This window comes from Chroicocephalus ridibundus, unplaced genomic scaffold, assembly GCF_963924245.1.
Source record: "Chroicocephalus ridibundus unplaced genomic scaffold, bChrRid1.1 SCAFFOLD_332, whole genome shotgun sequence".
Classification (NCBI taxonomy): Eukaryota; Metazoa; Chordata; class Aves; order Charadriiformes; family Laridae; genus Chroicocephalus; species Chroicocephalus ridibundus.
The window spans coordinates 39,014-105,644 of NW_026961493.1; the positions used below are offsets into that span (position 1 = coordinate 39,014).

The 66,631-nt window shown below is 58.0% G+C and overlaps 3 protein-coding genes across 3 annotated transcripts; all 3 read right to left on the bottom strand.

Moving 5' to 3' along the window:
- Positions 1 to 5,897: 5,897 nt before the first annotated feature.
- LOC134509444 (mucin-2-like) lies at positions 5,898 to 24,058 on the bottom strand (the record flags this gene model as incomplete). Its single annotated transcript, XM_063321981.1, has 32 exons — positions 5,898 to 5,933; positions 6,031 to 6,083; positions 6,188 to 6,288; positions 6,374 to 6,535; positions 6,636 to 6,798; positions 6,889 to 6,954; positions 7,073 to 7,221; positions 7,537 to 7,595; positions 7,714 to 7,832; positions 8,121 to 8,228; positions 9,733 to 11,031; positions 11,474 to 11,546; positions 11,957 to 12,043; positions 12,230 to 12,370; positions 13,895 to 14,086; positions 14,483 to 14,599; positions 15,686 to 16,374; positions 16,561 to 16,629; positions 16,723 to 16,918; positions 17,369 to 17,817; positions 18,046 to 18,156; positions 18,343 to 18,427; positions 18,557 to 19,036; positions 19,517 to 19,585; positions 20,219 to 20,320; positions 20,666 to 20,731; positions 20,837 to 21,379; positions 21,743 to 21,802; positions 22,073 to 22,117; positions 22,814 to 23,163; positions 23,257 to 23,488; positions 23,939 to 24,058. Coding segments are annotated over 32 exons (6,591 nt in total), but the record flags the coding sequence as incomplete, so codon positions are not given.
- Positions 24,059 to 28,066: 4,008 nt separating this feature from the next.
- On the bottom strand, positions 28,067 to 32,287 carry LOC134509445 (mucin-2-like; the record flags this gene model as incomplete). The annotated part of the gene is made up of 11 exons (XM_063321982.1): positions 28,067 to 28,212; positions 28,357 to 28,509; positions 28,654 to 28,806; positions 28,951 to 29,020; positions 29,237 to 29,400; positions 29,545 to 29,613; positions 30,142 to 30,291; positions 30,436 to 30,588; positions 31,030 to 31,182; positions 31,921 to 32,073; positions 32,218 to 32,287. Coding segments are annotated over 11 exons (1,434 nt in total), but the record flags the coding sequence as incomplete, so codon positions are not given.
- A 6,891-nt stretch (positions 32,288 to 39,178) lies between these two features.
- On the bottom strand, positions 39,179 to 56,538 carry LOC134509446 (uncharacterized; the record flags this gene model as incomplete). Its single annotated transcript, XM_063321984.1, has 5 exons — positions 56,472 to 56,538; positions 43,694 to 43,764; positions 41,912 to 41,974; positions 40,025 to 40,183; positions 39,179 to 39,247 (listed from the first exon to the last, which is right to left on the bottom strand). Coding segments are annotated over exons 1-5 (429 nt in total), but the record flags the coding sequence as incomplete, so codon positions are not given.
- Between the last annotated feature and the right edge of the window lie 10,093 nt (positions 56,539 to 66,631).

The window sequence follows — 66,631 nt, forward strand, 5'->3', positions numbered from 1 at the left end:
ATGTTATTGAGCTTCTCCTGGGTTTGGGTGGTCACCATCAGGGAGATGACGACGATGTGATTCACCACCACGCTGCCATTCCTGGTGGGAAAAGCCACCGCCCCGTTGCAAATGCCCTTTTCCCGAGGGATTACCCCAGCTCCTGGGGAGCAGGGCCAGTTGGTGCACCCTGCTACGCTCTCCCCATTGACCAGCAGCCCGGCACGCACGTCAGATTCTGGACCTGGATGCCTTGGTAGCCGTCAATGCTTCTGTAGACCTCATCCCTCTGGAAGAGAAAAGATCTTCAGAGGAGATGTCGGGGCCCCATTCCCTTCCCCTTCCCCTGGATCTCCCTCATTTTAGGTATCCCCCAGCAAAATATATCCCAGTGTACCCACTACAGAGACCACCCCCGGCACTGGCAGCACCCCTGGGATACATTTGGCTGCACAACCAGGCACATCAGGACCCCAGGTAGGACCAACCACTTCCCTGTGTCCCTTTACCTGCTTTGCAGAGTTCTCAACAAACTCCAAGTAGGTGGAAGAACATCGGTAAACTCCCAGTTGGTGGCCCACAGCTCCACATGCGCTGTCCCATTTATCTCCTTTGGGGAAGGGAGAGATACAAGTCAAGACCAGGGCATGGAGAAGACAGGGGGAGGCAACCTCTTCCCACCAGGAGGGGCCCCAATATCTCCATTTAACACCTATGGCCTAGAGGGTTGTTGCAAAGGAGCCACAAGAAACTTCCTCCAGCCATTACAAGCAGACAGGAGCTTATCTAGATATCAGCAGCCCATCTACTCCCCTGGACACAGACATGGACCCCCAAACATTACTACTGGGCATCTGGAGCTCTTTAGGGCACTAACGAGCCTCAATTGCCCTGACTGGCCTCACCTGGGACCTCCACTGAGTCTTAATTGCCCTGACTGGCCTCACCTGGGACCTCCACCCTCTTCTCATTGGCTCAGGAGCTGTATTTAAGCTCAGCCAAGCACACACAGGGCTTATATGAGCTCCGTTGAGGGTGATCAAGCTCTGAACCCAACTCTGATCCCAGGTCCTGGCTGTAGTTTGGACCTGTGTCATTGCCCTGTCCCCTGCTCTTCCCAGCTGCTCCCTCTGCATGGATCATGGTCTTGCCTCACCCAGGGTGGTCAGCACACATTGTAACCATCACCTCTGCCCATGTTTTTAGGTGCTGTGGGACCATGCCCTAGTTAGGGACACCATTGCTTGTGTGATGGTCACTCTTCTTCATCCTTCCCGCCCTGGACAACACCCCCACTGTGGCTCCTTCCCCAGCAGACTTTTGTCCTGCACTGAATGAAACTCCGACAAGAAGGATTTCTTACCAGCCTTTGCTTCCATCGTGTCACGGACACCGTCACATTTCTCACCCATGTAACTGATGGGGCACTGGCACTGACCGTTAACCCAAGTACCTCCATTGTTGCAGATCCCTGGAAAAAACAAGCCAAAGGAGTGATATGAAAGGAAAGGGAAGGCCCGTGGACACTGTGGCTGGAGCAAAAGGTGGGCTGGCATGTACCTGGAGTGGTGGCGGGAGGCGAACTCGGGATGGGCTTGGTGGATGGAGAGTTGTGGACAGGAGAAGCAGTGGCGGTAGTGGTGGAAGGTGAAGACATGTTGGGATGTGAAACTGGGGTAGATATGGTGGATGAAGAGTTGTGGTTGCACAGTAGAACTGGTTGTGTTGGTGGAGGTGGTTGCAGAGGTGCTGGTGGGCGTGGTGGTCGCAGGGGTGCTGGTGCCCGTGGAGGTGGCGGTTGTAGAGATGCTCATGGCATTGGCAGCTGCAGAGGTGCTGATGGGCAAGGTTGATGTAGAGATGCTGGTAGGCATGGTGGTTGAAGAGATGATGGTAGCTGTGGAGGTTTCAGAGGGGCTGGTGGGCATGGTGGATGCCGAGGTGCTGGTGGGCATGCTGGATGTAGAGTTGCTGGTGGTTGTGGAGGTTTCAGAGGTGCTGGTGGGTGTGGTCGTTTTAGAGATGATGGTACCAGTGGAGTTCTCAGACATGCTGGTGGGAATGGTGGCTGTAGTGGTGCTGGTAGGCATCATTGTTGCAGAGGTGATGGTGACTGTGGAGGTCTCAGGGGTGCTGATGGATATGGTGGATGTAGAGATGATGGTAGCTGAGGAGGTCTGAGAGCTGCTGGTGGGAATGGTGGCTGTAGAAGTGATGGCGGCTGTAGAGATTTCAGAGGTGCGGGGGGGCATGGTGGACATCGAGGTGTTGGATTCCATGGGTGTTGCAGAGCTGCTGGTGAGAATGGTGACTGTAAAGGTGTTAGTGGTTGTGGAGGTTTCAGAGGGGCTGGTGGGCATGGTGGATGTAGCGATGACGGTGCCAGTGGAGTTCTCAGATGTACTGGTGGGAACCGTAGCTGTAGAATCGACGGTGGAGGCTTCAGCGGTGCTGCTGGCTGTGGAGGTTCCAACGGTGCTGGTGGGTGTGGAGATTTCAGAGGTGCTGGTGGATGTGGGGATTTTGGAGGTGCTTGTGGATGTGGTGACCATAGAGGTGCTGGTGGGCACATGGATTTCGGAGGTACTGGTGGATGCATCAATCGTAGAGGTACTGGTGGCTGTCGAGATATCAGAGGTTATGACATGGCATGGTGACAATGGCAGTTGACTCAGTGGTGGCCAACACGTCCCCTGATATCTCAATGTCCCCCGATGTCCACGTGGTGAAAGTTGAGCTGAGCAACATCACGGTGGTGATTGGTTCAGTGGTTGCTGATGTGTCCCCTGCAACCTCAATGTCCCTTGTGGTCCAGGTGGAGACAATTGAGCTGGGCATTGTCACGGTGGTGGTTGGCTCAGTGGTGGCTGACGTATACCCTGAAACCTCGATGTCCCCAGAAGTCCAGGTGGTGATAACTGAGCTGGGCATGGTCACGGTGGTGGTTAACTCAGTGGTGGCCATTGTGTACCCTGAAACCTCGATGCCCCCCGATGTCCAAGTGGTGAAAGTGGAGCTAGGCATTGTCACGGTGGTGGTTGGCTCAGTGGTGGCTGACGTGTCCCCTGAAACATCAAGGTTATCCATGGTAGATGTGGTGACAGCTCTGCTTGGCATGGTCACGGTGGCGGTTGGTTCACCAGTGGCTGATGTCTCCCCTGGTCCATCACTGGTTACCATGAACCCTCCTCTGGGTCCTTCCCTCTGTAGGTCCATGTCCTTTGGTTCACGTCTTCTCCTCAATGTACCCTTGTCTTTTGTTTTTGTGATTTCTTTTATATGCACAGTCTCCAACTCCTCTTCCAAGGTGTCATCGTCCTTCAGAAACTCTCCAGCCCTCTTTGTCCATGTGGGTCCCTTCTTCTCAACCGGCAACCAACGAGTTTCTCCTGCTGGTGGTGTCTGGAGGGTCTTCCTCTCTCTTTTTCACTTTCGTCTCTTGGGCGCGAGGAGTCCAATGTCCCGTCTTGGGTAAAGGAGAACTCTGCCTGATTGGTTGCCCTTTGTCCCGTGGGGCATGCTGGCCAGCATCATCTATGCAGAACAGGCGAGACGATGTGGGTGTCAGAAGGTCCTTTGGATCTTGACCCAATGCTCTGACACCTACCTGCGCCCGGGCTCCTCAGGCGGGTGGCCACCCCCCTCCCAGGACAGGCAGTGACAGTCTCCGGGCCCTTTTGTGGGTGCCTTCCCACTTTCTCCTACATGTCAAGCACCTGCCCTGGCCCCGCAACCACCCACATCCCCCTAAACACATTGACCCCCAAACACCCAATGTCCTCCATAGACCAACAACCCCCAAAGACACCCCCCCCAGACCTTCCAGCACCCACAGCTGGGTCCCAAAACCCCATGGATCTCCAAAGGGCCATATCCACAGAAGACCATCATCCCCCGCAATCACCTGCCACTGGTTCTCCCAAGACCCCCCAGACCTTCCAAGACCCACAGTTGGGCCCCAAAAATCCATGGACACCCCCCAGAGACCCATAGCCACCCCCTGGACCCCAATTCATGCTCGTTCATGATCAGCCCTGCAGCACGGGGTCCTTGGAAGACCCTCGCGCCCACCCCTGTCCCACCTCCAGTCCTCAGGGTGTCCCCCCAGTGACGAAACTGGAGCGGTGGAATGGGAATGGGAGGTCCCAGCACCAGCAGCACCCACCTCTCATGACGACCAGGAAGCAGATGCAGACCAGGGCCAGGCTACCCCACAGACGAACCCCCATCTCTCCGCACCTCAGAGTTGGGGGCCTGCGGCGGTGGAGGGGGGCACCTTGGCTTGTTCAACCGCTGCCGATCGCAGGTGTGGTGGGAATGGGACAGGGAGAGTCGTTGAGGGTGACAGGGACCTTTGGTCACAATTAAGAAGTAGGAGGGATGAAACCTGAGCTGCGGGTGCTGGGAACAAAGGGGCAGGTGCCAACATCCATTTCTCAGCAGACATGTTTTCCCAAGGGACACGTCGTGTCATCGGGTGCCCATTGCCCTCCCCTAAGGTCCATGAGATCCTTCTGGGAATGTCCCAGCCATCTCCAAGACCCTGTCCTTTCCCCACCAGCCCTGGCCGTGGTTTGTCCCCACTGTGGAGGCAAGTTGGGGACAGGAGCAGGATGGGGACGGGAATGGGGACGTGGGGTGGGGTGGTGGAATGGGGATGTGGGATGAAGATGTGGGATATGGGATGAGGAGGTGGGATGGGGACATGGGACAGGTCCTGTGATGTCAACAGGTCTGGGAAGGTAGCACCAGGCTAGGGACATCAGATGGCAATGTGGTTCCTGGCCAATATTTGGGGCCACAGTGGCCGTTAATGCCCCTTTTGCAGCCCATTTCTGGGGTGATGCCCCCCAGGATCCCCACCCTGCTGCCCGCGGGGGAACCTTCCTACCCCACACCAGGACCTGCCAGGTAGGGGTGGGGCCACACCTGCCCACACCCTCAACGTCTTTTTCTGCAGCGTTTGGACTTTGTCCCCCCCAACACGCACACACCTCCCCACACACCTCCCAGCTGCCAGGTAAGGCGGAAAAAATAAATAATTGCTAATTTTAGCGCTCGAGGAAATGGGCAAGGTGTGAATTGGCCGAGGGCCCAAGCGAAGGGAGACGAGCTTGGGCACGTTTCCGCATTTTTCCAGCCCGCCGTAGGAGCAGTGGTGATGCCAAGGGGACAACCCCCAGGGACACCTGCATGGGGGGGTAGGTGATATTCAGATGGGTGACCCCAGACCCCATTCCATTCCTTGCGTGTGCCACCATCCATGGGTGCTGCCACCTTAGGACTACCCTCAATGTTCCCACCGTCCATGGGTGGTGCTACCTTGGGACCACCCTCGATGTCCCCACCATCCATGGGTGCTGCCACCTTGGGACCCCCTCGATGTCCCCATCCTCCACAGCCACCACGGGTGGCCTCCACCCCACAGCTCTTTATCCCCTTCCCCACAGAGAGGCTGGGAAGGAGGCGTGGATGAAACTCTGGGCTGATAGTTAACCCCGGGGCTGGGAACAAGGGCAAATTCTCCCATGTGCGTCACCCGTTGGACTTGCACCTTTGGGGTGATTCCCATGGCAAGTTCCAATTGTTCACTCAGCAATGAACTCCTCCCCAGATGTGTTCCCTTCCTGCTTTGTGGGTATTTTTGGCGCAATTTGCATCCCACCACCAAGCCCTGTCCTTCAGCCAAGCCCACGTCCGCCCCACGGGGCACGAGACCACCTTGCGTGTCCCTGACAGTATGCGGAAACTGCCAGGTGACAATAAAATAAGTGTTTTATTAAATTATAGAAAGTGCTATCGTAAAGAGCCGTGCAGGGAGGAAGAAGATGGTGGATTTCCCGGTGCTTGCCACCCTGAGACACACACCCACTCCCCTTGTGCCCCTCTGCTTGCCACTGGCTCCTGAGTGGCTCCACTCAGGGAACGATGACGGACGGTCGTTTGATGTGGATCTAGTGGGGAAGGAGAGATGGGGGTGAGAAGATGGGGGTTGTCCCCACCGCAGTGGGTGGCGGGACTGCATCAGGGTCCAGGGGACATGGCACCCACCTTCTGCGAGGTGTCCACCTTCTGCAGGTTGATGTAGGAGGTGCTATAGGGCTCTGAGCATGCAGGGTAGAAGAAGAGGTGACATGGAACCCCAGCGGCTCCCCGGGTGTCACAACACGCCCCCCCTGCCCAGCCCACCACCATCCAACCCCGTTACCTTCCAATGTAGCTGCCTGGTTGACGCTGGAGAAGCCCTCAGTGTTGTTCCAGCTTTCCTCCTCATCACAATAGAGGTCCCTGTAGGAGGTCAACTGAACCCTGCATAATGGGACGGAGGTGGATGAGAAGGAGGCACGGTCCCCAGGGGACCCCACCCCACCCCACCCCATGACGATGCACTTGCCTGTAGTCGTCCTTCTGCCTCTTAGCCCGCACCAGGAGGACGGTGAAGATGGCGATGGTCACCACCAACACGGTCACCGGTACCCCTACGGCCACCCCGATCTTGCTGATCCGTGAGCTGCACATGCTGTCTTGGTACCAGAACGCCGACTGGTCCGAGCACCTGGTGGAGACGTCCAGGAGGTGAGAGTGATGTGGGTTTCACCCCAAACCCAGGGGAGCACCCATTTTGGAGGTAGGTGGGTGCACAAGAGGGTGCTTACTCGCACTGTGGTCCCGAGAGCATCACGATGCACTTGCCGTGGATGCAGTTGTGAGGATCAGGAGATCGTTTGTCACATACGCTAACGCAGAAGACGCTGGTGTTGGTGATGAGCAGGGTGTAGTAGGGCTTGAGGTCCTCCACGATGTAATTGTCGCACAGATCTAAGGGAGGTGGCGCATGGCTCAGGGTGGAGCGGGGACGTGGTTTGAGGGGTCCTGGGGTGGGGACGAATGTCCTGTGGGCTCACTTACTGCTTTCAACCTCGTTCACCTCGTAGCTGGTGATGTTGGTGAAGTTGGAGTTGAAACAGAAATCACCTGGGATGGAGAGAGCAGCTGCTGGTGAGAGCCCTTGGACTCAAACCCCCCATCCCCCAGCAAGGACCTTGTCCCGGTGCCAACTGAGACGTGGAGGGCAATCACTAGCATCACTCACAGTTGGCTCCTACGCAGCTGCTGTTGCAGAAGGTGTTGTTATTGACGGCTTTGACGAGGTTTTGGGAGATGGTCTCCACCGTAGCGTTCACTGTGGCGCTGACGAGCACCTTCAGGAGGACGGTGTAGTTCACCAGAATGCTGCCGTTGCTGCAAGAAGAAGGGGCACCGGTGGCTCAGCAGGGCTAAGGCTGCGGTCCCACACTGCAGGGGACCCAGCTGGGACTAATTTGGGGTCCCCTGATGTGGAGGGAGAGTGTGGCCACTTTGATGTGGGGCTGGGCCACCTTGGAGGAAGCCCAGGGACAGAACGTGGCTTGAAGGGATGTGGATGCCCCATCCTTGGAGAGCATCACCTTGAATTGACCCTTGTGGGTCCCTTCACCCCAAATCACCCTGCCAGAGCAGATGGAGGGGGTCAGTAGCCCATGAGGACACACCACCCAGCCCCTGATGGGCACTCACGTCAGTTCGTGGATCTCCACATCTTGGTAGCCCTCTAAATGTTTGTAAACCTTCCTCATCTGGAAGACAAAGAGAAGCCGTGGGGAGATGCGGGTACCAGCCCCGTCATGCCCCAAATACCCCCCCCAGGAGTGCTGCTCCAGCACGTGGATGCCCCTGGCATCGCTGTGCCCTGACCTGCTCCTTGAATTCCTTCTCAAAATCTCGGTAAGCTGCAGAGGTCTTATTTTTCAGGTCTTCTGTGAAATTCCTGTTGTCAATCTTCGCCTTCATCTCCACCGTTGCATTCACCGTTACTTCACCAAGCAGGCGACAACCCATAAGCAACAGACTCAAGTGTCCCCATCCCCCCCATCCCCATCCCTATCCCCATCCCTTATTCAGGTGACCAGGTCAGTCCCTCCATGGTGGCCCCATTCCCGTGTTGGTCCCTCTGAGGTGACCCAACTCCATTCCCAGGTTGATCCCTCATGGTCTCCCCATTTGGTTTGTCCCTCTGAGGTGACCTCAGCCCAAATCCTGCGTTGGGGGCCCCCCCACAGAAGCCCCAGTGTGACGTAGCACAACTTGGGATGGCTCCTTACCATCTTTGAGCTCGATGGTTTCCTTGGCATACTGGCAGTACGTGCCCTCATAACCATCAGGACATTTGCAATGGGTGTCAAGCCAGGTGCCCCCGTTCTGGCATTGACCTGGAAAAGGCAGCCCAGGACATGGGTGCTGTGAGAGAGCCCGGAGAAAGGCCAGGAGGGCGAAGCCACCTGGAGAATGCTTGGGGCACGGTGAGAGGAAAGGGAGGAGGAAGATGGCTAGGTGGTGCCAGCAAGGAGGAATACTCACCTGCATTGGTGGTGGTGGTCATGGTGGTTGCTTTGGTGGAAGAAGTTGTAGGGGGGGGGGTGGTGGTGGTAGAGGTAGTTGTGGTGGTGGTGTTGGTGGGTGGGGTGGTGTTAGTGGGTTGGGTGGTGGTGTTGTGGGTGGGGGTGGAATAAGTGGTAGGGCGGGTGGCGGTGGAGGTAGTTGTGGTGGTGTTGTTCGTGGGTGGGGTGGTGGTGTTGGTGGTGGTTTGGGTGGTGCTGGTGGGTTGGGTGGTATTGGTGGGTGGGGTGGTGGTGGTGTTGGTAGGGGTGGGGGTGCTGGTGGAGTTGGTGGGTTGGGTGGTGGCCATAGGGGTGGGGGTGGTGGTGGTGTTGGTGGGTGGGGGGGTGGCCATAGCGGTGGTTGTGTTGTTGGTGGGTGGGCTGGTGGTCGTAGGGGTGGGTGTGGGGGTGTTGTTGGTGGGTTGGGTGGTGTTGGTAGGGGTGGGGGTGGTGGTGTTATTGGTAGGGGCGGGGGTGGTGTTGATTGTGTGTTGGATGGTGCTGTTGGTGGGGGTTGGGGTGGGGGTGGTGTTGGTGGGTTGGGTGGTGGTAGTGTTGGTAGGGTTGGGGGTGGTTGTGGTGTTGGTGGGTGGGGTGGTGGTCACAGGGGTGGGGAGGGTCATGGTGCTGCTGGATTGGGTGGTGGTGTTGGTAGGGGTGGGGGTGGGGGTGGTGTTGGTGGGGGGGGTGGTGGAGTTGGTAAGTGTGGGGGTGGTGGACATAGTGGTGGGGCTGGTGTTGGTCGGTGGGGTGGTGGTCATAGGGGTGGGGGTGGTGTTGGTGGGTTGGGTGGTGGTCATAAGGGTGGGGGTGGTGGTGTTGTTGGTGGGTGGGGTGGTGGTCATAGGCGTGGTGGTGGTGTTGGTGGTAGGGGTGGGGGTGGTGGTGTTGGTAAGGGTGGGGGTGGTGGTGGTGTTGGTGGGTGGGGTGGTGGTGTTGGTAAGGGTGGGGGTGGTGGTGTGTTTGGTGGGTGGGGTGGTGGTCGTAGGGGTGGTGGTGATTTTGGTGGGTTGGGTGCTGGTCATAGGGGTGGTTGTGGTGGTGGTGGCGGTGGGTTGGGTGGTGGTGATAGGGGTGGTTGTGGTCGTGTTGTTGGTGGGTTGGGTGGTGGTCATAGGGGTGGTGGTGGTTTTGGTGGGTTGGGTGGTGGTGGTGGTGGTAGGGATGGGGGTGTTGGTGCTGGTGGATTGGGTGGTTGTGGTAGCGGTGGGGGTGGTGGTGGTGTTGGTGGGTTGGGTGGTGGTCATAGGGGTGGGGGTGGTGTTGATTTCGGAGGTGCTGGCGGGCATGGTGACTATAGAGGTGCTGGTGGGAGTTGTGACCACAGAGGTGCTACCGGGCGTTGATATTTCAGATGTACTGGCGGGCGTCGTGTCTGTAGAGGTGCTCATGGCCATTGTGGAGGGAAATCTGCTTGTTCCCGAGGTTGTTGTAGGGGTGCTGGTGGTCCTGGGGATTTCAGAGGTGGTGGTGGGCGTGGTGACTTCAGCGGTGCTGGTGGGAGTGGTTACCAGAGACGTGCTACTGGGTGTTGAGATTTCAGAGGTGCTGGCGGGTGAGGTGACCACAGATGTGCTGGCGGGAAAGGTGACAGTAGAGGCACTGGTGGACATTGGGATTTCAGAGGGGCGGGTGGACGTGGTGACCACAGAGGTGCTGGTAGTTGTGGGGATTTCAGAGGTGCTGGTTGGCATGGAGGGAGTGAAGGTGCTTCTTCGCATGGCTGATGTAGAGGTGCTGGCAGTTGTTTGGGTTTCAGTGGTTGTGATGCCCCTGGTGACCAAAGAGGTGCTGGTAGCTGCGGAGATGTCAGAGGTGCTGGTGGCCATGGAGGTTTCAGAAGTGCTGGTGAGCATGGTGACTACAGAGGTGCTACTGGGCATTGAGATTTCTGAGGTGCTGGTGGGCGTGGTGACCATAGAAATTCTGGTGCCCATGGAGGTTTCAGTGGGGCTGGCGGGTGTGGTGTCTGTAGAGGTGCTGGTGGGCGAGGTGGAAGGAAAGATGCTTGTTCCCAAGGTTGTTGTAGAGGTGCTGGTGTTCGTGGGGATTTCAGAGGTGCGGGTGGGTATGGTGACCACAGAAGTGCTGGTGGACGTGGTGGCTGTAGAAGTGAAGGTGGCTGTGGAGGTTCCAGCAGTGCTGGCTGTGGTGGACATTTTGGAGGTGCTCGTGGAGATGGATATTTCTGAGGTGCTGGTGGGAGTTGTGACCACAGAGGTGCTACTGGGCGTTGAGACTTCAGAGGTGCTGATGGGCATGGTGGAAGGAAAGGTGCTTGTCCACATGGCTGTTGTAGAGGTCCTGGTGGTTGTGGGGATTTCAGAGGTGGTGATGGTCCTGGTGACCACAGTGGTGTTGGAGGGTGTGGAGACTTCAGAGGTGCTGGTGGTTGTGGGGATTTCGGAGGCGCTGGTGGACAAGGAAGTTTCAGAGCTGATAGTAGCTCTGGAGAGTTCAGAGGTTCTGGTGGGCATGGTGACCACAGAGGTGCTGGAGGGAGTGGTGGCTGTGGAAGTGAAGGTGGCTGTGGAGGTTCCAGCAGTGCGGGTTGCTGTGGAAGTTTCCGAGGTGCTTCTGGAAGTGGATATTTCCATGGTGCTGGTGGGCGTTGAGACCACAGAGCTGCTGGTGGCTGTGGGGATTCCAGAGGTGCTGCTGGGCATGGGGACCACAGAGGTGCTGGTGGACGTGGAGGTTTCATTGGTGCTAGAGGGTGTGGTGGCTGTAGAGGTGCTGACGGGCATGGTGTAAGGAAAGGTGCTTGTTCCCATGGCTGTCGTAGAGGTGCTGGTGGCTGTGGGGATTTCAGAGGTGCTGGTGAGCGAGGTGACCTCAGATGTGCTGGCAGAAACAGTGCCAGTAGAGCTGCTGGTGGGCGCTAGGATTTCAGAGGTGCTGGTGGCCATGGTGGCTGTTGAAGTGTCAGGAGATGGAGTGAGTGTAGAGGTGCTGGTGGTGGTGGGGATTTTGGAGGTGCTGGAGGGTGTGGAGATTACAGAGGTGCTCGTGACCATGGAGGTTTCAGAGGACATGGTGGCTGTAGAGGTTTCAGAGGTCCTGGTGGGTGTGGTGACGGTAGGGGGGCTGTTGGACGTGGTGGGAAGAAGGGTCCTTGTTCCCATGGCTGTTGTAGAGGTGCTGGTGGTTCTTGGGATGTCAGAGGTGCTGGTGGTCATGGTGGCTGTAGGAGTGAAGGTGTCTGTGGAGGTTGCAGCAGTGCTGGCTGCTGTGGACGTTTCCGAGGTGCTTCTCGAGGTGGATGTTTCTGAAGAGCTGGTGGCTGTGGTGACCACAGAGGTGGTGGAGGGCGAGGTGACCATTGAAATTGTAGTGGGTGTTGAGGTTCCAGTGGTGCTGGTGGGTGTGGTGTCTGTAGAGGTGGTGATGGGTGTGGAGGAAGGCAAGGTGCTTGTTCCCAAGGTTGTAGTAGAGGTGCTGGTGGTTGTGGGGCTTTCAGAGGTGCTGGTGGTCATGGTGGCTGTAGGAGTGAAGGTGTCTGCGGAGGTTGCAGCAGTGCTGGCTGCTGTGGACGTTTCCGAGGTGCTTCTCGAGGTGGATGTTTCTGAAGAGCTGGTGGCTGTGGTGACCACAGAGGTGGTGGAGGGCGAGGTGACCCTAGAAATTGTAGTGGGTGTTGAGGTTCCAGTGGTGCTGGTGGGTGTGGTGTCTGTAGAGGTGGTGATGGGTGTGGAGGAAGGCAAGGTGCTTGTTCCCAAGGTTGTAGTAGAGGTGCTGGTGGTTGTGGGGCTTTGAGAGGTGCTGGTGGTCATGGTGGCTGTAGGAGCGAAGGTGTCTGTGGAGGTTGCAGCAGTGCTGGCTGCTGTGGACATTTCCGAGGTGCTTCTCGAGGTGGATGTTTCTGAAGAGCTGGTGGCTGTGGTGACCACAGAGGTGGTGGAGGGCGAGGTGACCCTAGAAATTGTAGTGGGTGTTGAGGTTCCAGTGGTGCTGGTGGGTGTGGTGTCTGTAGAGGTGGTGATGGGTGTGGAGGAAGGAAAGGTGCTTGTTCCCAAGGTTGTAGTAGAGGTGCTGGTGGTTGTGGGGCTTTGAGAGGTGCTGGTGGTCATGGTGGCTGTAGGAGTGAAGGTGTCTGTGGAGGTTGCAGCAGTGCTGGCTGCTGTGGACATTTCCGAGGTGCTTCTCGAGGTGGATGTTTCTGAAGAGCTGGTGGCTGTGGTGACCACAGAGGTGGTGGAGGGCGAGGTGACCATTGAAATTGTAGTGGGTGTTGAGGTTTCAGTGGTGCTGGCGGGTGTGGTGTCTGTAGAGGTGGTGATGGGTGTGGAGGAAGGCAAGGTGCTTGTTCCCAAGGTTGTAGTAGAGGTGCTGGTGGTTGTGGGGCTTTCAGAGGTGCTGGTGGTCATGGTGGCTGTAGGAGTGAAGGTGTCTGTGGAGGTTGCAGCAGTGCTGGCTGCTGTGGACGTTTCCGAGGTGCTTCTCGAGGTGGATGTTTCTGAAAAGCTGGTGGCTGTGGTGACCACAGAGGTGGTGGAGGGCGAGGTGACCCTAGAAATTGTAGTGGGTGTTGAGGTTCCAGTGGTGCTGGTGGGTGTGGTGTCTGTAGAGGTGGTGATGGGTGTGGAGGAAGGAAAGGTGCTTGTTCCCATGGCTGTTGTAGAGCTGCTGGTGGGTGTGGGGCTTTGAGGGGTGCTGGTGGTCATGGTGGCTGTAGGAGCGAAGGTGTCTGTGGAGGTTGCAGCAGTGCTGGCTACTGTGGACGTTTCCGAGGTGCTTCTCGAGGTGGATGTTTCTGAAGAGCTGGTGGCTGTGGTGACCACAGAGATGGTGGAGGGCGAGGTGACCCTAGAAATTGTAGTGGGTGTTGAGGTTTCAGTGGTGCTGGTGGGTGTGGTGTCTGTAGAGGTGGTGATGGGTGTGGAGGAAGGAAAGGTGCTTGTTCCCATGGCTGTTGTAGAGCTGCTGGTGGTTGTGGGGCTTTGAGGGGTGCTGGTGGTCATGGTGGCTGTAGGAGCGAAGGTGTCTGTGGAGGTTGCAGCAGTGCTGGCTGCTGTGGACATTTCCGAGGTGCTTCTCGAGGTGGATGTTTCTGAAGAGCTGGTGGCTGTGGTGACCACAGAGGTGGTGGAGGGCCAGGTGACCCTAGAAATTGTAGAGGGTGTTGAGGTTCCAGTGGTGCTGGTGGGTGTGGTGTCTGTAGAGGTGGTGATGGGTGTGGAGGAAGGAAAGGTGCTTGTTCCCAAGGTTGTAGTAGAGGTGCTGGTGGTTGTGGGGCTTTGAGAGGTGCTGGTGGTCATGGTGGCTGTAGGAGCGAAGGTGTCTGTGGAGGTTGCAGCAGTGCTGGCTGCTGTGGACGTTTCCGAGGTGCTTCTCGAGGTGGATATTTCTGAAGAGCTGGTGGCTGTGGTGACCAGAGAGGTGGTGGAGGGCGAGGTGACCCTAGAAATTGTAGTGGGTGTTGAGGTTCCAGTGGTGCTGGTGGGTGTGGTGTCTGTAGAGGTTGTGATGGGTGTGGAGGAAGGAAAGGTGCTTGTTCCCAAGGTTGTAGTAGAGGTGCTGGTGGTTGTGGGGCTTGTAGAGGTGCTGGTGGTCATGGTGGCTGTAGGAGTGAAGGTGTCTGTGGAGGTTGCAGCAGTGCTGGCTGCTGTGGACGTTTCCGAGATGCTTTGAGATGTGGATATTTCTGAAGAGCTGGTGGCTGTGGTGACCAGAGAGGTGGTGGAGGGCGAGGTGACCATTGAAATTGTAGTGGGTGTTGAGGTTTCAGTGGTGCTGGCGGGTGTGGTGTCTGTAGAGGTGGTGATGGGTGTGGAGGAAGGAAAGGTGCTTGTTCCCAAGGTTGTAGTAGAGGTGCTGGTGGTTGTGGGGCTTTGAGAGGTGCTGGTGGTCATGGTGGCTGTAGAAGTGAAGGTGTCTGTGGAGGTTGCAGCAGTGCTGGCTGCTGTGGACATTTCCGAGGTGCTTCTCGAGGTGGATATTTCTGAAGAGCTGGTGGCTGTGGTGACCACAGAGGTGGTGGAGAGCGAGGTGACCATTGAAATTGTAGTGGGTGTTGAGGTTTCAGTGGTGCTGGCGGGTGTGGTGTCTGTAGAGGTGGTGATGGGTGTGGAGGAAGGAAAGGTGCTTGTTCCCAAGGTTGTAGTAGTGGTGCTGGTGTTTGTGGGGCTTTCAGAGGTGCTGGTGGTCATGGTGGCTGTAGGAGCGAAGGTGTCTGTGGAGGTTGCAGCAGTGCTGGCTGCTGTGGACGTTTCCGAGGTGCTTCTCGAGGTGGATGTTTCTGAAGAGCTGGTGGCTGTGGTGACCACAGAGGTGGTGGAGGGTGAGGTGACCCTAGGAATTGTAGTGGGTGTTGAGGTTCCAGTGGTGCTGGTGGGTGTGGTGTCTGTAGAGGTGGTGATGGGTGTGGAGGAAGGCAAGGTGCTTGTTCCCAAGGTTGTAGTAGAGGTGCCGGAGGTTGTGGGGCTTTGAGAGGTGCTGGTGGTCATGGTGGCTGTAGGAGCGAAGGTGTCTGTGGAGGTTGCAGCAGTGCTGGCTGCTGTGGACATTTCCGAGGTGCTTCTCGAGGTGGATGTTTCTGAAGAGCTGGTGGCTGTGGTGACCACAGAGGTGGTGGAGGGCGAGGTGACCATTGAAATTGTAGTGGGTGTTGAGGTTCCAGTGGTGCTGGCGGGTGTGGTGTCTGTAGAGGTGGTGATGGGTGTTGGGGAAGGAAAGGTGCTTGTTCCCAAGGTTGTAGTAGAGGTGCTGGTGGTTGTGGGGCTTTCAGAGGTGCTGGTGGTCATGGTGGCTGTAGGAGTGAAGGTGTCTGTGGAGGTTGCAGCAGTGCTGGCTGCTGTGGACATTTCCGAGGTGCTTCTCGAGGTGGATGTTTCTGAAGAGCTGGTGGCTGTGGTGACCACAGAGGTGGTGGAGGGCGAGGTGACCCTAGGAATTGTAGTGGGTGCTGATGTTCCAGTGGTGCTGGTGGGTGTGGTGTCTGTAGAGGTGGTGATGGGTGTGGAGGAAGGAAAGGTGCTTGTTCCCAAGGTTGTAGTAGAGGTGCTGGTGGTTGTGGGGCTTTGAGAGGTGCTGGTGGTCATGGTGGCTGTAGGAGTGAAGGTGTCTGTGGAGGTTGCAGCAGTGCTGGCTGCTGTGGACATTTCCGAGGTGCTTCTCGAGGTGGATGTTTCTGAAGAGCTGGTGGCTGTGGTGACCACAGAGGTGGTGGAGGGCGAGGTGACCATTGAAATTGTAGTGGGTGTTGAGGTTCCAGTGGTGCTGGTGGGTGTGGTGTCTGTAGAGGTGGTGATGGGTGTGGAGGAAGGAAAGGTGCTTGTTCCCAAGGTTGTAGTAGAGGTGCTGGTGGTTGTGGGGCTTTGAGATGTGCTGGTGGTCATGGTGGCTGTAGGAGTGAAGGTGTCTGTGGAGGTTGCAGCAGTGCTGGCTGCTGTGGACGTTTCCGAGGTGCTTCTCGAGGTGGATATTTCTGAAGAGCTGGTGGCTGTGGTGACCACAGAGGTGGTGGAGGGCGAGGTGACCCTAGAAATTGTAGTGGGTGTTGAGGTTCCAGTGGTGCTGGTGGGTGTGGTGTCTGTAGAGGTGGTGATGGGTGTGGAGGAAGGAAAGGTGCTTGTTCCCAAGGTTGTAGTAGAGGTGCTGGTGGTTGTGGGGCTTTGAGAGGTGCTGGTGGTCATGGTGGCTGTAGGAGTGAAGGTGTCTGTGGAGGTTGCAGCAGTGCTGGCTGCTGTGGACATTTCCGAGGTGCTTCTCGAGGTGGATGTTTCTGAAGAGCTGGTGGCTGTGGTGACCACAGAGGTGGTGGAGGGCGAGGTGACCATTGAAATTGTAGTGGGTGTTGAGGTTCCAGTGGTGCTGGTGGGTGTGGTGTCTGTAGAGGTGGTGATGGGTGTGGAGGAAGGAAAGGTGCTTGTTCCCAAGGTTGTAGTAGAGGTGCCGGTGGTTGTGGGGCTTTGAGAGGTGCTGGTGGTCATGGTGGCTGTAGGAGTGAAGGTGTCTGTGGAGGTTGCAGCAGTGCTGGCTGCTGTGGACGTTTCCGAGGTGCTTCTCGAGGTGGATGTTTCTGAAGAGCTGGTGGCTGAGGTGACCACAGAGGTGGTGGAGGGCGAGGTGACCCTAGAAATTGTAGTGGGTGTTGAGGTTCCAGTGGTGCTGGTGGGTGTGGTGTCTGTAGAGGTGGTGATGGGTGTGGAGGAAGGAAAGGTGCTTGTTCCCAAGGTTGTAGTAGAGGTGCTGGTGGTTGTGGGGCTTTGAGAGGTGCTGGTGGTCATGGTGGCTGTAGGAGCGAAGGTGTCTGTGGAGGTTGCAGCAGTGCTGGCTGCTGTGGACGTTTCCGAGGTGCTTCTCGAGGTGGATGTTTCTGAAGAGCTGGTGGCTGTGGTGACCACAGAGGTGGTGGAGGGCGAGGTGACCATTGAAATTGTAGTGGGTGTTGAGGTTTCAGTGGTGCTGGTGGGTGTGGTGTCTGTAGAGGTGGTGATGGGTGTGGAGGAAGGATGTGTACTTGTTCCCAAGGTTGTAGTAGAGGTGCCGGTGGTTGTGGGGCTTGTAGAGGTGCTGGTGGTCATGGTGGCTTTAGAAGTGAAGGTGTCTGTGGAGGTTGCAGCAGTGCTGGCTGCTGTGGACATTTCCGAGGTGCTTCTCGAGGTGGATGTTTCTGAAGAGCTGGTGGCTGTGGTGACCACAGAGGTGGTGGAGGGCGAGGTGACCCTAGAAATTGTAGAGGGTGTTGAGGTTCCAGTGGTGCTGGTGGGTGTGGTGTCTGTAGAGGTGGTGATGGGTGTGGAGGAAGGAAAGGTGCTTGTTCCCAAGGTTGTAGTAGAGGTGCTGGTGGTTGTGGGGCTTTGAGAGGTGCTGGTGGTCATGGTGGCTGTAGGAGCGAAGGTGTCTGTGGAGGTTGCAGCAGTGCTGGCTGCTGTGGACATTTCCGAGGTGCTTCTCGAGGTGGATGTTTCTGAAGAGCTGGTGGCTGTGGTGACCACAGAGGTGGTGGAGGGCGAGGTGACCATTGAAATTGTAGTGGGTGTTGAGGTTTCAGTGGTGCTGGTGGGTTTGGTGTCTGTAGAGGTGGTGATGGGTGTGGAGGAAGGAAAGGTGCTTGTTCCCAAGGTTGTAGTAGAGGTGCCGGTGGTTGTGGGGCTTGTAGAGGTGCTGGTGGTCATGGTGGCTGTAGGAGCGAAGGTGTCTGTGGAGGTTGCAGCAGTGCTGGCTGCTGTGGACGTTTCCGAGGTGCTTCTCGAGGTGGATGTTTCTGAAGAGCTGGTGGCTGTGGTGACCACAGAGGTGGTGGAGGGCGAGGTGACCCTAGAAATTGTAGTGGGTGTTGAGGTTTCAGTGGTGCTGGTGGGTGTGGTGTCTGTAGAGGTGGTGATGGGTGTGGAGGAAGGAAAGGTGCTTGTTCCCAAGGTTGTAGTAGAGGTGCTGGTGGTTGTGGGGCTTTCAGAGGTGCTGGTGGTCATGGTGGCTATAGGAGCGAAGGTGTCTGTGGAGGTTGCAGCAGTGCTGGCTGCTGTGGACATTTCCGAGGTGCTTCTCGAGGTGGATGTTTCTGAAGAGCTGGTGGCTGTGGTGACCACAGAGGTGGTGGAGGGCCAGGTGACCCTAGAAATTGTAGTGGGTGTTGAGGTTCCAGTGGTGCTGGTGGGTGTGGTGTCTCTAGAGGTGGTGATGGGTGTGGAGGAAGGATGTGTACTTGTTCCCAAGGTTGTAGTAGAGGTGCCGGTGGTTGTGGGGCTTTGAGAGGTGCTGGTGGTCATGGTGGCTGTAGGAGTGAAGGTGTCTGTGGAGGTTGCAGCAGTGCTGGCTGCTGTGGACGTTTCCGAGGTGCTTCTCGAGGTGGATGTTTCTGAAGAGCTGGTGGCTGTGGTGACCACAGAGGTGGTGGAGGGCCAGGTGACCCTAGAAATTGTAGTGGGTGTTGAGGTTTCAGTGGTGCTGGCGGGTGTGGTGTCTGTAGAGGTGGTGATGGGTGTGGAGGAAGGAAAGGTGCTTGTTCCCAAGGTTGTAGTAGAGGTGCTGGTGGTTGTGGGGCTTTGAGAGGTGCTGGTGGTCATGGTGGCTGTAGGAGTGAAGGTGTCTGCGGAGGTTGCAGCAGTGCTGGCTGCTGTGGACGTTTCCGAGGTGCTTCTCGAGGTGGATGTTTCTGAAGAGCTGGTGGCTGTGGTGACCACAGAGGTGGTGGAGGGCGAGGTGACCATTGAAATTGTAGTGGGTGTTGAGGTTTCAGTGGTGCTGGTGGGTGTGGTGTCTGTAGAGGTGGTGATGGGTGTTGGGGAAGGAAAGGTGCTTGTTCCCAAGGTTGTAGTAGAGGTGCTGGTGGTTGTGGGGCTTTGAGAGGTGCTGGTGGTCATGGTGGCTGTAGGAGCGAAGGTGTCTGTGGAGGTTGCATCAGTGCTGGCTGCTGTGGACGTTTCCGAGGTGCTTCTCGAGGTGGATGTTTCTGAAGAGCTGGTGGCTGTGGTGACCACAGAGGTGGTGGAGGGCGAGGTGACCATTGAAATTGTAGTGGGTGTTGAGGTTTCAGTGGTGCTGGTGGGTGTGGTGTCTGTAGAGGTGGTGATGGGTGTGGAGGAAGGAAAGGTGCTTGTTCCCAAGGTTGTAGTAGAGGTGCTGGTGGTTGTGGGGCTTTGAGAGGTGCTGGTGGTCATGGTGGCTGTAGGAGCGAAGGTGTCTGTGGAGGTTGCAGCAGTGCTGGCTGCTGTGGACGTTTCTGAGGTGCTTCTCGAGGTGGATGTTTCTGAAGAGCTGGTGGCTGTGGTGACCACAGAGGTGGTGGAGGGCGAGGTGACCCTAGAAATTGTAGTGGGTGTTGAGGTTCCAGTGGTGCTAGCGGGTGTGGTGTCTGTAGAGGTGGTGATGGGTGTGGAGGAAGGAAAGGTGCTTGTTCCCAAGGTTGTAGTAGAGGTGCTGGTGGTTGTGGGGCTTTGAGAGGTGCTGGTGGTCATGGTGGCTGTAGGAGTGAAGGTGTCTGTGGAGGTTGCAGCAGTGCTGGCTGCTGTGGACGTTTCCGAGGTGCTTCTCGAGGTGGATGTTTCTGAAGAGCTGGTGGCTGTGGTGACCACAGAGGTGGTGGAGGGCGAGGTGACCCTAGAAATTGTAGTGGGTGTTGAGGTTCCAGTGGTGCTGGTGGGTGTGGTGTCTGTAGAGGTGGTGATGGGTGTGGAGGAAGGAAAGGTGCTTGTTCCCAAGGTTGTAGTAGAGGTGCTGGTGGTTGTGGGGCTTTGAGAGGTGCTGGTGGTCATGGTGGCTGTAGGAGCGAAGGTGTCTGTGGAGGTTGCAGCAGTGCTGGCTGCTGTGGACGTTTCCGAGGTGCTTCTCGAGGTGGATGTTTCTGAAGAGCTGGTGGCTGTGGTGACCACAGAGGTGGTGGAGGGCGAGGTGACCATTGAAATTGTAGTGGGTGTTGAGGTTCCAGTGGTGCTGGTGGGTGTGGTGTCTGTAGAGGTGGTGATGGGTGTGGAGGAAGGAAAGGTGCTTGTTCCCAAGGTTGTAGTAGAGGTGCTGGTGGTTGTGGGGCTTTGAGAGGTGCTGGTGGTCATGGTGGCTGTAGGAGCGAAGGTGTCTGTGGAGGTTGCAGCAGTGCTGGCTGCTGTGGACATTTCCGAGGTGCTTCTCGAGGTGGATGTTTCTGAAGAGCTGGTGGCTGTGGTGACCACAGAGGTGGTGGAGGGCGAGGTGACCATTGAAATTGTAGTGGGTGTTGAGGTTTCAGTGGTGCTGGTGGGTGTGGTGTCTGTAGAGGTGGTGATGGGTGTGGAGGAAGGAAAGGTGCTTGTTCCCAAGGTTGTAGTAGAGGTGCTGGTGGTTGTGGGGCTTTGAGAGGTGCTGGTGGTCATGGCGGCTGTAGGAGCGAAGGTGTCTGTGGAGGTTGCAGCAGTGCTGGCTGCTGTGGACGTTTCCGAGGTGCTTCTCGAGGTGGATATTTCTGAAGAGCTGGTGGCTGTGGTGACCACAGAGGTGGTGGAGGGCGAGGTGACCCTAGAAATTGTAGTGGGTGTTGAGGTTTCAGTGGTGCTGGTGGGTGTGGTGTCTGTAGAGGTGGTGATGGGTGTGGAGGAAGGAAAGGTGCTTGTTCCCAAGGTTGTAGTAGAGGTGCTGGTGGTTGTGGGGCTTTGAGAGGTGCTGGTGGTCATGGTGGCTGTAGGAGTGAAGGTGTCTGTGGAGGTTGCAGCAGTGCTGGCTGCTGTGGACATTTCCGAGGTGCTTCTCGAGGTGGATGTTTCTGAAGAGCTGGTGGCTGTGGTGACCACAGAGGTGGTGGAGGGCGAGGTGACCATTGAAATTGTAGTGGGTGTTGAGGTTCCAGTGGTGCTGGTGGGTGTGGTGTCTGTAGAGGTGGTGATGGGTGTGGAGGAAGGAAAGGTGCTTGTTCCCAAGGTTGTAGTAGAGGTGCCGGTGGTTGTGGGGCTTTGAGAGGTGCTGGTGGTCATGGTGGCTGTAGGAGTGAAGGTGTCTGTGGAGGTTGCAGCAGTGCTGGCTGCTGTGGACGTTTCCGAGGTGCTTCTCGAGGTGGATGTTTCTGAAGAGCTGGTGGCTGAGGTGACCACAGAGGTGGTGGAGGGCGAGGTGACCCTAGAAATTGTAGTGGGTGTTGAGGTTCCAGTGGTGCTGGTGGGTGTGGTGTCTGTAGAGGTGGTGATGGGTGTGGAGGAAGGAAAGGTGCTTGTTCCCAAGGTTGTAGTAGAGGTGCTGGTGGTTGTGGGGCTTTGAGAGGTGCTGGTGGTCATGGTGGCTGTAGGAGCGAAGGTGTCTGTGGTGGTTGCAGCAGTGCTGGCTGCTGTGGACGTTTCCGAGGTGCTTCTCGAGGTGGATGTTTCTGAAGAGCTGGTGGCTGTGGTGACCACAGAGGTGGTGGAGGGCGAGGTGACCATTGAAATTGTAGTGGGTGTTGAGGTTTCAGTGGTGCTGGTGGGTGTGGTGTCTGTAGAGGTGGTGATGGGTGTGGAGGAAGGATGTGTACTTGTTCCCAAGGTTGTAGTAGAGGTGCCGGTGGTTGTGGGGCTTGTAGAGGTGCTGGTGGTCATGGTGGCTTTAGAAGTGAAGGTGTCTGTGGAGGTTGCAGCAGTGCTGGCTGCTGTGGACATTTCCGAGGTGCTTCTCGAGGTGGATGTTTCTGAAGAGCTGGTGGCTGTGGTGACCACAGAGGTGGTGGAGGGCGAGGTGACCATTGAAATTGTAGTGGGTGTTGAGGTTTCAGTGGTGCTGGCGGGTGTGGTGTCTGTAGAGGTGGTGATGGGTGTGGAGGAAGGAAAGGTGCTTGTTCCCAAGGTTGTAGTAGAGGTGCTGGTGGTTGTGGGGCTTTCAGAGGTGCTGGTGGTCATGGTGGCTATAGGAGCGAAGGTGTCTGTGGAGGTTGCAGCAGTGCTGGCTGCTGTGGACGTTTCCGAGGTGCTTCTCGAGGTGGATGTTTCTGAAGAGCTGGTGGCTGTGGTGACCACAGAGGTGGTGGAGGGCGAGGTGACCCTAGGAATTGTAGTGGGTGTTGAGGTTTCAGTGGTGCTGGCGGGTGTGGTGTCTGTAGAGGTGGTGATGGGTGTGGAGGAAGGAAAGGTGCTTGTTCCCATGGCTGTTGTAGAGGTGCTGTTGGGTGTGGGGCTTTCAGAGGTGCTGGTGGTCATGGTGGCTGTAGGAGCGAAGGTGGCTGTGGAGGTTGCAGCAGTGCTGGCTGCTGTGGACGTTTCCGAGGTGCTTCTCAAGGTGGATGTTTCTGAAGAGCTGGTGGCTGTGGTGACCACAGAGGTGGTGGAGGGCCAGGTGACCCTAGAAATTGTAGTGGGTGTTGAGGTTCCAGTGGTGCTGGTGGGTGTGGTGTCTGTAGAGGTGGTGATGGGTGTGGAGGAAGGATGTGTACTTGTTCCCAAGTTTGTAGTAGAGGTGCCGGTGGTTGTGGGGCTTTGAGAGGTGCTGGTGGTCATGGTGGCTGTAGGAGCGAAGGTGTCTGTGGAGGTTGCAGCAGTGCTGGCTGCTGTGGACATTTCCGAGGTGCTTCTCGAGGTGGATGTTTCTGAAGAGCTGGTGGCTGTGGTGACCACAGAGGTGGTGGAGGGCGAGGTGACCCTAGAAATTGTAGTGGGTGTTGAGGTTCCAGTGGTGCTGGTGGGTGTGGTGTCTGTAGAGGTGGTGATGGGTGTGGAGGAAGGAAAGGTGCTTGTTCCCAAGGTTGTAGTAGAGGTGCTGGTGGTTGTGGGGCTTTGAGAGGTGCTGGTGGTCATGGTGGCTGTAGGAGTGAAGGTGTCTGTGGAGGTTGCAGCAGTGCTGGCTGCTGTGGACGTTTCCGAGGTGCTTCTCGAGGTGGATGTTTCTGAAGAGCTGGTGGCTGTGGTGACCACAGAGGTGGTGGAGGGTGAGGTGACCCTAGAAATTGTAGAGGGTGTTGAGGTTCCAGTGGTGCTGGTGGGTGTGGTGTCTGTAGAGGTGGTGATGGGTGTGGAGGAAGGAAAGGTGCTTGTTCCCAAGGTTGTAGTAGAGGTGCCGGTGGTTGTGGGGCTTGTAGAGGTGCTGGTGGTCATGGTGGCTGTAGGAGTGAAGGTGTCTGTGGAGGTTGCAGCAGTGCTGGCTGCTGTGGACGTTTCCGAGGTGCTTCTCGAGGTGGATGTTTCTGAAGAGCTGGTGGCTGTGGTGACCACAGAGGTGGTGGAGGGTGAGGTGACCCTAGAAATTGTAGAGGGTGTTGAGGTTCCAGTGGTGCTGGTGGGTGTGGTGTCTGTAGAGGTGGTGATGGGTGTGGAGGAAGGAAAGGTGCTTGTTCCCAAGGTTGTAGTAGAGGTGCCGGTGGTTGTGGGGCTTGTAGAGGTGCTGGTGGTCATGGTGGCTGTAGGAGTGAAGGTGTCTGTGGAGGTTGCAGCAGTGCTGGCTGCTGTGGACGTTTCCGAGGTGCTTCTCGAGGTGGATGTTTCTGAAGAGCTGGTGGCTGTGGTGACCACAGAGGTGGTGGAGGGCGAGGTGACCATTGAAATTGTAGTGGGTGTTGAGGTTCCAGTGGTGCTGGTGGGTGTGGTGTCTGTAGAGGTGGTGATGGGTGTGGAGGAAGGAAAGGTGCTTGTTCCCAAGGTTGTAGTAGAGGTGCCGGTGGTTGTGGGGCTTTGAGAGGTGCTGGTGGTCATGGTGGGTGTAGAAGTGAAGGTGTCTGTGGAGGTTGCAGCAGTGCTGGCTGCTGTGGACGTTTCCGAGGTGCTTCTCAAGGTGGATGTTTCTGAAGAGCTGGTGGCTGTGGTGACCACAGAGGTGGTGGAGGGCGAGGTGACCCTAGAAATTGTAGTGGCTGTTGAGGTTTCAGTGGTGCTGGCAGGTGTGGTGTCTGTAGAGGTGGTGATGGGTGTTGGGGAAGGAAAGGTGCTTGTTCCCAAGGTTGTAGTAGAGGTGCTGGTGGTTGTGGGGCTTTGAGAGGTGCTGGTGGTCATGGTGGCTGTAGGAGTGAAGGTGTCTGTGGAGGTTGCAGCAGTGCTGGCTGCTGTGGACGTTTCCGAGGTGCTTCTCGAGGTGGATGTTTCTGAAGAGCTGGTGGCTGTGGTGACCACAGAGGTGGTGGAGGGTGAGGTGACCCTAGAAATTGTAGAGGGTGTTGAGGTTCCAGTGGTGCTGGTGGGTGTGGTGTCTGTAGAGGTGGTGATGGGTGTGGAGGAAGGAAAGGTGCTTGTTCCCAAGGTTGTAGTAGAGGTGCCGGTGGTTGTGGGGCTTGTAGAGGTGCTGGTGGTCATGGTGGCTGTAGGAGTGAAGGTGTCTGTGGAGGTTGCAGCAGTGCTGGCTGCTGTGGACGTTTCCGAGGTGCTTCTCGAGGTGGATGTTTCTAAAGAGCTGGTGGCTGTGGTGACCACAGAGGTGGTGGAGGGCGAGGTGACCATTGAAATTGTAGTGGGTGTTGAGGTTTCAGTGGTGCTGGTGGGTGTGGTGTCTGTAGAGGTGGTGATGGGTGTGGAGGAAGGAAAGGTGCTTGTTCCCAAGGTTGTAGTAGAGGTGCTGGTGGTTGTGGGGCTTTGAGAGGTGCTGGTGGTCATGGTGGCTGTAGGAGTGAAGGTGTCTGTGGAGGTTGCAGCAGTGCTGGCTGCTGTGGACATTTCCGAGGTGCTTCTCGAGGTGGATGTTTCTGAAGAGCTGGTGGCTGTGGTGACCACAGAGGTGGTGGAGGGCGAGGTGACCATTGAAATTGTAGTGGGTGTTGAGGTTTCAGTGGTGCTGGCGGGTGTGGTGTCTGTAGAGGTGGTGATGGGTGTGGAGGAAGGAAAGGTGCTTGTTCCCAAGGTTGTAGTAGAGGTGCTGGTGGTTGTGGGGCTTGTAGAGGTGCTGGTGGTCATGGTGGCTGTAGGAGTGAAGGTGTCTGTGGAGGTTGCAGCAGTGCTGGCTGCTGTGGACGTTTCCGAGGTGCTTCTCGAGGTGGATATTTCTGAAGAGCTGGTGGCTGTGGTGACCACAGAGGTGGTGGAGGGCGAGGTGACCCTAGAAATTGTAGTGGGTGTTGAGGTTTCAGTGGTGCTGGCGGGTGTGGTGTCTGTAGAGGTGGTGATGGGTGTGGAGGAAGGAAAGGTGCTTGTTCCCAAGGTTGTAGTAGAGGTGCTGGTGGTTGTGGGGCTTTGAGAGGTGCTGGTGGTCATGGTGGCTGTAGGAGCGAAGGTGTCTGTGGAGGTTGCAGCAGTGCTGGCTGCTGTGGACGTTTCCGAGGTGCTTCTCGAGGTGGATGTTTCTGAAGAGCTGGTGGCTGTGGTGACCACAGAGGTGGTGGAGGGCGAGGTGACCCTAGAAATTGTAGTGGGTGTTGAGGTTCCAGTGGTGCTGGTGGGTGTGGTGTCTGTAGAGGTGGTGATGGGTGTGGAGGAAGGAAAGGTGCTTGTTCCCAAGGTTGTAGTAGAGGTGCTGGTGGTTGTGGGGCTTGTAGAGGTGCTGGTGGTCATGGTGGCTGTAGGATTGAAGGTGTCTGTGGAGGTTGCAGCAGTGCTGGCTGCTGTGGACGTTTCCGAGGTGCTTCTCGAGGTGGATGTTTCTGAAGAGCTGGTGGCTGTGGTGACCACAGAGGTGGTGGAGGGCGAGGTGACCATTGAAATAGAAGTGGCTGTTGAGGTTTCAGTGGTGTTGGTAGGTGTGGTGTCTGTAGAGGTGGTGATGGGTGTGGAGGAAGGAAAGGTGCTTGTTCCCAAGGTTGTAGTAGAGGTGCTGGTGGTTGTGGGGCTTTGAGAGGTGCTGGTGGTCATGGTGGCTGTAGGAGTGAAGGTGTCTGTGGAGGTTGCAGCAGTGCTGGCTGCTGTGGACGTTTCCGAGGTGCTTCTCGAGGTGGATGTTTCTGAAGAGCTGGTGGCTGTGGTGACCACAGAGGTGGTGGAGGGCGAGGTGACCCTAGAAATTGTAGTGGGTGTTGAGGTTCCAGTGGTGCTGGTGGGTGTGGTGTCTGTAGAGGTGGTGATGGGTGTGGAGGAAGGAAAGGTGCTTGTTCCCAAGGTTGTAGTAGAGGTGCTGGTGGTTGTGGGGCTTTGAGAGGTGCTGGTGGTCATGGTGGCTGTAGGAGTGAAGGTGTCTGTGGAGGTTGCAGCAGTGCTGGCTGCTGTGGACGTTTCCGAGGTGCTTCTCGAGGTGGATGTTTCTGAAGAGCTGGTGGCTGTGGTGACCACAGAGGTGGTGGAGGGCGAGGTGACCATTGAAATTGTAGTGGGTGTTGAGGTTCCAGTGGTGCTGGTGGGTGTGGTGTCTGTAGAGGTGGTGATGGGTGTGGAGGAAGGAAAGGTGCTTGTTCCCAAGGTTGTAGTAGAGGTGCTGGTGGTTGTGGGGCTTTCAGAGGTGCTGGTGGTCATGGTGGCTGTAGGAGTGAAGGTGTCTGCGGAGGTTGCAGCAGTGCTGGCTGCTGTGGACATTTCCGAGGTGCTTCTCGAGGTGGATATTTCTGAAGAGCTGGTGGCTGTGGTGACCACAGAGGTGGTGGAGGGCCAGGAGACCCTAGAAATTGTAGTGGGTGTTGAGGTTCCAGTGGTGCTGGCGGGTGTGGTGTCTGTAGAGGTGGTGATGGGTGTGGAGGAAGGAAAGGTGCTTGTTCCCAAGGTTGTAGTAGAGGTGCTGGTGGTTGTGGGGCTTTGAGAGGTGCTGGTGGTCATGGTGGCTGTAGGAGCGAAGGTGTCTGTGGAGGTTGCAGCAGTGCTGGCTGCTGTGGACGTTTCCGAGGTGCTTCTCGAGGTGGATGTTTCTGAAGAGCTGGTGGCTGTGGTGACCACAGAGGTGGTGGAGGGCGAGGTGACCATTGAAATTGTAGTGGGTGTTGAGGTTTCAGTGGTGCTGGCGGGTGTGGTGTCTGTAGAGGTGGTGATGGGTGTGGAGGAAGGAAAGGTGCTTGTTCCCAAGGTTGTAGTAGAGGTGCTGGTGGTTGTGGGGCTTGTAGAGGTGCTGGTGGTCATGGTGGCTGTAGGAGTGAAGGTGTCTGTGGAGGTTGCAGCAGTGCTGGCTGCTGTGGACGTTTCCGAGGTGCTTCTCGAGGTGGATATTTCTGAAGAGCTGGTGGCTGTGGTGACCACAGAGGTGGTGGAGGGCGAGGTGACCCTAGAAATTGTAGTGGGTGTTGAGGTTTCAGTGGTGCTGGCGGGTGTGGTGTCTGTAGAGGTGGTGATGGGTGTGGAGGAAGGAAAGGTGCTTGTTCCCAAGGTTGTAGTAGAGGTGCTGGTGGTTGTGGGGCTTTGAGAGGTGCTGGTGGTCATGGTGGCTGTAGGAGCGAAGGTGTCTGTGGAGGTTGCAGCAGTGCTGGCTGCTGTGGACGTTTCCGAGGTGCTTCTCGAGGTGGATGTTTCTGAAGAGCTGGTGGCTGTGGTGACCACAGAGGTGGTGGAGGGCGAGGTGACCCTAGAAATTGTAGTGGGTGTTGAGGTTCCAGTGGTGCTGGTGGGTGTGGTGTCTGTAGAGGTGGTGATGGGTGTGGAGGAAGGAAAGGTGCTTGTTCCCAAGGTTGTAGTAGAGGTGCTGGTGGTTGTGGGGCTTGTAGAGGTGCTGGTGGTCATGGTGGCTGTAGGATTGAAGGTGTCTGTGGAGGTTGCAGCAGTGCTGGCTGCTGTGGACGTTTCCGAGGTGCTTCTCGAGGTGGATGTTTCTGAAGAGCTGGTGGCTGTGGTGACCACAGAGGTGGTGGAGGGCGAGGTGACCATTGAAATAGAAGTGGCTGTTGAGGTTTCAGTGGTGCTGGTAGGTGTGGTGTCTGTAGAGGTGGTGATGGGTGTGGAGGAAGGAAAGGTGCTTGTTCCCAAGGTTGTAGTAGAGGTGCTGGTGGTTGTGGGGCTTTCAGAGGTGCTGGTGGTCATGGTGGCTGTAGGAGTGAAGGTGTCTGTGGAGGTTGCAGCAGTGCTGGCTGCTGTGGACGTTTCCGAGGTGCTTCTCGAGGTGGATGTTTCTGAAGAGCTGGTGGCTGTGGTGACCACAGAGGTGGTGGAGGGCGAGGTGACCCTAGAAATTGTAGTGGGTGTTGAGGTTCCAGTGGTGCTGGTGGGTGTGGTGTCTGTAGAGGTGGTGATGGGTGTGGAGGAAGGAAAGGTGCTTGTTCCCAAGGTTGTAGTAGAGGTGCTGGTGGTTGTGGGGCTTTGAGAGGTGCTGGTGGTCATGGTGGCTGTAGGAGTGAAGGTGTCTGTGGAGGTTGCAGCAGTGCTGGCTGCTGTGGACGTTTCCGAGGTGCTTCTCGAGGTGGATGTTTCTGAAGAGCTGGTGGCTGTGGTGACCACAGAGGTGGTGGAGGGCGAGGTGACCATTGAAATTGTAGTGGGTGTTGAGGTTCCAGTGGTGCTGGTGGGTGTGGTGTCTGTAGAGGTGGTGATGGGTGTGGAGGAAGGAAAGGTGCTTGTTCCCAAGGTTGTAGTAGAGGTGCTGGTGGTTGTGGGGCTTTGAGAGGTGCTGGTGGTCATGGTGGCTGTAGGAGCGAAGGTGTCTGTGGAGGTTGCAGCAGTGCTGGCTGCTTTGGACGTTTCCGAGGTGCTTCTCGAGGTGGATGTTTCTGAAGAGCTGGTGGCTGTGGTGACCACAGAGGTGGTGGAGGGCCAGGTGACCCTAGAAATTGTAGTGGGTGTTGAGGTTCCAGTGGTGCTGGTGGGTGTGGTGTCTGTAGAGGTGGTGATGGGTGTGGAGGAAGGAAAGGTGCTTGTTCCCAAGGTTGTAGTAGAGGTGCTGGTGGTTGTGGGGCTTTCAGAGGTGCTGGTGGTCATGGTGGCTGTAGGAGTGAAGGTGTCTGCGGAGGTTGCAGCAGTGCTGGCTGCTGTGGACATTTCCGAGGTGCTTCTCGAGGTGGATATTTCTGAAGAGCTGGTGGCTGTGGTGACCACAGAGGTGGTGGAGGGCCAGGAGACCCTAGAAATTGTAGTGGGTGTTGAGGTTCCAGTGGTGCTGGCGGGTGTGGTGTCTGTAGAGGTGGTGATGGGTGTGGAGGAAGGAAAGGTGCTTGTTCCCAAGGTTGTAGTAGAGGTGCTGGTGGTTGTGGGGCTTTGAGAGGTGCTGGTGGTCATGGTGGCTGTAGGAGCGAAGGTGTCTGTGGAGGTTGCAGCAGTGCTGGCTGCTGTGGACGTTTCCGAGGTGCTTCTCGAGGTGGATGTTTCTGAAGAGCTGGTGGCTGTGGTGACCAGAGAGGTGGTGGAGGGCCAGGTGACCCTAGAAATTGTAGTGGGTGTTGAGGTTCCAGTGGTGCTGGTGGGTGTGGTGTCTGTAGAGGTGGTGATGGGTGTGGAGGAAGGAAAGGTGCTTGTTCCCAAGGTTGTAGTAGAGGTGCTGGTGGTTGTGGGGCTTTGAGAGGTGCTGGTGGTCATGGTGGCTGTAGGAGTGAAGGTGTCTGTGGAGGTTGCAGTAGTGCTGGCTGCTGTGGACATTTCCGAGGTGCTTCTCGAGGTGGATGTTTCTGAAGAGCTGGTGGCTGTGGTGACCACAGAGGTGGTGGAGGGCGAGGTGACCATTGAAATTGTAGTGGGTGTTGAGGTTCCAGTGGTGCTGGTGGGTGTGGTGTCTGTAGAGGTGGTGATGGGTGTGGAGGAAGGAAAGGTGCTTGTTCCCAAGGTTGTAGTAGAGGTGCTGGTGGTTGTGGGGCTTTCAGAGGTGCTGGTGGTCATGGTGGCTGTAGGAGCGAATGTATCTGTGGAGGTTGCAGCAGTGCTGGCTGCTGTGGACGTTTCCGAGGTGCTTCTCGAGGTGGATGTTTCTGAAGAGCTGGTGGCTGTGGTGACCACAGAGGTGGTGGAGGTCGAGGTGACCATTGAAATTGTAGTGGGTGTTGAGGTTCCAGTGGTGCTGGTGGGTGTGGTGTCTGTAGAGGTGGTGATGGGTGTGGAGGAAGGAAAGGTGCTTGTTCCCAAGGTTGTAGTAGAGGTGCTGGTGGTTGTGGGGCTTTGAGAGTTGCTGGTGGTCATGGTGGCTGTAGGAGCGAAGGTGTCTGTGGAGGTTGCAGCAGTGCTGGTTGCTGTGGACGTTTCCGAGGTGCTTCTCGAGGTGGATGTTTCTGAAGAGCTGGTGGCTGTGGTGACCACAGAGGTGGTGGAGGGCGAGGTGACCATTGAAATAGAATTGGCTGTTGAGGTTTCAGTGGTGCTGGCGGGTGTGGTGTCTGTAGAGGTGGTGATGGGTGTGGAGGAAGGAAAGGTGCTTGTTCCCAAGGTTGTAGTAGAGGTGCTGGTGGTTGTGGGGCTTGTAGAGGTGCTGGTGGTCATGGTGGCTGTAGGAGCGAAGGTGTCTGTGGAGGTTGCAGCAGTGCTGGCTGCTGTGGACGTTTCCGAGGTGCTTCTCGAGGTGGATGTTTCTGAAGAGCTGGTGGCTGTGGTGACCACAGAGCTGGTGGAGGGCGAGGTGACCCTAGAAATTGTAGTGGGTGTTGAGGTTCCAGTGGTGCTGGTGGGTGTGGTGTCTGTAGAGGTGGTGATGGGTGTGGAGGAAGGAAAGGTGCTTGTTCCCAAGGTTGTAGTAGAGGTGCTGGTGGTTGTGGGGCTTTGAGAGGTGCTGGTGGTCATGGTGGCTGTAGGAGCGAAGGTGTCTGTGGAGGTTGCAGCAGTGCTGGCTGCTGTGGACGTTTCCGAGGTGCTTCTCGAGGTGGATGTTTCTGAAGAGCTGGTGGCTGTGGTGACCAGAGAGGTGGTGGAGGGCCAGGTGACCCTAGAAATTGTAGTGGGTGTTGAGGTTCCAGTGGTGCTGGCGGGTGTGGTGTCTGTAGAGGTGGTGAGTGGTGTGGAGGAAGGAAAGGTGCTTGTTCCCAAGGTTGTAGTAGAGGTGCTGGTGGTTGTGGGGCTTTGAGAGGTGCTGGTGGTCATGGTGGCTGTAGGAGTGAAGGTGTCTGTGGAGGTTGCAGTAGTGCTGGCTGCTGTGGACGTTTCCGAGGTGCTTCTCGAGGTGGATGTTTCTGAAGAGCTGGTGTCTGTGGTGACCACAGAGGTGGTGGAGGGCCACGTGACCATAGAAATAGAATTGGCTGTTGAGGTTTCAGTGGTGCTGGCGGGTGTGGTGTCTGTAGAGGTGGTGATGGGTGTGGAGGAAGGAAAGGTGCTTGTTCCCAAGGTTGTAGTAGAGGTGCTGGGGGTTGTGGGGCTTTGAGAGGTGCTGGTGGTCATGGTGGCTGTAGGAGTGAAGGTGTCTGTGGAGGTTGCAGCAGTGCTGGCTGCTGTGGACGTTTCCGAGGTGCTTCTCGAGGTGGATGTTTCTGAAGAGCTGGTGGCTGTGGTGACCACAGAGGTGGTGGAGGGCGAGGTGACCCTAGAAATTGTAGTGGGTGTTGAGGTTCCAGTGGTGCTGGTGGGTGTGGTGTCTGTAGAGGTGGTGATGGGTGTGGAGGAAGGAAAGGTGCTTGTTCCCAAGGTTGTAGTAGAGGTGCTGGTGGTTGTGGGGCTTTCAGAGGTGCTGGTGGTCATGGTGGCTGTAGGAGCGAAGGTGTCTGTGGAGGTTGCAGCAGTGCTGGCTGCTGTGGACGTTTCCGAGGTGCTTCTCGAGGTGGATGTTTCTGAAGAGCTGGTGGCTGTGGTGACCACAGAGGTGGTGGAGGGCGAGGTGACCCCAGGAATTGTAGTGGGTGTTGAGGTTTCAGTGATGCTGGTGGGTGTGGTGTCTGTAGAGGTGGTGATGGGTGTGGAGGAAGGAAAGGTGCTTGTTCCCAAGGTTGTAGTAGAGGTGCTGGTGGTTTTGGGGCTTGTAGAGGTGCTGGTGGTCATGGTGGCTGTAGGAGCGAAGGTGTCTGTGGAGGTTGCAGCAGTGCTGGTTGCTGTGGACGTTTCCGAGGTGCTTCTCGAGGTGGATGTTTCTGAAGAGCTGGTGGCTGTGGTGCCCACAGAGGTGGTGGAGGGCGAGGTGACCATTGAAATAGAATTGGCTCTTGAGGTTTCAGTGGTGCTGGCGGGTGTGGTGTCTGTAGAGGTGGTGATGGGTGTGGAGGAAGGAAAGGTGCTTGTTCCCAAGGTTGTAGTAGAGGTGCTGGTGGTTGTGGGGCTTTGAGAGGTGCTGGTGGTCATGGTGGCTGTAGGAGTGAAGGTGTCTGTGGAGGTTGCAGCAGTGCTGGCTGCTGTGGACGTTTCCGAGGTGCTTCTCGAGGTGGATGTTTCTGAAGAGCTGGTGGCTGTGGTGACCAGAGAGGTGGTGGAGGGCCAGGTGACCCTAGAAATTGTAGTGGGTGTTGAGGTTCCAGTGGTGCTGGCGGGTGTGGTGTCTGTAGAGGTGGTGATGGGTGTGGAGGAAGGAAAGGTGCTTGTTCCCAAGGTTGTAGTAGAGGTGCTGGTGGTTGTGGGGCTTGTAGAGGTGCTGGTGGTCATGGTGGCTGTAGGAGCGAAGGTGTCTGTGGAGGTTGCAGCAGTGCTGGCTGCTGTGGACGTTTCCGAGGTGCTTCTCGAGGTGGATGTTTCTGAAGAGCTGGTGGCTGTGGTGACCAGAGAGGTGGTGGAGGGCCAGGTGACCCTAGAAATTGTAGTGGGTGTTGAGGTTCCAGTGGTGCTGGCGGGTGTGGTGTCTGTAGAGGTGGTGATGGGTGTGGAGGAAGGAAAGGTGCTTGTTCCCAAGGTTGTAGTAGAGGTGCTGGTGGTTGTGGGGCTTTCAGAGGTGCTGGTGGTCATGGTGGCTGTAGGAGTGAAGGTGTCTGTGGAGGTTGCAGTAGTGCTGGCTGCTGTGGACGTTTCCGAGGTGCTTCTCGAGGTGGATGTTTCTGAAGAGCTGGTGGCTGTGGTGACCACAGAGGTGGTGGAGGGCGAGGTGACCCTAGAAATTGTAGTGGGTGTTGAGGTTCCAGTGGTGCTGGTGGGTGTGGTGTCTCTAGAGGTGCTGATGGGTGTGGAGGAAGGAAAGGTGCTTGTTCCCAAGGTTGTAGTAGAGGTGCCGGTGGTTGTGGGGCTTTGAGAGGTGCTGGTGGTCATGGTGGCTGTAGGAGTGAAGGTGTCTGTGGAGGTTGCAGCAGTGCTGGCTGCTGTGGACATTTCCGAGGTGCTTCTCGAGGTGGATGTTTCTGAAGAGCTGGTGGCTGTGGTGACCACAGAGGTGGTGGAGGGCGAGGTGACCCTAGGAATTGTAGTGGGTGTTGAGGTTCCAGTGGTGCTGGTGGGTGTGGTGTCTGTAGAGGTGGTGATGGGTGTGGAGGAAGGAAAGGTGCTTGTTCCCAAGGTTGTAGTAGAGGTGCTGCTGGTTGTGGGGCTTTGAGAGGTGCTGGTGGTCATGGTGGCTGTAGGAGTGAAGGTGTCTGTGGAGGTTGCAGCAGTGCTGGCTGCTGTGGACGTTTCCGAGGTGCTTCTCGAGGTGGATGTTTCTGAAGAGCTGGTGGCTGTGGTGACCACAGAGGTGGTGGAGCGTGAGGTGACCATTGAAATTGTAGTGGGTGTTGAGGTTCCAGTGGTGCTGGTGGGTGTGGTGTCTGTAGAGGTGGTGATGGGTGTGGAGGAAGGAAAGGTGCTTGTTCCCATGGCTGTTGTAGAGGTGCTGGTGGTTGTGGGGCTTTGAGAGGTGCTGGTGGTCATGGTGGCTGTAGGAGTGAAGGTGTCTGTGGAGGTTGCAGCAGTGCTGGCTGCTGTGGACGTTTCCGAGGTGCTTCTCGAGGTGGATGTTTCTGAAGAGCTGGTGGCTGTGGTGACCACAGAGGTGGTGGAGGGCGAGGTGACCCTAGGAATTGTAGTGGGTGTTGAGGTTCCAGTGGTGCTGGCGGGTGTGGTGTCTGTAGAGGTGGTGATGGGTGTGGAGGAAGGAAAGGTGCTTGTTCCCAAGGTTGTAGTAGAGGTGCCGGTGGTTGTGGGGCTTTGAGAGGTGCTGGTGGTCATGGTGGCTGTAGGAGTGAAGGTGTCTGTGGAGGTTGCAGCAGTGCTGGCTGCTGTGGACGTTTCCGAGGTGCTTCTCGAGGTGGATGTTTCTGAAGAGCTGGTGGCTGTGGTGACCACAGAGGTGGTGGAGGGCGAGGTGACCATTGAAATTGTAGTGGGTGTTGAGGTTCCAGTGGTGCTGGTGGGTGTGGTGTCTGTAGAGGTGGTGATGGGTGTGGAGGAAGGATGTGTACTTGTTCCCAAGGTTGTAGTAGAGGTGCCGGTGGTTGTGGGGCTTTGAGAGGTGCTGGTGGTCATGGTGGCTGTAGGAGTGAAGGTGTCCGCGGAGGTTGCAGCAGTGCTGGCTGCTGTGGACATTTCCGAGGTGCTTCTCGAGGTGGATGTTTCTGAAGAGCTGGTGGCTGTGGTGACCACAGAGGTGGTGGAGGGCGAGGTGACCCCAGGAATTGTAGTGGGTGTTGAGGTTTCAGTGATGCTGGTGGGTGTGGTGTCTGTAGAGGTGGTGATGGGTGTGGAGGAAGGAAAGGTGCTTGTTCCCAAGGTTGTAGTAGAGGTGCTGGTGGTTTTGGGGCTTGTAGAGGTGCTGGTGGTCATGGTGGCTGTAGGAGCGAAGGTGTCTGTGGAGGTTGCAGCAGTGCTGGTTGCTGTGGACGTTTCCGAGGTGCTTCTCGAGGTGGATGTTTCTGAAGAGCTGGTGGCTGTGGTGCCCACAGAGGTGGTGGAGGGCGAGGTGACCATTGAAATAGAATTGGCTCTTGAGGTTTCAGTGGTGCTGGCGGGTGTGGTGTCTGTAGAGGTGGTGATGGGTGTGGAGGAAGGAAAGGTGCTTGTTCCCAAGGTTGTAGTAGAGGTGCTGGTGGTTGTGGGGCTTTCAGAGGTGCTGGTGGTCATGGTGGCTGTAGGAGTGAAGGTGTCTGTGGAGGTTGCAGTAGTGCTGGCTGCTGTGGACGTTTCCGAGGTGCTTCTCGAGGTGGATGTTTCTGAAGAGCTGGTGGCTGTGGTGACCACAGAGGTGGTGGAGGGCGAGGTGACCCTAGAAATTGTAGTGGGTGTTGAGGTTCCAGTGGTGCTGGTGGGTGTGGTGTCTCTAGAGGTGCTGATGGGTGTGGAGGAAGGAAAGGTGCTTGTTCCCAAGGTTGTAGTAGAGGTGCCGGTGGTTGTGGGGCTTTGAGAGGTGCTGGTGGTCATGGTGGCTGTAGGAGTGAAGGTGTCTGTGGAGGTTGCAGCAGTGCTGGCTGCTGTGGACATTTCCGAGGTGCTTCTCGAGGTGGATGTTTCTGAAGAGCTGGTGGCTGTGGTGACCACAGAGGTGGTGGAGGGCGAGGTGACCCTAGGAATTGTAGTGGGTGTTGAGGTTCCAGTGGTGCTGGTGGGTGTGGTGTCTGTAGAGGTGGTGATGGGTGTGGAGGAAGGAAAGGTGCTTGTTCCCAAGGTTGTAGTAGAGGTGCTGCTGGTTGTGGGGCTTTGAGAGGTGCTGGTGGTCATGGTGGCTGTAGGAGTGAAGGTGTCTGTGGAGGTTGCAGCAGTGCTGGCTGCTGTGGACGTTTCCGAGGTGCTTCTCGAGGTGGATGTTTCTGAAGAGCTGGTGGCTGTGGTGACCACAGAGGTGGTGGAGCGTGAGGTGACCATTGAAATTGTAGTGGGTGTTGAGGTTCCAGTGGTGCTGGTGGGTGTGGTGTCTGTAGAGGTGGTGATGGGTGTGGAGGAAGGAAAGGTGCTTGTTCCCATGGCTGTTGTAGAGGTGCTGGTGGTTGTGGGGCTTTGAGAGGTGCTGGTGGTCATGGTGGCTGTAGGAGTGAAGGTGTCTGTGGAGGTTGCAGCAGTGCTGGCTGCTGTGGACGTTTCCGAGGTGCTTCTCGAGGTGGATGTTTCTGAAGAGCTGGTGGCTGTGGTGACCACAGAGGTGGTGGAGGGCGAGGTGACCCTAGGAATTGTAGTGGGTGTTGAGGTTCCAGTGGTGCTGGCGGGTGTGGTGTCTGTAGAGGTGGTGATGGGTGTGGAGGAAGGAAAGGTGCTTGTTCCCAAGGTTGTAGTAGAGGTGCCGGTGGTTGTGGGGCTTTGAGAGGTGCTGGTGGTCATGGTGGCTGTAGGAGTGAAGGTGTCTGTGGAGGTTGCAGCAGTGCTGGCTGCTGTGGACGTTTCCGAGGTGCTTCTCGAGGTGGATGTTTCTGAAGAGCTGGTGGCTGTGGTGACCACAGAGGTGGTGGAGGGCGAGGTGACCATTGAAATTGTAGTGGGTGTTGAGGTTTCAGTGGTGCTGGTGGGTGTGGTGTCTGTAGAGGTGGTGATGGGTGTGGAGGAAGGATGTGTACTTGTTCCCAAGGTTGTAGTAGAGGTGCCGGTGGTTGTGGGGCTTTGAGAGGTGCTGGTGGTCATGGTGGCTGTAGGAGTGAAGGTGTCCGCGGAGGTTGCAGCAGTGCTGGCTGCTGTGGACATTTCCGAGGTGCTTCTCGAGGTGGATGTTTCTGAAGAGCTGGTGGCTGTGGTGACCACAGAGGTGGTGGAGGGCGAGGTGACCCCAGGAATTGTAGTGGGTGTTGAGGTTTCAGTGGTGCTGGTGGGTGTGGTGTCTGTAGAGGTGGTGATGGGTGTGGAGGAAGGAAAGGTGCTTGTTCCCAAGGTTGTAGTAGAGGTGCTGGTGGTTGTGGGGCTTTCAGAGGTGCTGGTGGTCATGGTGGCTGTAGGAGTGAAGGTGTCTGTGGAGGTTGCAGCAGTGCTGGCTGCTGTGGACATTTCCGAGGTGCTTCTCGAGGTGGATGTTTCTGAAGAGCTGGTGGCTGTGGTGACCACAGAGGTGGTGGAGGGCGAGGTGACCCTAGAAATTGTAGTGGGTGTTGAGGTTTCAGTGGTGCTGGCGGGTGTGGTGTCTGTAGAGGTGGTGATGGGTGTGGAGGAAGGAAAGGTGCTTGTTCCCAAGGTTGTAGTAGAGGTGCTGGTGGTTGTGGGGCTTTGAGAGGTGCTGGTGGTCATGGTGGCTGTAGGAGTGAAGGTGTCTGTGGAGGTTGCAGCAGTGCTGGCTGCTGTGGACGTTTCCGAGGTGCTTCTCGAGGTGGATATTTCTGAAGAGCTGGTGGCTGTGGTGACCACAGAGGTGGTGGAGGGCGAGGTGACCATTGAAATAGAAGTGGGTGTTGAGGTTCCAGTGGTGCTGGTGGGTGTGGTGTCTGTAGAGGTGGTGATGGGTGTGGAGGAAGGATGTGTACTTGTTCCCAAGGTTGTAGTAGAGGTGCCGGTGGTTGTGGGGCTTTGAGAGGTGCTGGTGGTCATGGTGGCTGTAGGAGTGAAGGTGTCTGTGGAGGTTGCAGCAGTGCTGGCTGCTGTGGACGTTTCTGAGGTGCTTCTCGAGGTGGATGTTTCTGAAGAGCTGGTGGCTGTGGTGACCACAGAGGTGGTGGAGGGCGAGGTGACCATTGAAATTGGAGTGGGTGTTGAGGTTTCAGTGGTGCTGGTGGGTGTGGTGTCTGTAGAGGTGGTGATGGGTGTGGAGGAAGGATGTGTACTTGTTCCCAAGGTTGTAGTAGAGGTGCCGGTGGTTGTGGGGCTTTGAGAGGTGCTGGTGGTCATGGTGGCTGTAGGAGTGAAGGTGTCTGTGGAGGTTGCAGCAGTGCTGGCTGCTGTGGACGTTTCTGAGGTGCTTCTCGAGGTGGATGTTTCTGAAGAGCTGGTGGCTGTGGTGACCACAGAGGTGGTGGAGGGCGAGGTGACCATTGAAATTGGAGTGGGTGTTGAGGTTTCAGTGGTGCTGGTGGGTGTGGTGTCTGTAGAGGTGGTGATGGGTGTGGAGGAAGGATGTGTACTTGTTCCCAAGGTTGTAGTAGAGGTGCCGGTGGTTGTGGGGCTTGTAGAGGTGCTGGTGGTCATGGTGGCTGTAGGAGTGAAGGTGTCTGTGGAGGTTGCAGCAGTGCTGGCTGCTGTGGACGTTTCCGAGGTGCTTCTCGAGGTGGATGTTTCTGAAGAGCTGGTGGCTGTGGTGACCACAGAGGTGGTGGAGGGCGAGGTGACCCTAGGAATTGTAGTGGGTGTTGAGGTTCCAGTGGTGCTGGCGGGTGTGGTGTCTGTAGAGGTGGTGATGGGTGTGGAGGAAGGAAAGGTGCTTGTTCCCAAGGTTGTAGTAGAGGTGCTGGTGGCTGTGGGGCTTGTAGAGGTGCTGGTGGTCATGGTGGCTGTAGGAGTGAAGGTGTCTGTGGAGGTTGCAGCAGTGCTGGCTGCTGTGGACGTTTCCGAGGTGCTTCTCGAGGTGGATGTTTCTGAAGAGCTGGTGGCTGTGGTGACCACAGAGCTGGTGGAGGGCGAGGTGACCCTAGGAATTGTAGTGGGTGTTGAGGTTCCAGTGGTGCTGGCGGGTGTGGTGTCTGTAGAGGTGGTGATGGGTGTGGAGGAAGGAAAGGTGCTTGTTCCCAAGGTTGTAGTAGAGGTGCTGGTGGCTGTGGGGCTTTCAGAGGTGCTGGTGGTCATGGTGGCTGTAGGAGTGAAGGTGTCTGTGGAGGTTGCAGCAGTGCTGGCTGCTGTGGACGTTTCCGAGGTGCTTCTCGAGGTGGATGTTTCTGAAGAGCTGGTGGCTGTGGTGACCACAGAGGTGGTGGAGGGCGAGGTGACCCCAGGAATTGTAGTGGGTGTTGAGGTTCCAGTGGTGCTGGTGGGTGTGGTGTCTGTAGAGGTGGTGATGGGTGTGGAGGAAGGAAAGGTGCTTGTTCCCAAGGTTGTAGCAGAGGTGCTGGTGGTTGTGGGGCTTTGAGAGGTGCTGGTGGTCATGGTGGCTGTAGGAGTGAAGGTGTCTGTGGAGGTTGCAGCAGTGCTGGCTGCTGTGGACATTTCCGAGGTGCTTCTCGAGGTGGATGTTTCTGAAGAGCTGGTGGCTGTGGTGACCACAGAGGTGGTGGAGGGCCAGGTGACCCTAGAAATTGTAGTGGGTGTTGAGGTTCCAGTGGTGCTGGTGGGTGTGGTGTCTGTAGAGGTGGTGATGGGTGTGGAGGAAGGAAAGGTGCTTGTTCCCAAGGTTGTAGTAGAGGTGCTGGTGGTTGTGGGGCTTTGAGAGGTGCTGGTGGTCATGGTGGCTGTAGGAGTGAAGGTGTCTGTGGAGGTTGCAGCAGTGCTGGCTGCTGTGGACGTTTCCGAGGTGCTTCTCGAGGTGGATGTTTCTGAAGAGCTGGTGGCTGTGGTGACCACAGAGGTGGTGGAGGGCGAGGTGACCATTGAAATTGTAGTGGGTGTTGAGGTTTCAGTGGTGCTGGTGGGTGTGGTGTCTGTAGAGGTGGTGATGGGTGTGGAGGAAGGATGTGTACTTGTTCTCAAGGTTGTAGTAGAGGTGCTGGTGGTTGTGGGGCTTTCAGAGGTGCTGGTGGTCATGGTGGCTGTAGGAGCGAAGGTGTCTGTGGAGGTTGCAGCAGTGCTGGCTGCTGTGGACGTTTCCGAGGTGCTTCTCGAGGTGGATGTTTCTGAAGAGCTGGTGGCTGTGGTGACCACAGAGGTGGTGGAGGGCGAGGTGACCATTGAAATTGTAGTGGGTGTTGAGGTTCCAGTGGTGCTGGTGGGTGTGGTGTCTGTAGAGGTGGTGATGGGTGTGGAGGAAGGAAAGGTGCTTGTTCCCAAGGTTGTAGTAGAGGTGCTGGTGGTTGTGGGGCTTGTAGAGGTGCTGGTGGTCATGGTGGCTGTAGGAGCGAAGGTGTCTGTGGAGGTTGCAGCAGTGCTGGTTGCTGTGGACGTTTCCGAGGTGCTTCTCGAGGTGGATGTTTCTGAAGAGCTGGTGGCTGTGGTGCCCACAGAGGTGGTGGAGGGCGAGGTGACCATTGAAATAGAATTGGCTGTTGAGGTTTCAGTGGTGCTGGCGGGAGTGGTGTCTGTAGAGGTGGTGATGGGTGTGGAGGAAGGAAAGGTGCTTGTTCCCAAGGTTGTAGTAGAGGTGCTGGTGGTTGTGGGGCTTTCAGAGGTGCTGGTGGTCATGGTGGCTGTAGGAGCGAAGGTGTCTGTGGAGGTTGCAGCAGTGCTGGCTGCTGTGGACGTTTCCGAGGTGCTTCTCGAGGTGGATGTTTCTGAAGAGCTGGTGGCTGTGGTGACCACAGAGGTGGTGGAGGGCGAGGTGACCATTGAAATTGTAGTGGGTGTTGAGGTTCCAGTGGTGCTGGTGGGTGTGGTGTCTGTAGAGGTGGTGATGGGTGTGGAGGAAGGAAAGGTGCTTGTTCCCAAGGTTGTAGTAGAGGTGCTGGTGGTTGTGGGGCTTTGAGAGGTGCTGGTGGTCATGGTGGCTGTAGGAGCGAAGGTGTCTGTGGAGGTTGCAGCAGTGCTGGCTGCTGTGGACATTTCCGAGGTGCTTCTCGAGGTGGATGTTTCTGAAGAGCTGGTGGCTGTGGTGACCACAGAGGTGGTGGAGGGCGAGGTGACCATTGAAATTGTAGTGGCTGTTGAGGTTTCAGAGGTGCTGGCGGGTGTGGTGTCTGTAGAGGTGGTGATGGGTGTGGAGGAAGGAAAGGTGCTTGTTCCCAAGGTTGTAGTAGAGGTGCTGGTGGTTGTGGGGCTTGTAGAGGTGCTGGTGGTCATGGTGGCTGTAGGAGCGAAGGTGTCTGTGGAGGTTGCAGCAGTGCTGGCTGCTGTGGACGTTTCCGAGGTGCTTCTCGAGGTGGATGTTTCTGAAGAGCTGGTGGCTGTGGTGACCAGAGAGGTGGTGGAGGGCCAGGTGACCCTAGAAATTGTAGTGGGTGTTGAGGTTCCAGTGGTGCTGGCGGGTGTGGTGTCTGTAGAGGTGGTGATGGGTGTGGAGGAAGGAAAGGTGCTTGTTCCCAAGGTTGTAGTAGAGGTGCTGGTGGTTGTGGGGCTTGTAGAGGTGCTGGTGGTCATGGTGGCTGTAGGAGTGAAGGTGTCTGTGGAGGTTGCAGTAGTGCTGGCTGCTGTGGACGTTTCCGAGGTGCTTCTCGAGGTGGATGTTTCTGAAGAGCTGGTGGCTGTGGTGACCACAGAGGTGGTGGAGGGCGAGGTGACCATTGAAACTGTAGTGGGTGTTGAGGTTCCAGTGGTGCTGGTGGGTGTGGTGTCTCTAGAGGTGCTGATGGGTGTGGAGGAAGGAAAGGTGCTTGTTCCCAAGGTTGTAGTAGAGGTGCCGGTGGTTGTGGGGCTTTGAGAGGTGCTGGTGGTCATGGTGGCTGTAGGAGTGAAGGTGTCTGTGGAGGTTGCAGCAGTGCTGGCTGCTGTGGACATTTCCGAGGTGCTTCTCGAGGTGGATGTTTCTGAAGAGCTGGTGGCTGTGGTGACCACAGAGGTGGTGGAGGGCGAGGTGACCCTAGGAATTGTAGTGGGTGTTGAGGTTTCAGTGGTGCTGGTGGGTGTGGTGTCTGTAGAGGTGGTGATGGGTGTGGAGGAAGGATGTGTACTTGTTCCCAAGGTTGTAGTAGAGGTGCCGGTGGTTGTGGGGCTTTGAGAGGTGCTGGTGGTCATGGTGGCTGTAGGAGTGAAGGTGTCCGCGGAGGTTGCAGCAGTGCTGGCTGCTGTGGACATTTCCGAGGTGCTTCTCGAGGTGGATGTTTCTGAAGAGCTGGTGGCTGTGGTGACCACAGAGGTGGTGGAGGGCGAGGTGACCCCAGGAATTGTAGTGGGTGTTGAGGTTTCAGTGGTGCTGGTGGGTGTGGTGTCTGTAGAGGTGGTGATGGGTGTGGAGGAAGGAAAGGTGCTTGTTCCCAAGGTTGTAGTAGAGGTGCTGGTGGCTGTGGGGCTTTCAGAGGTGCTGGTGGTCATGGTGGCTGTAGGAGTGAAGGTGTCTGTGGAGGTTGCAGCAGTGCTGGCTGCTGTGGACATTTCCGAGGTGCTTCTCGAGGTGGATGTTTCTGAAGAGCTGGTGGCTGTGGTGACCACAGAGGTGGTGGAGGGCGAGGTGACCCTAGAAATTGTAGTGGGTGTTGAGGTTTCATTGGTGCTGGTGGGTGTGGTGTCTGTAGAGGTGGTGATGGGTGTGGAGGAAGGAAAGGTGCTTGTTCCCAAGGTTGTAGTAGAGGTGCTGGTGGTTGTGGGGCTTTGAGAGGTGCTGGTGGTCATGGTGGCTGTAGGAGTGAAGGTGTCTGTGGAGGTTGCAGCAGTGCTGGCTGCTGTGGACGTTTCCGAGGTGCTTCTCGAGGTGGATGTTTCTGAAGAGCTGGTGGCTGTGGTGACCACAGAGGTGGTGGAGGGCGAGGTGACCATTGAAATAGAAGTGGCTGTTGAGGTTCCAGTGGTGCTGGTAGGTGTGGTGTCTGTAGAGGTGGTGATGGGTGTGGAGGAAGGATGTGTACTTGTTCCCAAGGTTGTAGTAGAGGTGCCGGTGGTTGTGGGGCTTTGAGAGGTGCTGGTGGTCATGGTGGCTGTAGGAGTGAAGGTGTCTGTGGAGGTTGCAGCAGTGCTGGCTGCTGTGGACGTTTCTGAGGTGCTTCTCGAGGTGGATGTTTCTGAAGAGCTGGTGGCTGTGGTGACCACAGAGGTGGTGGAGGGCGAGGTGACCATTGAAATTGGAGTGGGTGTTGAAGTTTCAGTGGTGCTGGTGGGTGTGGTGTCTGTAGAGGTGGTGATGGGTGTGGAGGAAGGATGTGTACTTGTTCCCAAGGTTGTAGTAGAGGTGCCGGTGGTTGTGGGGCTTTGAGAGGTGCTGGTGGTCATGGTGGCTGTAGGAGTGAAGGTGTCTGTGGAGGTTGCAGCAGTGCTGGCTGCTGTGGACGTTTCTGAGGTGCTTCTCGAGGTGGATGTTTCTGAAGAGCTGGTGGCTGTGGTGACCACAGAGGTGGTGGAGGGCGAGGTGACCATTGAAATTGGAGTGGGTGTTGAGGTTTCAGTGGTGCTGGTGGGTGTGGTGTCTGTAGAGGTGGTGATGGGTGTGGAGGAAGGATGTGTACTTGTTCCCAAGGTTGTAGTAGAGGTGCCGGTGGTTGTGGGGCTTTGAGATGTGCTGGTGGTCATGGTGGCTGTAGGAGTGAAGGTGTCTGTGGAGGTTGCAGCAGTGCTGGCTGCTGTGGACGTTTCTGAGGTGCTTCTCGAGGTGGATGTTTCTGAAGAGCTGGTGGCTGTGGTGACCACAGAGGTGGTGGAGGGCGAGGTGACCATTGAAATTGTAGTGGGTGTTGAGGTTCCAGTGGTGCTGGTGGGTGTGGTGTCTGTAGAGGTGGTGATGGGTGTGGAGGAAGGAAAGGTGCTTGTTCCCAAGGTTGTAGTAGAGGTGCTGGTGGTTGTGGGGCTTTCAGAGGTGCTGGTGGTCATGGTGGCTGTAGGAGTGAAGGTGTCTGCAGAGGTTGCAGCAGTGCTGGCTGCTGTGGACGTTTCCGAGGTGCTTCTCGAGGTGGATGTTTCTGAAGAGCTGGTGGCTGTGGTGACCACAGAGGTGGTGGAGGGCGAGGTGACCCTAGGAATTGTAGTGGGTGTTGAGGTTCCAGTGGTGCTGGCGGGTGTGGTGTCTGTAGAGGTGGTGATGGGTGTGGAGGAAGGAAAGGTGCTTGTTCCCAAGGTTGTAGTAGAGGTGCTGGTGGTTGTGGGGCTTGTAGAGGTGCTGGTGGTCATGGTGGCTGTAGGAGTGAAGGTGTCTGTGGAGGTTGTAGTAGTGCTGGCTGCTGTGGACGTTTCCGAGGTGCTTCTCGAGGTGGATGTTTCTGAAGAGCTGGTGGCTGTGGTGACCACAGAGGTGGTGGAGGGCGAGGTGACCATTGAAATTGTAGTGGGTGTTGAGGTTCCAGTGGTGCTGGTGGGTGTGGTGTCTCTAGAGGTGCTGATGGGTGTGGAGGAAGGAAAGGTGCTTGTTCCCAAGGTTGTAGTAGAGGTGCCGGTGGTTGTGGGGCTTTGAGAGGTGCTGGTGGTCATGGTGGCTGTAGGAGCGAAGGTGTCTGTGGAGGTTGCAGCAGTGCTGGCTGCTGTGGACATTTCCGAGGTGCTTCTCGAGGTGGATGTTTCTGAAGAGCTGGTGGCTGTGGTGACCACAGAGGTGGTGGAGGGCGAGGTGACCCTAGGAATTGTAGTGGGTGTTGAGGTTTCAGTGGTGCTGGTGGGTGTGGTGTCTGTAGAGGTGGTGATGGGTGTGGAGGAAGGATGTGTACTTGTTCCCAAGGTTGTAGTAGAGGTGCCGGTGGTTGTGGGGCTTTGAGAGGTGCTGGTGGTCATGGTGGCTGTAGGAGTGAAGGTGTCCGCGGAGGTTGCAGCAGTGCTGGCTGCTGTGGACATTTCCGAGGTGCTTCTCGAGGTGGATGTTTCTGAAGAGCTGGTGGCTGTGGTGACCACAGAGGTGGTGGAGGGCGAGGTGACCCCAGGAATTGTAGTGGGTGTTGAGGTTTCAGTGGTGCTGGTGGGTGTGGTGTCTGTAGAGGTGGTGATGGGTGTGGAGGAAGGAAAGGTGCTTGTTCCCAAGGTTGTAGTAGAGGTGCTGGTGGCTGTGGGGCTTTCAGAGGTGCTGGTGGTCATGGTGGCTGTAGGAGTGAAGGTGTCTGTGGAGGTTGCAGCAGTGCTGGCTGCTGTGGACGTTTCTGAGGTGCTTCTCGAGGTGGATATTTCTGAAGAGCTGGTGGCTGTGGTGACCACAGAGGTGGTGGAGGGCGAGGTGACCATTGAAATAGAAGTGGCTGTTGAGGTTCCAGTGGTGCTGGTGGGTGTGGTGTCTGTAGAGGTGGTGATGGGTGTGGAGGAAGGAAAGGTGCTTGTTCCCAAGGTTGTAGCAGAGGTGCTGGTGGTTGTGGGGCTTGTAGAGGTGCTGGTGGTCATGGTGGCTGTAGGAGTGAAGGTGTCTGTGGAGGTTGCAGCAGTGCTGGCTGCTGTGGACATTTCCGAGGTGCTTCTCGAGGTGGATGTTTCTGAAGAGCTGGTGGCTGTGGTGACCACAGAGGTGGTGGAGGGCGAGGTGACCCTAGAAATTGTAGTGGGTGTTGAGGTTTCATTGGTGCTGGTGGGTGTGGTGTCTGTAGAGGTGGTGATGGGTGTGGAGGAAGGAAAGGTGCTTGTTCCCAAGGTTGTAGTAGAGGTGCTGGTGGTTGTGGGGCTTTGAGAGGTGCTGGTGGTCATGGTGGCTGTAGGAGTGAAGGTGTCTGTGGAGGTTGCAGCAGTGCTGGCTGCTGTGGACGTTTCCGAGGTGCTTCTCGAGGTGGATGTTTCTGAAGAGCTGGTGGCTGTGGTGACCACAGAGGTGGTGGAGGGCGAGGTGACCATTGAAATAGAAGTGGCTGTTGAGGTTCCAGTGGTGCTGGTAGGTGTGGTGTCTGTAGAGGTGGTGATGGGTGTGGAGGAAGGATGTGTACTTGTTCCCAAGGTTGTAGTAGAGGTGCCGGTGGTTGTGGGGCTTTGAGAGGTGCTGGTGGTCATGGTGGCTGTAGGAGTGAAGGTGTCTGTGGAGGTTGCAGCAGTGCTGGCTGCTGTGGACGTTTCTGAGGTGCTTCTCGAGGTGGATGTTTCTGAAGAGCTGGTGGCTGTGGTGACCACAGAGGTGGTGGAGGGCGAGGTGACCATTGAAATTGGAGTGGGTGTTGAAGTTTCAGTGGTGCTGGTGGGTGTGGTGTCTGTAGAGGTGGTGATGGGTGTGGAGGAAGGATGTGTACTTGTTCCCAAGGTTGTAGTAGAGGTGCCGGTGGTTCTGGGGCTTTGAGATGTGCTGGTGGTCATGGTGGCTGTAGGAGTGAAGGTGTCTGTGGAGGTTGCAGCAGTGCTGGCTGCTGTGGACGTTTCTGAGGTGCTTCTCGAGGTGGATGTTTCTGAAGAGCTGGTGGCTGTGGTGACCACAGAGGTGGTGGAGGGCGAGGTGACCATTGAAATTGTAGTGGGTGTTGAGGTTCCAGTGGTGCTGGTGGGTGTGGTGTCTGTAGAGGTGGTGATGGGTGTGGAGGAAGGAAAGGTGCTTGTTCCCAAGGTTGTAGTAGAGGTGCTGGTGGTTGTGGGGCTTTGAGAGGTGCTGGTGGTCATGGTGGCTGTAGGAGTGAAGGTGTCTGTGGAGGTTGCAGCAGTGCTGGCTGCTGTGGACGTTTCCGAGGTGCTTCTCGAGGTGGATGTTTCTGAAGAGCTGGTGGCTGTGGTGACCACAGAGGTGGTGGAGCGTGAGGTGACCCTAGAAATTGTAGTGGGTGTTGAGGTTCCAGTGGTGCTGGTGGGTGTGGTGTCTGTAGAGGTGGTGATGGGTGTGGAGGAAGGAAAGGTGCTTGTTCCCATGGCTGTTGTAGAGGTGCTGGTGGTTGTGGGGCTTTGAGAGGTGCTGGTGGTCATGGTGGCTGTAGGAGTGAAGGTGTCTGTGGAGGTTGCAGCAGTGCTGGCTGCTGTGGACGTTTCCGAGGTGCTTCTCGAGGTGGATGTTTCTGAAGAGCTGGTGGCTGTGGTGACCAGAGAGGTGGTGGAGGGCGAGGTGACCATTGAAATTGTAGTGGGTGTTGAGGTTCCAGTGGTGCTGGCGGGTGTGGTGTCTGTAGAGGTGGTGATGGGTGTGGAGGAAGGAAAGGTGCTTGTTCCCAAGGTTGTAGTAGAGGTGCTGGTTGTTGTGGGGCTTTGAGAGGTGCTGGTGTTCATGGTGGGTGTTGAAGTGAAGGTGTCTGTGGAGGTTGCAGCAGTGCTGGCTGCTGTGGACGTTTCCGAGGTGCTTCTCGAGGTGGATGTTTCTGAAGAGCTGGTGGCTGTGGTGACCACAGAGGTGGTGGAGGGCGAGGTGACCCCAGGAATTGTAGTGGGTGTTGAGGTTTCAGTGGTGCTGGTGGGTGTGGTGTCTGTAGAGGTGGTGATGGGTGTGGAGGAAGGAAAGGTGCTTGTTCCCAAGGTTGTAGTAGAGGTGCTGGTGGTTGTGGGGCTTTCAGAGGTGCTGGTGGTCATGGTGGCTGTAGGAGTGAAGGTGTCTGTAGAGGTTGCAGCAGTGCTGGCTGCTGTGGACATTTCCGAGGTGCTTCTCGAGGTTGATATTTCTGAAGAGCTGGTGGCTGTGGTGACCACAGAGGTGGTGGAGGGCGAGGTGACCCTAGAAATTGTAGTGGGTGTTGAGGTTCCAGTGGTGCTGGTGGGTGTGGTGTCTGTAGAGGTGGTGATGGGTGTGGAGGAAGGAAAGGTGCTTGTTCCCAAGGTTGTAGTAGAGGTGCTGGTGGTTGTGGGGCTTTCAGAGGTGCTGGTGGTCATGGTGGCTGTAGGAGTGAAGGTGTCTGTGGAGGTTGCAGCAGTGCTGGCTGCTGTGGACGTTTCCGAGGTGCTTCTCGAGGTGGATGTTTCTGAAGAGCTGGTGGCTGTGGTGACCACAGAGGTGGTGGAGGGCGAGGTGACCCTAGAAATTGTAGTGGGTGTTGAGGTTCCAGTGGTGCTGGTAGGTGTGGTGTCTGTAGAGGTGGTGATGGGTGTGGAGGAAGGATGTGTACTTGTTCCCAAGGTTGTAGTAGAGGTGCCGGTGGTTGTGGGGCTTTGAGAGGTGCTGGTGGTCATGGTGGCTGTAGGAGTGAAGGTGTCTGTGGAGGTTGCAGCAGTGCTGGCTGCTGTGGACGTTTCCGAGGTGCTTCTCGAGGTGGATGTTTCTGAAGAGCTGGTGGCTGTGGTGACCACAGAGGTGGTGGAGGGCGAGGTGACCATTGAAATTGGAGTGGGTGTTGAGGTTTCAGTGGTGCTGGTGGGTGTGGTGTCTGTAGAGGTGGTGATGGGTGTGGAGGAAGGATGTGTACTTGTTCCCAAGGTTGTAGTAGAGGTGCCGGTGGTTCTGGGGCTTTGAGATGTGCTGGTGGTCATGGTGGCTGTAGGAGTGAAGGTGTCTGTGGAGGTTGCAGCAGTGCTGGCTGCTGTGGACGTTTCCGAGGTGCTTCTCGAGGTGGATGTTTCTGAAGAGCTGGTGGCTGTGGTGACCACAGAGGTGGTGGAGGGCGAGGTGACCCTAGAAATTGTAGTGGGTGTTGAGGTTCCAGTGGTGCTGGTGGGTGTGGTGTCTCTAGAGGTGCTGATGGGTGTGGTGGAAGGAAAGGAGCTTGTTCCTGTGGTTATTGTAGGGGTGCTGGTGGTTGTGGGGGTTTCGGGGGAAGTTGTGGGGGTGGTGACCGTCGAGGTGCTGGTGGGAGTGGAGACGTCAGAGGTGCTGGTTGGTGTGGTGACCACGGAGCTGCTACTGAGCGTTGAGATGTCAGCGGTGCTGGTGGGCGTGGTGGCTGTAGAAGTGAAGGTGGCTGTGGAGGATCTAGCAGAGCTGGGTGTGGTGGGCATTTCGGAGGTGCTTGTGGAGAAGGGTATTTCTGATTTGCCTGTAGGCGTGGTGACCACAGAGGTGCTGGTGGCTGTGGACGTTTCAGTGGTGCTGGCGAGTGTGGTGTCTGTAGAGGTGCTGATGGGCATGGTGGATGGAGAAGTGCTTGTTCCCATGAGAGTTGTAAAGGTGCCGGTGGGCATCAAGGTTTCAGAGGTGCTGGTGGTTGTGGAAGTTTCAGTGGTGCTCATGGGCGTGGTGGCTGTAGGAGTGGAAGTGGCTGTTGAGGTTCCAGCAGAGCTGGCTGTGGTGGTCATTTTGGAGGTGCTTGTGGAGATGGATGTTTGCAAGGTGCTGGTGAGGGTGCTGACCATAGGGGTGCTGGAGGATGTGGAGAAGTCAGAGGTGCTGGTGGGCACGGAGAACATGGAGGTGCTACTGGGCGTTGAGATTTCAGAGGTGCTGGTGGACATGGTGGAAGGAAAGGTGCTTGTTCCCATGGCTGTCGTAGAGGTGCTGGTGGCTGTGGGGGTTTCAGAGGTGCTGGTGAGCGAGGAGACCTCAGATGTGCTGGCAGAAACAGTGCCAGTAGAGCTGCTGGTGGGCGCTGGGTTCTCAGAGGTGCTGGTGGCCATGGTGACTGTTGAAGTGTCGGGGGATGGAGTGAGTGTAGAGGTGCTGGTGGTGGTGGGGATTTTGGAGGTGCTGGAGGGTGTGGAGACTACAGAGGTGCTCGTGACCATGGAGGTTTCAGAGGAGCTGGTGGTTGTGGAGGTTTCAGAGGTGCTGGCGGGTGTGGTGGTTATGGAGATGGTGGTGGTCTCGGTGGTTTCGGAGTTGGTGGTGGGCGTGGCGGTGGTAGAACTGCTGGTGCTTGTAGTTTGGCCATATTCTGTGGAGAGAGAAGAGGTTCTGGTGTCTGTGCTTTGTGCAATGGTGGTAACAGCTTTGGTGGGTTTGGTGGGGTTGATGGTTGTGTAGGTGTTGGTGGGGTTTGCAGACAATGTTGTGGTTACGTTGGGCATGGAGACATTTGTGGTTTACAGAAGTTCTCATGGAGTTTTTTAGGGGTTGCTGTGAAGGACTTGAGGGTGAGACCTCTGTTAGTGGTTGTGGGACAGAGTTAGGGTTCCTTGGGGCTGGACACGGGGAGAAATTCATCCCCCTCTTTCTCCCCATGGACCACAGAACCATAGAATGGTTTGGGTTTGGAAGGGACCTTAAAGACCATCTAGTTCCACCCCCTGCCCTGGGCAGGGACACCTCCCACCAGCCCAGGTTGCTCCAAGCCCCGTCCAACCTGACCTTGAACCTCTCCGGGGATGGGGCAGCCACAGCTTCTCTGGGCAACCTGGGCCAGGGGCTCACCCCCCTCACAGCCAAGAATTTCTTAACCTCCCCTCTTTCAGTGGAAAACCCTTCCCAATGTCCCATGGCTCCCCTCCCTGATCCAGAGTCCCTCCCCAGCTTTCCTGGAGCCCCTTGAGGGCCTGGAAGGGGCTGGAAGGTCTCCCCGGAGCCTTCTCTTCTCCAGGCTGAACCCCCCCAGCTCTCTCAGCCTGTCCCCACGACAGAGGGGCTCCAGCCCTCCCAGCATCTCCTCCGGCCCCACTCCCACAGCTCCGTGTCCTTCTGATGCCGGTGGCCCCAGAGCTGGACACAGCACTCCAGGTTGGGGTCTCACCCAGAGGGAGGGGACAGAATCCCCTCCCTCAACCTTCTGGCCACGCTGCCGGTGGCGCCGCCCAGGATGCGGTTGCCGGCTCACGTTGAGCGTCTCATCAACCAACACCCATGGATCCGCTCCCGCCACGGGTGCTGCGTCCCCCTGAGGTTCAGGAGGTGACCCCAGTCCCATCCCACCAGCGAGGTGCCACCCTCCTACCCCAAAGCACCCCTTGAAGGTCCTCCAACCCGACGCCAAGAAGCCGGTGTGAGAATGAACTTAGTTTTCAGCTGATTCTCATACGCCGCGACCTTCAGCCCTGCCCTTCCTCTCGCACCTTCATCTCCCAGACTTTCGTTTCCCAAGAAAAGGCGTTGAACCCTCATCAGAGGGGTCAGGGAGCACGTGCTCCGGCAAAGACTCGCGTGTCACTGATAGCAGGGCGGGGGCTCGTGCCAAGGATGCGGAGCCACGGGAGTGGGAATCACGTACTGGGGTAGGGGTGAAGGATGGCAACACCTTCACGCCGTTATTGCTCGGGTGAGCACGGGTCATCCCGGCATGGGGAGGAGGGTGGGGGGGGAAGGCCCTCTTCCCCCTCGCCCCCCACCTAGTGACGGCGTCCTTCAAATCAAGGGGGGTGGTTTTTTTTGTTTTTTTTTGGTTTTTTTTTGTTTTTTCCCCCCTGGAAAATTCCCCAGCTCGTTCGAGCTCAAAAAAAAAAAAAAAAACCAACCAACCAACCAACCAAAAAAAACCCCGCTCAAATTAAAAAAATAACGCCCGAACAACAAAAAAAAACCACCCCACCACCACCACCCCACCCCCCCCCAAAAAAAAAAAGCCATGCCGTTCCAAAAAGCCCCATCTTTCCAGCTCATTTGCTCTTAATTGATGTTCTCCAGCCGAGGCCCTGCTGCCTTCCTCCGAAATTAGCCGCCCTTATGCAATCAACTCGCCCTCTTCCCCCGCTCTTAACGAGGATTAAAAGCTCCTGGCGCTGCGCGGGGGCGGGAGGGGGGGGACACGGGCATGGTGGGGGGGGGAGGTGGTTGGGTTGGCATCAACAGAGGCCGCCGCCGGCGGCGGGGAGGAGGAGGATGGGGATGGCTAAACCGGCGAACAGCGGGGCGAGGAGGGGTGGGGGGTGGTGGTGATGGGGGGTGGTCAGCTTTTGGGGTGGGGGGTGGGGGGGGGGTGGGGGGTCGCGCCTTGGCTCCGATCCGGAGCTACGGCCACCCGGCGGCGGTGGAGGCCGGACCAGGTTGCGCGTAGGCACCAAGTGTCACCCATTTGGGGACACCAGCCCGTGGTTGGGGGGGTGGGGGGCGGGTGAGTGTGGGGAAGGGGCTAGTTTGGACCCCCCCCCCCCCCAAAGCATCCCTCTCAGACCCCCACGGCGGGGGGTGGGAGCTCGGGAAAAAGGGGTGTGGGGTGGGGTTTTTTTGGGTTTGGTTTGGGTTTTTTTTTGGCCAGGGGATGGTGGTGGAAGGAACCCAGGAGGACGTGTCACCTCCTGTCCCACCTTGTGTCACCCGCTCCCCTGCGTGTCATCCCCCCCCCCCCCGCCAAAAAACACCCGGGGAAAATCCCCCCCCGCCCCGTCCTCCCCAGCCCTACTCACTCATTGTACCTCCGAAGAGGAAGAAGAAGGGGAGAAGAAGGGTGGAAACCTTCATCTTCCCATTCACCGCTCCCGCAACATCCCAGAGCCCCAGCCGCGCCGGGAGCAGGCAGAAGAAGCTCTGGCAAGAAGCGCCCGAGGGAAGACCTTTGTCCCCCCACCCCGGCTACGGGCAGGGATCGAACCACAGGGTTTGTTTGATGGCCCTGACGCCTGTTGGGTTGCCAAGACTCTCCCCAAAGGCCCTGGGTGGCCTTTGAGACCCGTCGGGTGGCATTTCCTCAAGGCGTGTGCGGGGGGGGGGGGTGGGGTGGGGGTGGCGGTGGCGAATTCAAAGCCAACCCTCAAGATTCTGGGTGGGGGGGGGTGGGGGGGGGTGGTCGGTGCCAAATTCCACCCCCCTCCCCCCCCCCCCCCCGCCAAGATGGACGCGGGCAGCCCCCCCGCCCCGTTGCGCATCACCGGTGGGGGAAAATAGGGAAACCCCCCCCCCCCCGCCCCCTAAGACCTTCCCAAAAATCCTTGACCATCTTTCTCCCACTTCTTCTCCCCCCCGCCAACCCCCGCCCCCACCGCCCGGTGACCAGGGACGGGCCTTTTTTTTCCCACCCGGAAAACAAATACCCAGTAATCTCAGTGGGTTTGCGACTGGGGGCAGCGGGGGGGGGCGGGGGGGGAAGGGCGGTGTTGGGCTGGGTGGATTTATTTCTTTGTGGTGGCAGAGGATTAATTCTCGTTTTATTTCGGGACGAGGGGCAGGTGTGGGCCGCGTGTCCCTCCCCGCCGGTGCTGTGCAAACAAGTGAGTTTTTCTGCGTAATTTCTTCCTCCTCCGGTTGCTGTTGGATCTTCCCGCGTCGTTTCCAGCCCTGCCTTGGTGGCGCGGCACTAGGAGTTCCCATCCGAACCCACCCCCGGGACCCCCAAAACCCCAGTTGTGAACCCCAAAACCCCACTCATAACCCCCAAAACCCTACTTATAACCCCCAAAACCCCAGCTGAAACCCCCAAGACAGCCACTGTCACCCCAAAAACTCCGAGACCCCCCCAAGACCCCGACTGTGACTCCAAAAACCCCAACTGGAACCCCCAAGACAGCCACTGTCACCCCAAAAACCCCAACGGAGACCCCCCCAAGACCCCAACCGTGACCCCAAAAACCCCAACTGGAACCCCCAAGACAGCCACTGTCACCCCAAAAACCCCAACTGAGACCCCCCCCCCCAGGACCCCAACCGTGACCCCAAAAACGCCAACTGGAATCCCCAAGACACCCACTGTCACCCCAAAAACCCCAACGGAGATCCCCCCCAAGACCCCAACCGTGACCCCAAAAACCCCAACTGGAACCCCCAAGACAGCCACTGTCACCCCCAAAACCCCAACGGAGACCCCCCCAAGACCCCAACCGTGACCCCAAAAACGCCAACTGGAACCCCCAAGACACCCCCTGTCACCCCCAAAACCCCAACGGAGACCCCCCCAAGACCCCAACCGTGACCCCAAAAACCCCAACTGGAACCCCCAAGACAGCCACTGTCACCCCAAAAACCCCAACTGAGACCCCCCCCCCCAGGACCCCAACCGTGACCCCAAAAACGCCAACTGGAATCCCCAAGACACCCACTGTCACCCCAAAAACCCCAACGGAGATCCCCCCCAAGACCCCAACCGTGACCCCAAAAACCCCAACTGGAACCCCCAAGACAGCCACTGTCACCCCCAAAACCCCAACGGAGACCCCCCCAAGACCCCAACCGTGACCCCAAAAACGCCAACTGGAACCCCCAAGACACCCCCTGTCACCCCCAAAACCCCAACGGAGACCCCCCCAAGACCCCAACCGTGACCCCAAAAACCCCAACTGGAACCCCCAAGACAGCCACTGTCACCCCAAAAACCCCAACTGAGACCCCCCCCCCCAGGACCCCAACCGTGACCCCAAAAACGCCAACTGGAATCCCCAAGACACCCACTGTCACCCCAAAAACCCCAACGGAGATCCCCCCCAAGACCCCAACCGTGACCCCAAAAACCCCAACTGGAACCCCCAAGACAGCCACTGTCACCCCCAAAACCCCAACGGAGACCCCCCCAAGACCCCAACCGTGACCCCAAAAACGCCAACTGGAACCCCCAAGACACCCCCTGTCACCCCCAAAACCCCAACGGAGACCCCCCCAAGACCCCAACCGTGACCCCAAAAACCCCAACTGGAACCCCCAAGACAGCCACTGTCACCCCAAAAACCCCAACTGAGACCCCCCCCCCCAGGACCCCAACCATGACCCCAAAAACGCCAACTGGAACCCCCAAGACATCCACTGTCACCCCAAAAACCCCAACGGAGATCCCCCCCAAGACCCCAACCGTGACCCCAAAAACCCCAACTGAAACCCTCAAGACACCCCGTCACCCCAAAAACCCCAACTGTGACCCCAAAAAGCCCAATCTTGACCCCCAAACACCCCAGTTGAGACCCCCAAGTCCTCAGTTGAAACCCTCAAGACCCCAACTGGGACCCCCAAGTCCCCAACCATTACCCTAAAAAGCCCGAGACCCCCCCAAAACCTCAACCGGGACCCCCAAAGACCCCAACTGAGACTTCCAAGACCCCAACTGTGACCCCCCCCCCAAGTCCCCAACTGTGAACCCCGTGACCCCAACCGAGACACCCTCCCCGCCAAGACCCCAACCATGATCCCCGAGACCCCAACCGCGACCCCAATCCCCCCCACCGTGACCCGCAACCCCAAATCTTGCCCTCCCAAGTGGGACGGTGGCCTTGATGCCCTGCTGTTGAGAATCCCTCCCCTCCCCTCCCCCCCCCCCCCAGCTCCGTCTAGCCAGATTATTTTTTTCAGGAGGCAAAATAAATATCTTAATAAATATCATTTCCGCTAAGATAAGGCTTATCCAGCTCAGGCGAGGCTCCGTCAGCTGGATTAAGTCCCAGCCCAGCCCAGGGATGTCCTCTCCAGTAAGGAGTCCCTCCCAGGATCGTCGCGGCGGCGGTGGTGGTGGGGGGGAACTTCTCCTCTCTCACCGAGGAACCAAATCCCACCGGTTTTTGACCCAAAAATACGAAATGCTGGGGGAGGGGAGGGGGGGGGGGACACAGGCACAAGACGTTCCCCACCTCCCCTCGCCACCAAGGGGCGGGGGTGAGGTCTTTGGTCGCTGACCTCCCATGCCGAGGGTCCTGCCCGGTGTTGGGGGGAGCACCTCGACCACCCCACACCAGTTATTTTTGGAGGTGGCGGGGGGGGGGAGGGTGTCACAGGGATGCTGCACTTTCTGCCAGCACCTGTGAAGAGAGGAGGGAGCGGGGAGGAGGGGGGGTCATGGCGTGTGTCCCCACCACCACCCCCCCGACGCTTTGCCCCGGTACCTACCGGCGTGGTGGGTGCCGCCGCCACCTCCGCGTTGGGCTTGTAGGAGCTGTGTCCGTAAGGGTCTGGAAGAGGAAGAAGAGGAAGCGGGGGGGGGGTGAGGGTCTGGTAAGGGTGGGGATGGGGTCGTGTGGTGTCGTTGTCCCCCCCCCGCCCCGCAGCGGGTCTCACCTTGCTGGGCGGTGGAGCCTCTGCCATTTACGTGGTAGATACCGGTGGCGCGGGCGTTGCGCTTGCCCTGCGGCCAGTTGCTGTCCTCGCTGGCCGTACTGTTGAGCCGGGTGAGTCCGCGGGACTTGTGGGGGGGGCTGGGGTGGGGAGGGTGGAAGAGACGCTGGGGGGGGGCTCCAGCCTTGGGGGTCTGAGCCACCTCTGGGGTGGGGATGGGGAGTTTGAACGCTCCCACCCCCCCTGGTGGTTTTGGCCAAGGGGCACAGCTTGGTATTGGCCCTGTCTCTCCTCCCTGGACCGCCGTGGACAACCCACCCTCCCCCCAGCCCCTTCACCTGGCACCAGCAGATTTCTTCTTCCTTTGGGCCAAGCGGGTGGTGAGGACGATGCAAAGGACCAGCAGAATGAGGAGGGTGAGTCCCAGCCCCAGCCCCACACCCAGCCCCAGCCCCAGTTTGCTGATGTGGGTCTGGCAGCGGCCGCCGGACGTCAGGTACCAAGGCACGTCTGGGCAGCTGCGAGAGTGACGAGTCACGGGCAGGGTCCCCGCCCCACCCCAGATCCCGCCCGAGGTGGGCTTTGGGGGTTGGGATCCTCCAAGAGACCCTTTGGGTTCATGGAGCCCTTCCCAGAGCTGGGAAGAACCCAGAAGACCCATCCCTATGTCCACGGGTTGGGATTGAGTTTGGGGGTTGTAGTCAAGGGTTTTTGGAGGTCAAGGGCAGTGGTTGGGTTTGAAGGGCAGGACTTGGGGTTTGGGCTCACGTTTGGAGCTTGGGGGTCAAGGATTGGGTTTGGAGGGCAGGGGTTGGAGCGTTGGGCTCAAGTTTAGGGCTTTGAGGGTCAAGGGTTGGGTTTGGAGGGCAGGGGTTGGAGTGTTGGGCTCAAGTTTAGGGCTTTGAGGGTCAAGGGTTGGGTTTGGAGGGCAGGGGTTGGAGCGTTGGGCTCAAGTTTAGGGCTTTGAGGGTCAAGGGTTGGGTTTGGAGGGCAGGGGTGGGGTTTGGGGGGCAGCGGTTGGGTTGGGAGGGCAGGGGTTGGGGTGTTGGGCTCAAGTTTGGGGCTTTGAGGCTCAAGATTTGTGGTGTTGGGTCGAGGGTTGGGGCTTGGGGGGGGGGGTCAAGGTTTTGGCTTGGGGTCAGGTTTTGGAGACAAGGATTGGGGTTTGAGGACAAGGGTTGGGGGTCAAGGACTGGGGTTCAGGTTCCCACCGGGGTTAGGGCTTGGGCGGGGTTAAGGGTCAGATTAGGGTTAAGAAGTTCATTCTATGACGGGGAGTAGGTTTGGGTCAGGAGTGGGGTTAGGGTTAGGGTCATCCTTAGGTTTAGGACTGGAATCGGGTCTACAGTCAGCGTTGGGGGGGGAGATTTGAGCCCGGATGAGGGGTCAGACCGGGGGGTGAGGTGGGAATTATGGGTAAGGGCATGGTTTGGGTCCACTCACAAGCAGCGGGGACCCTCCAGCGTCAACCGGCAGAGCCCGCTGTTGCAGTCGATGGAGCCGGGGACGTTGAGGGTGCAGTTGGTGATGCAGAGGAAGCTGTTCGGCGTGCGGTAGGGGTAGTAATACCGGCTGAAGTTGGCCGGCGCGTATTTTCTGCAGAGCTCTGGAGAGGAGAAGCCACCGGTCAGGGAAGTCCTGACCCCCTCCCCTCCCACTCCCCACAGCTGTCCCAGCCATCCCCGCTTACCTGTGGCATTAAGTGCCAGCACCTCGGCACGGGTCGATCTGGAGAAGGAGGTGCTGAAGCAGAGCCCTTCTGGGAGAGGGAAGAGTGGGGAGAGGTCACTGGAGGCTACCAGAGATGTGGGGACCAACCCTCCAACCCTGAGCGGCGGTGGCTCGCTTGGCGCCTACCCGCGGAGTGGCTGCAGTTTCGGGGCTGAGCCGCAGCGTTGGCAGCGTCCAGCAGCTCCCGGGCTCGGCGGTGAAGGTCGGGGGTGGGTTTGTCTCCGGCCGGTGGGTGCAACATGACTTTGTAGTTCACCACCACGCTGCCTCTTCTGTGGGGCAGCGAGAGCATCGGCATGGGACGTGGCGTTCCTCACTCTCCCATCCCATCTCATTCCAGGGGTTCCTCTCCCATGCCATCCCATTCCAGGGATTCCTCACCCACCCCATCCCATCTCATCCCATTCCAGGGGTTCCTCAACCAACCCATCCCATCCCATCCCAGGGGTTCCTCATCCCACCCATCCCATCCCACCCCACCCCACCCCATTCCAGGGGTTCCTCACCCATCCTGTTCTGTCCCATCCCATCCCATCCCATCCCAGGGGTTCTTCACCCGTCCCATTCTATCCCATCTCATCCCATCCCAGGGGGTCCCCACCCATCCCATCCCGTCTCATCCCATTCCAGGGGTTCCTCACCCGTCCTGTTCTGTCCCATCCTATCCCATCCCATCCCATCCCATTCCATCCCATCCCATTCCATCCCATTCCAGGGGTTCCTCACCTATCCTGTTCCATCCCATTCCATTCCAGGGGTTCCTCTCCCATCCCATCCCATCCCAGGGGTTCCTCACCCGTCCCATCCCATCCTGTCTCATCCTATCCCAGGGGTTCCTCACCCGTCCCATCTCATCCCATTCCAGGGGTTCCTCACCCATCCCACCCCATTCCCACCACCAGACCCACACTCACGTCAGAGTCAGGACCCGGGTGCCGCTGTAGCCAGAGACGTTGTGGTAGATCCTGTCCATCTAGGGACAGGGAGACACATGTCACCAGTGGGGCTGGGCTGGGTGGTCCCTTGGGGTGGTCCCAGTGACCCCCTCATGAGTTGTGGGAGGACACAACGGGGGACTCACCGTCCGGCTGAACTCATCCACGAAGCTGCGATAGGTGGGGGACGAGGTGTCCCTCAAGTCCTCAGAGAAGTTCCGGTTGGTGACACGTGCCAGCATCAAGATGGAGGGACCCAGCTCTTCGTGGAAGGGGGTAGGATGCGATGCCCATCAGACGGGGACATCCCATGGGGTGTCCCTCTTGGGGACAAGGTGAGGTGTCCCCCTCTGCCTTACCTGCCGTGATGTTGATGGTCGATGCCCCGAACTGGCAGCGGGCTCCGTCCATGTTGGGGGGGCAGAGACAAAATGTCCCTGTCCAGTGACCCCCATTCTGGCAGGGGTCTGTGGGGAGAAGGACGCAAGGGCTCATGGGTAGCCCCCCATTGCCTGCCTGTACCCTCCTTCCCACTGTGTCCAGCACCCCGTGTCCCCTCCCAGATCCATCCAGTTGGGTGCACCATCACCACAGCCCCCCCCCCCGCCAATTTGGGGCGGGGGGGGGGACAGGGAGAAAAGTGGTTCCTCATCCCAACCAGCAGCTCCCTGGTGTGTCCCCTTTTGGTTGTGGGACAACATTGGGGCTGTAGGGGTGGGGGTAGCCCCTCTGGGGGGAGGGGGGGTGGCCACTCAGATGGTCCTCTCCCAGAAGGGACTGGGGTGGGGAAGGGTGGTCTTTGCCTGAGCACCCAATGCCACGGAGGACCCACCAACCTGCGGTGGTTGGGATGGGCGTGGTGGTGGTGGTGGTGGTTCTCCTGGTGGTCCTTGGTGTAGGTCTGGTCCCTGGTGTAGGTCTGCTCCTTGGTGTAGGTCTACTCCTCGTAGGGTGATGGGGGGTTACTCGGGACGTGGTGGTCCTCCCAGAGGTGGGGCCGGCGGTGGTGCGGTGGTGCTCACACCGTGGACCATAAAACCCAGCGGGGCAGTAACACTCTGTACCCACGGCTGTGCCACCGTTCCGGCAAGCCGTGGTTTCATCACGAGTGTCACAACGGGGTCCCGACCGCCCCGGTGGGCAGATGCACCGGTTGCCCACCGCCGTGCTGCCGCCGGCACATTGGTCGGTGGTGTCCACCATCTCGCAAGTGGGGCCGGAGTAGCCGGGTGGGCAAAGGCATTCGGTCAAGTTGGCCACCCCACCGTTGCGGCAGACGACTGGAAGAGAGGTGGGGGCAGAAGGAGTTGGTGGGGGGGACCCAGGAGTCCTGGCCTCCCCACCGCCACCCCCGGCTCTGATCCTTGGGCATGGTAGACCCACATCCATCCTTCTTCACCTCCCCACCCCTTTATCTTCTTGCCCCAGGAGACCCATTGGGAAGGAGAACCCCAAGGACCCCATGCCAGGACACCCACCAACCACACGGCTGGACCCATGTCCATCCTTCTCTCCCTCCTCCTCCTCACCCCAACCCTGGAAGACCCCATGTCCCTCCTGGCCCTGGGGAAGAAGACCCCTCCCACCCCAAGGACCCCATTCCAGAGCACCCACTAGCTGGAGGGCTGGACCCGTGTGGGAGGTAGAGGCAGATGGTGGCCAAGGTGGTGGGGGGTCTGCTGGTTGAAGAGGACGAGGTGGTGACGGTGGCCGAGCCAAGAATCTCTGTCGTGGGCACCGTGGTGTTGGGAGGGGACTGGGACGTCACGACTGTGGTCTCGGTGGCGGGGCTGGTGCAGTTCCCAGCGCATGCTGTGGTGGCATCCAGGAGGACCGTGTGGGTGGCATTGGGCTGAGCTGGGGGAGCAGAGGCGTTGGTGGGAGCGGTCGGGAGCGTGGCCGTGGTGTTGCTTTCCACGGGGGTCGGCAGAGTGTCCGTGATATTACTTTCCGTGGGGGTCAGTAGCGTGGCCGTGGTCTCACTTTCCAGGGTGGTGACCACGGTGTTGCTTTTCATGGTCGTAGTGTTGCTTCCCAGGGAGGGCAGGAGTGTGGCCGTGGTCTCACTTTCCAGGGTGGTGGCGGCCATGGTGTTGCTCTCCAGGGCTGTGGTGTTCCTCTCCAAGGGGGTCAGTACCGTCACCGTGGTTTCGCTTTCCACGACCACGGTGTTGCTTTCCAGGGTGGGCAGGAGCGTGGCCGTGGTCTCGCTTTCCAGGGTGGTGGCCGTGGTGTTGCTTTCCGGGGGGGGCAGGAGCGTGGCCGTGGTCTCACTTTCCATGGAAGTAGCCGTGGTGTTTATTTCCACGACCGTGGTGTTGCTTTCCAGGGGGGTTGGTAGCGTGGCCGTGGTCTCACTTTCCAAGGTGGTGGCCGTGGTGTTGCTCTCCGTGGCCGTGGTGTTGCTCTCCAGGGTGGTAGTTGGTAGCGTGGCCGTGGTGTTGCTTTCTGCGGGGGCGACCATGGCGTTTCTTGCCCGGGGTGCCCATGGCATGGCTGTAGCCTTGCTTTCCGTAGTGGTAGTCGGGACCGTGGCCACGCTAGTGCTTTCCAGCGTGGTCAGGACCGTGGTATGGGTCTCCATGGTATTTGTCAAGCAGGTGACACCAGTCGTTGACATGGAGACCGTCTCATCGACCACCGTGCTCAGGCTCCCGACCGTGGTGTGCTCCGCGGCAGGGGACAGGCTGGTGCACTCACACCGGGGTCCCCAGGTTGCCAGGGGACAGTGACAGGCCACCCCCACCAACGTGCCACCGTTTAGACACGAATCGGGTTGTTCTGGGTGCTGACAGACTTCTCCCCGGTAGCCCGGGGGACACACGCACGCCGTCCCGAAAGCCGTGGCCCCGTTCTGGCAGGCGCTGGCGGGGTCGGGGTGTTCGCAAAGGGGACCCCGAAATCCCGGCGGGCAGTAGCACTTCGTCCCCACGGCGGTGGCACCGTTTTGGCAAGCTTTGGCGGGGTCCTCCGTCTCGCAGCGGGTGCCGTCGTAGCCGGGGACACACACGCATCCCTCCCCCACCGCCGTGCCGCCGTTCTCGCAGGGGGCTGGAAGAGGGACAGGTTGGGATGGGGGGGGGACGACAACACAAATCCCAGACCCCCTCCTCCCCGGTTGGAGGAAGGATCTGGGAGTCCCACCCCACCTCTGACGAGTCAACATTATCCAACCCAACCCCCTCAGGAGAGGACCCAGGAGTCTGGGGCAGGGTGTCCCCCCCCCCCACAAAAAAACCAGCTCCGACCAGTGCCCAAGGCACTAAAACCCCACCCAGAGAAGGGAAGAGGGGAACGGGCACCCATAGGGTGACTTTGCCCTTGGAGGGCAGGTGGGGATCCCCATGGACACCCCATGGGCTGGGATTAACACCCATGTGCCAAGGGAAGTTGGGTGGTCCAAGTTCTTCAAAGAGGAGCTTCCAGTGGACCGTGAAGCCCAGAAAGAGCCCAAAAAAACCTCCTTGCGGGATTTTTCAGCGGAGGTGGGATGACGCCTCACCACCAGCAGGATGAAGATCTTCCCATCTTCTCCCTCTCTTACCTGACAGAGCCTCCAAGGGGATGAAGAAGAGGAGGAAGAAGACGGAACCCAGCTCCATCATCAGCAAGACCCGAAGGAGCCAGGAGCCACAGAACGACTGAGCCGGAGGCACCGACCGCAGGGACTTTGTGTGCCGAAATCCAGCCTGGTCATCAACCGCAAGGTAGGGCCGTGCCGGTAAATAATTACTGAGTAATTTTTTTATCAAATCCCGAAATAGAAAGGATGTGGGAAGGTCCGGACGTCCCCATGGTGTTCCACCTTCTTGGCCAGCTCTGGAGTGACCACAATGGGCCCAACCCTTGAGCCGGAGACGAGGGAGGGAGGGAGCCGCGCTTTTCCCTCCGCCACGCTGATAAGATTAGGGCGAGACATGGCCGGTCTCCCTTGATTACCGGCACCCGCTCGTCCTGCTCCACCTTGGGGTGTTGTCCCCTCCCCAAACCCACACCTTGGGGCGTTGTCCCCTCCCCAAACCTCCTGGGGGTGGATGGAGAAAGAAAGCGGGGGTTCCCGCTGAATCACCCCGGATGGTCGGAGCCTTGTTGGGACGTGGCAAAGCGGCACCACGGCCATGTCCCCTCCCCTCTCCGCCCACCGCCAACCCAAGGGTGCAAGTCCTTTGGGTGCTGGGGGGGAGAGAACGGGACCTGTGCCACCCCCATGCTGTCCCCCAACCTGGCTTTGTGGTCCCTCTTCACCATGCAACAGGGAGGATGGTGGCACCGGGGGTTGGGCGCGTCCCTTTGGCACCTACAGGTGGTTTCTCCAGGGCCACCCGTCCCTGGGTGCCATCCACGGGGCACCCTCAAGCTCTCTCCCTGGGCGTCTCCTTCCTTGGGCACTGCCCCCAGGCTCCTCCATCTCCAGGCACCGTCCTTGGGCTCCCTGAGCACCCATGGGTGCCATCACTGGAGTCCTACATCTCCAGGAACCTGTGGGCAGTGTCCCCAAGACCCTTTGTCCCCCAGGCACCCATGGGTGCCATTCCCAGTGTCCCCTATCCCCAGCCACCCGTGGGCAGTGTCCCCAAGACCCTTTGTCCCCCAGGCACCCATGGGTGCCTTTCCCAGCCCCACCCCCCCACCCCAGGCACCCATGGGTGCCATCCCCGGTGTCCCCTATCCCCAGACCCCCGTGGGCAGTGTCCCCAAGACCCTTTGTCCCCAGGCACCCATGGGTGCCATCCCCAGTGTCCCCTATCCCCAGACCCCCGTGGGCAGTGTCCCCAAGACCCTTTGTCCCCAGGCACCCACGGGTGCCATCCCCAGTGTCCCCTATCCCCAGACCCCCGTGGGCAGTGTCCCCAAGACCCTTTGTCCCCAGGCACCCATGGGTGCCATCCCCGGTGTCCCCTATCCCCAGACCCCCGTGGGCAGTGTCCCCAAGACCCTTTGTCCCCAGGCACCCATGGGTGCCATCCCCAGTGTCCCCTATCCCCAGACCCCCGTGGGCAGTGTCCCCAAGACCCTTTGTCCCCAGGCACCCATAGGTGCCATTCCCACGACCCCCAGTCCCCAGTCACCCATGGGTTGCCCCGCCACGGCCCCCTCGGCGCTGTCCCTGGTGCTGACGAGCCGGGCGCTGTCCATGGTGGTGGCGACACTGCGGTGGGGGGGTGGCGCGTGTCCCCAGATTGTCCCCTGTCCCCGCCGGGTTGTCCCCAGTCCCATCCCAGCCCCTTTCTCCCTCTCCTCCCGGGTGTCCCGTAGCCCCCCCGCTGTGTTCCCTCCTTCCTGGGGTGTCCCAGTACTTCCCAATGTATCCCAGTTTGTTCCGGATGCCACGTGCTTGCCAGGGTGTCCCAGTACTTCCCAATGTATCCCAGTTTGTTCCGGATGCCACTTGCTCCACGGGTTGTCCCAGTACTTCCCAGCGTATCCCAGTTTGTTCTGGGTGCCGTGTGCTTCCCACTTCGTCCCAGTACTTCCCAGGGCTCCCCCGTATCTCCCAGGACTTCCCAGTATGTTCTGGGTGCCACATGCTCCCCAGTGTGTCCCAGTACTTCCCAGGGCACCCCAGTGTATCCCAGTACTTCCCAGCGTGTCCCAGTATGTTCTGGGTGCCACGTGCTCCCCAGGGTGTCCCAGTACTTCCCAGGGCACCCCAGTGTATCCCAGTACTTCCCAGTTTGTTCTGGGTATTACATGCTCCCCAGTGCATCCCAGTACTTTCCAGGGCTCCCCAGTGTCTCCTGGTACTTCCCAGTGTGTTCTGGGTATCACGTGCTTCCCCCAGCACTTCCCAGTGTCTCCGAGTACTTCCAGCCCTGGGGAACGCCAGTTACGACCGGCCACCAACCAACCACACAACTCAATTTACCACAATAATAACAATAAGTTTATTACAACGTGTGACACTTGTGGGAAATTGGGGGTGGGGAAGGGGGTCCCCCGTGGCAGTGACCCCACATATCGCTACAACCTGCACCCCCTTAGGAGTCCTGCACCCCCCGCTAAGGGTTGGGGGAGGGGCATCATCCCCACGTGGTCACCCCCTGGGCTCCACCCGGGAGCCACCGGGTTTCATCATCCAAATAAATAATAAATAAGAAGGGAGTTGTCCACCCCTCCCGCCCTGAAACATCCTGCTCAGCTGTCGGCACAACCCGCTTGCTGCTGGTCCGGCCACGCCGGATGGATTTGGGTCTCTTCTTGGAAGAGAAGACCCCCGTTGGGTTGAGGTTGGATGTTCTCCACTCTTTCATCCCAGTTGAGATGTTGTGAGTTGGCCCTCGATCATAGCCGGGTGATCAACTTTGGCCTGGAGATCTTCATCTGGTGGAGGAGGAGAAGCAAGGAGGTGAGGAGGGTGGGGAGGAGGGTCTCCCTTGGGTCCTCACTCCAGGAGAGGGTGGTGGGTGCTGCCGGAGAAGAAGGGGAACGTACCGGGCTGGAGGTATCCACCAGCTCCAACGAAGGCTTGAAGTTATGTAGAGTCTCCTCACCCATGGCGTAATGGTGGGGGATGGTTGGTTGTCTCGGTGGTCTTCTCCAACTGTTGGTCTCCATCCAACCTAACTGGGGTTGGGGGTCAGCTATGGTGCTGTCGGCCCACACGTTGCTGTAGAGGAAGCCATCGGGGGAGTGCCAGGAGGAGTTCTTGTCCTCGTACCAGTTGCCATCAGTGTAGGATTGAGGGTCACTGGGTGGGGAGCAAGAGAGTGTCTCAGAGGGGGAGGCAGACAACAAGAGGAGGGGGGGTCCTCAGGGAACCCAGGCGTCCGATTGCTGACCCCCTCTGAACTGGGACCCTCCCCCCAAACAGGGAACCCAGGCGTCTGGGCTCCTCTACCTCAGCATGTACTTCCTCCAATGGTTCCTGACCAGCAAGGCGGCGAGGACAATGCAGATGATGAGCAACACGGTGGCCACCAGCCCCAAGCCAGTTGCCAACTTGCTGACGCGGCCGGAGCAGTTGTCACCTGTGTACCAGTACAGGGCTTCATCCTGGCAGCTGTGGGAAGGAGACAGGATCAGGTCCACCTTCTTCTTGCACCATCCCCGTGGGACCTGGAGCAGGGGATGGTGGAGACTCCTCCACCGGCCAACCTCATGGCCATGGGCAGCTGTGGTGGCACTTACAAGCACTTCGGACCGTCCTGGGTGACGTGGCACTGGCCGTAGTGGCAATCCATGGTGATCGGTGTGTTGGGTGTGCAGTTGGTGATGCAGTAGATGATGCCCTGGATGGTCAGCGCGTAGTAGAATTCCTGGTATTTGCTGGGTGCTCGTTGCCAGCAGATCTCTGGGGGAGAGGGAGGGGAGGTTGGAGGGGGTTAGGGGGAGATGGGAGCGCTGGTGGGGTGAGCTTGGGGGTAATGGGATGGGCAGGGGGGTGGTGGGTTGGGCAAGGAGCTGGTGATGGTGTGCTCTGGAGGGTAACAGGTTGGCCAAGGAGCTCTTTAGGTGGGCAAGGAGCTGGTGGGGTGAGCAAGGAGCTGGTGGTGGGGTGCACTGGGGGCTGGTGGGTTGGGCAAGGAGCTGGTGGGAGGTACTGGGGGCTGGTGGGTTGGGCAAGGAGCTGGTGGGAGGTACTGGGGGCTGGTGGGATGGGCAAGGAGCTGGTGGGAGGTACTGGGGGCTGGTGGGTTGGGCAAGGAGCTGGTGGGAGGTACTGGGGGCTGGTGGGATGGGCAAGGAGCTGGTGGGAGGTACTGGGGGCTGGTGGGTTGGGCAAGGAGCTGGTGGGAGGTACTGGGGGCTGGTGGGATGGGCAAGGAGCTGGTGGGGAGCATGGGCAGAGTGGGGAGACCTTGTAGGGTGTGTGAGGATGTGGTGGGGTGCGTAGGGAGCTGGGGGAACTGGGAGCTGGTGGTGGGGTGCACTGGGGGCTGGTGGGGCGGGCAGGAGGGTCCCCAGAGGGTCTCACCTTGCAGGGAAGCCCCCGCCGTCAAGTTCTTGACGATGGGGTTGTCTGACACGGTGAGGCAGAGGATGGCTGTGGGAGAGATGGAGAGAGAGAGGAAGCATCAGAGCCCCATCCTCGGGTGCTCCAGGTGGGACCCAGGCACCCAGGGAGCTGGGGGGGGGGGGGTGTACATGGAAGGGCACCCACAGCTGTTGTGCTGGCAGGTGCCCTGGGTGGCCTCCGTCTCTTTCAAGCTCTCCACCAGCCTCTTCATTATTTCCTCAGTCTGCGTGTTGTTGCTGCTCCCCCTCAAGGTGAAGATGACCTGGTGCTCCACCACGATGCTGCCAGGCCTTTGGAGAGGGGACAGAGCGGAGGGCTTAGAGGGGATGGAATGGGGACCCCCCCACACCCCACGCCACCCCAACGTCTGGGTTCCTCTTACTTGAGGCTGATGATCTTCACGCCCTCGTAGCCGGGGATGTTCCCGTAGATCTTCCTGATCTGCAAAGCCAAAGGGTTCCATGAGCCACCACCCAGGGGACAAGATGGCCACGGAGGGGACAACTCAGTCCCCTGTCCTCACCTCCTTCTGGAAGTGCTCCTCAAAGTCGCGGTAGGTGTCCGAACGGTTGTTCTTCAGGTCCTCCGTGTAGTTGAAGTTGGTGACGGTCACCACCAGCTCCATGTCGGCCACCACTGTCCCCGGGTCAGCTAAAGGACACAAGGGGCAAAGGAAGGGAGCTCAGCGCGGTGGCCCAAGGAGGTCAGGACCCCCAGGGAGGCCACGGGGTGGGGGTAGGGGGTGGCGGTGGCACTTACGGAGGTTGGTGTTAATGGAGCCGATGGAGTACTCGCACAAAGGACCATAGAAATACGGGGTGCAGAGACACTTGATGCCATCGTAGGTGCCTCCATTCTGGCAGAACACTGGGAAGGAGCAAGGTGGGGGGGTCACCAGAGCACCTTGGAGGGCACCCAGGACCCACTCGGAGCTGGGTAGGGTGGAGGTGCCATGTGGGGCGCGATGGTCCTTTTGGGGTGGAGGGGGGGGTGTGTGTGGGGGGGGTGAACTCACCTGGAGGAACAGTTGTGGTGGGGGTTGTTGTGGAGGTCACGTTGGGGGTGGGTACTGTGGCGGTCTCTTGGGAGGTGGTGGGTGCTGTGGAGGTCTTTTGGGTGGTGGTGGGAGCTGTGGAGGTCTTTTGGGTGGTGGTGGGAGCTGTGGAGGTCTTTTTGGTAGTGGGTGCTGTGGAGGTCTTTTGGGTGGTGATGGGAGCTGTAGAGGTCTTTTTGGTGGTGGGTGCTGTGGAGGTCTTTTGGGTGGAGGTGGGAGCTGTGGAGGTCTCTTGGGTGGTAGATGCTGCTGTGGAGGTCACGTGGGTGGTTGCTGTGGAGGTCTCTTGGGTGGTGGGAGCTGTGGAGGTCTCTTGGGTGGTGGGAGCTGTGGAGGTCTTTTGGGTGGTGGGTGCTGTGGAAGTCTTTTGGGTGGTGGTGGGAGCTGTGGAGGTCTCTTGGGTGGTAGATGCTGCTGTGGAGGTCACGTGGGTGGTAGATGCTGC